General features: G+C 42.1%; 1 protein-coding gene across 1 annotated transcript; it reads left to right on the top strand.

The window, feature by feature from the left end:
- The first annotated feature begins 52,512 nt into the window (after positions 1-52,512).
- On the top strand, positions 52,513-66,417 carry CAV2 (caveolin 2). Its single transcript, XM_082256795.1, has 3 exons — positions 52,513-52,760; positions 54,933-55,120; positions 65,786-66,417. Exons 1-3 carry the CDS (start codon positions 52,614-52,616, stop codon positions 65,934-65,936), a joined length of 486 nt encoding a protein of 161 aa, XP_082112921.1. The 5' UTR covers positions 52,513-52,613; the 3' UTR covers positions 65,937-66,417.
- Positions 66,418-72,089: the final 5,672 nt, after the last annotated feature.

The raw sequence follows: 72,089 nt of genomic DNA, 5'->3' as shown, positions 1-72,089 counted from the left end.
ACTGAACCCCAGGAAAAATGCTGCCATTCGCTTCCCTTGAGCAGTATAATAATATAGAATAGAGAAGAGTCTAAAGGTGGATACACATTATAAAACTTTGTTGTTAGATTTCCTTTATATTTACCTTCATATAGTGCAAAGGCCTGCCTGATTGCATACACATTGAAAGTGTTTAGATTTGACCTCATACTACAAACCCAATTCCAAAAAAAGTTGGGACACTGTACAAATTGTGAGTAAAAAAAGTAACGGAGTAATTTACAAATCTCATAAACTTATATTTTATTCACAATATAATATAGATAATATATCAAATGTTGAAAGTGAGACATTTTGAAATGTCATGCCAAAAATTGGCTCATTTTGGATTTCATGAGAGCTACACATTCCAAAAAAGTTGGGAGAGGTAGCAATAAGAGGCTGGAAAAGTTAAATGTACATATAAGGAACAGCTGGAGGACCAATTTGCAACTTATTCGGTCAATTGGCAACATGATTGGGTATAAAAAGAGCCTCTCAAAGTGGCAGTGTCTCTCAGAAGTCAATATGGGCAGAGGATCACCAATTCCCCCAATGCAGCGGCATAAAATAGTGGAGCAATATCAGAAAGTCGTTTCTCAGAGAAAAATTGCAAAGAGTTTGAAGTTATTATCATCTACAGTGCATAATATCATACAAAGATTCAGAGAATCTGGAACAATCTCTGTGCGTAAGGGTCAAGGCCGGAAAACCATACTGGATGCCTGTGATCTTCAGGCCCTTAGAAGGCACTGCATCACATACAGGAATGCTACTATAATGGAAATCACAACATGGGCTTATTAATACTTCCAGAAAACATTGTCAGGGAAAACAATCCACCTTGCCATTCGCCGTTGCCGGCTAAAACTCTATAGGCCAAAAAAGAAGCCAAATCTAAACATGATCCAGAAGCACAGGTGTTTTCTCTGGGCCAAGGCTCATTTAAAACGGACTGTGGCAAAGTGGAAAACTGTTCTGTGGTCAGACGAATCAAAATTTGAAGTTATTTTTGGAAAACTGGGACGCCATGTCATCCGGACTAAAGAGGCGAAGGACAACCCAAGTTGTTCTCAGCGCTCAGTTCGGAAGCCTGCATCTCTGATGGTGTGGGGTTGCATGAGTACATGTGGCAAGGGCAGCTTACACATCTGGAAAGGCACCATCAATGCTGAAAGGTATATCCAAGTTCTAGAACAACATATGCTCCCATCCGGATGTTTTCTCTTGCAGGGAAGATCTTGCATTTTCCAACATGACAATGCCAGACCACATACTGCATCAATTACAACATCATGGCTGCGTAGAAGAAGGATCCAGGTACTGAAATGGCCAGCCTGCAGTCCAGATCTTTCACCCATAGAAAACATTTGGCGCATCATAAAGAGGAAGACGCAACAAAGAAGACCTAAGAGAGTTGAGCAACTAAAAAACTGTATTAGACAAGAATGGGACAACATTCCTATTCCTAAACTTGAGCACCTTGTCTCCTCAGTCCCCAGATGTTTTCAGACTTTAATAAAAAGAAGAGGGGATGCCACACAGTGGTAAACATTAGAGTTGAGCGGACACCTGGATGTCTGTGTTCGGCGGGTTCGGCCGAACTTTAAAAAAAGTGTCCCGGACTTTTGCCGAACTTTTCACGGACACCGAACCCCATTGAAGTCAATGGGGACCCGAACTTTCAGGCACTAAAATGGCTCTAAAACACCAATGGAAAGGGCTAGAGTGCTGCAAATGGCAGCAAAATGTAGTTAAGAGCATGGCAAGTGCTCTGCAAACAAATGTGGATAGGGAAATAACTTAAAACAACAAAAAAAATAAAAAAAATAAAACAATGTTCTTCATCTCTGAAGGACGAGGCCCATATGGAGTAGGAGGGAGGTTGAGGTGGTGGTGGATGTGGCGGTGTCATAGGCGTGCGCACAGGGTGTGCCGGATGTGCCTGGGCACACCCTAATCACCTAGGTCACATAGCATTATCGCTCTGTTTGCCAGTGAGGAGATGGGAAAGATCTCCCTCGGACCTGCTCTGCTCTATTTCACTTTGCCAGCAGGGAGAGTAATGTATCGGGGCCATGTACATGTAGGCAAACACATGCATGTGTATTTAAACTTTGGGGTGCACACCCTAATGCAATAGGCTGCGCACACCTATGGGTGGTGTAGGTGGAAGCAGCGGTGGAGGAGGACCAGGGCCGGATTAAGAGCATCATGGGCTTGGTGCTGAGGATTTTGAAGGGCCTTAAGGGCCTAAAATTGGAAAGGTGTATCTCACACGTACCGACACAGACTATCCCGCAATTTAATTGTTTATACCCAAAGATTTTGATTAAATAGCGGAATAGAAAATATGATCAAAAAAAGTGTATGTATCTCACACGTACAAAACCACACTAGGCCCCAATTACTATTGTTTGTACCCCTAAAAGGCTGAATGAGGAGTAGGAGAAGTATGGAACAGGCAGCACCCTCAAATCTTCAGAAGTATGAGATGAACCCCAAAAACTTGGAAAGGTGGATCTCACACGTACCAACACAAACTATCCCGCAATTTAATTGATCCCCAAAGGTTTTTATTGAATAGCGGAATAGGAAATATGATCAAAAAAAGTGTATGTATCTCACACGTACAAAACCACACTAGGCCCCAATTACTATTGTTTGTACCCCTAAAAGGCTGAATGAGGAGTAGGAGGAGTATGGAACAGGCAGCACCCTCAAATCTTCAGAAGTATGAGATGAACCCCAAAAACTTGGAAAGGTGGATCTCACACGTACCAACACAAACTATCCCGCAATTTAATTGATCCCCAAAGGTTTTTATTGAATAGCGGAATAGGAAATATGATCAAAAAAAGTGTATGTATCTCACACGTACAAAACCACACTAGGCCCCAATTACTATTGTTTGTACCCCTAAAAGGCTGAATGAGGAGTAGGAGGAGTATGGAACAGGCAGCACCCTCAAATCTTCAGAAGTATGAGATGAACCCCAAAAACTTGGAAAGGTGGATCTCACACGTACCAACACAGACTATCCCGCAATTTAATTGATCCCCAAAGGTTTTTATTGAATAGCGGAATAGGAAATATGATCAAAAAAAGTGTATGTATCTCACACGTACAAAACCACACTAGGCCCCAATTACTATTGTTTGTACCCCTAAAAGGCTGAATGAGGAGTAGGAGGAGTATGGAACAGGCAGCACCCTCAAATCTTCAGAAGTATGAGATGAACCCCAAAAACCCCAAATATCATTCAGCTCTGCTGCAGGCCACAATTTAATTTTTTTTAACCCAAGGCTGTATATTGAATAGTGAAATAGAAAAAAGTGTATGATTTCTGAAACCACTCAATATTAGCATATGTGAACTGAACACAGCAGTGTATGATCAGTCACTCAGCACAGCACAGCTGAAGGAAAAATGCTGCACACAGTGCCTGATAGAAAAATACTTTTCTCCCTCCTCCTCAGTTGGCAAAAAAGATTGTGTTCACTGCACCCCAAAAAGATTGTGTTCACGTCACCCCAAAAAGATTGTGTTCACTGCAGCCCACACACAGCAAAATGGATGTGGACCACTGACACCTGCCTATCTCCTATCCCACACCACACAGCAATATCGATTGTAGTTTGTAGAACACACTGTCTGACCCTAAAAATCAGCAGACTCTGTCCCTAAAAGGATTGATAAGATCGTAGATCGGGTGACTGCAAACCCCCCCCCCCCCCACACAGCAATATCGATTGTAGTTTGTAGAACGCACTGTCTGACCCTAAAAATCAGCAGACTCTGTCCCTAAAAGGATTGATAAGATCGTAGATCGGTCACTGCAAACCCCACCCCACACAGCAATATCGATTGTAGTTTGTAGAACACACTGACCCTAAAAATCAGCAGACTCTCTCCCTAAAATGCCTACAACTCGCCCTGTTAACACACTCCGACCTGTCCCTCAATTCTATCCGGACACAAATGTTTTTTTTCCTGTCTGTCCCTTATCAGCAGCCAGCACCCCAAAAAGATTGTGTTCACTGTACCCCAAAAAGATTGTGTTCACTGCACCCCAAAAAAGATTGTGTTTACTGCAGCCCAAAAAGATTGTGTTTACTGCAGCCCACACACAGCAAAATGGATGTGGACCACTGACACCTGCCTATCTCCTATCCCACCCCACACAGCAATATCGATTGTAGTTTGTAGAACACACTGACCCTAAAAATCAGCAGACTCTGTCCCTAAAAGGATTGCTAAGATCGTAGATCGGTCACTGCAAACCCCACCCCACACAGCAATATCGATTGTAGTTTGTAGAACACACTGTCTGACCCTAAAAATCAGCAGACTCTGTCCCTAAAAGGATTGCTAAGATCGTAGATCGGTCACTGCAAACCCCACCCCACACAGCAATATCGATTGTAGTTTGTAGAACACACTGTCTGACCCTAAAAATCAGCAGACTCTGTCCCTAAAAGGATTGCTAAGATCGTAGATCGGTCACTGCAAACCCCACCCCACACAGCAATATCGATTGTAGTTTGTAGAACGCACTGTCTGACCCAAAAAATCAGCAGACTCTGTCCCTAAAAGGATTGATAAGATCGTAGATCGGTCACTGCAAACCCCACCCCACACAGCAATATCGATTGTAGTTTGTAGAACACACTGACCCTAAAAATCAGCAGACTCTCTTCCTAAAATGCCTACAACTCGCCCTGCCTAACACACTCCGACCTGTCCCTCAAATCTATCCGGACACAAATGTTTTTTTTTTCCTGTCTGTCCCTAATCAGCAGCCAGCACGTTGATGTGTGCTCTCTCCCTGAACTAAACAGCAGAATGACGCCGCAGCGGCGCTGCCTCGAACTTATAAAGACTTGGTCACATGCTTCAGACGGCCAATCACAGCTACTGATACATTTGTAGGCATGGCTGGGATGGCTTAGGCACATCAGTTAAACGCTTGTTGATTGGCTGTTGAAAGCCCGCCATGAAAAGCGCGCCAAAGCATGCAAAACCCGGAAATAAAACGACCGAACACGGATTTTTACCCGAATATACAGTAAAGTTTTCGGGTCCATGTTCGGGTAACAAAAATCCAATTATTCGTTACGAACACGAATAATACAGTCCGTGTTCGCTCAACCCTAGTAAACATGGCCTTGTCCCAACTTTTTTTGAGACGTGTTGATGCCATAAAATTTAAAATCATTTTATTTTTCCTTTAAAATTATACATTTTCTCAGTTTAAACATTTGATATGTCATCTATGTTGTATTCTGAATAAAATATTGAAATGTGAAACTTCCACATCATTGCATTCTGTTTTTAGTCACAATTTGTACAGTGTCCTAACTTTTTTGGAATCGGGTTTGTATATGGTTTTGGTAAATCTAAAGGATAAAATCTAAAGACAATTGTATAGTGTGTATGGCCCATTACCATTCATTCAGCTATAGTAAAAAGTCTGTCCAACATTGTCAGGCAGCACATCTGAACTGCTGCATTCTCTGTGTAAGCAATGACCCCCCATGCAGCAGTCTGATATGCCCCCTGTGAGTCAAAGCTTGTGCCCTCCAGTCTGCAGGAAGCATTATGGGTCACAGCAGAGAGGGCTTCTACTTACAATCAAATAAAAATTTTGCAACATTCCCATTCGAGAGAGGCTGAGCATTAGATTAACTTCTCTTGAGCGGGAATGGCCACATTTGGATTGAAATTAAGCCAAACCTTGCTCATTTACAGTTCAAGCACACAAGGAAGCTATTGATAGAGAATCTAGCAGATTATAGTTGGTTCTTATGATACATCTGTGCCTGATTAAAGAACCCAAAAGACTGAAACAAAAGGTAACTCCTGAACTAACTTAGAATGTTTGAGACCAAAAATCAATTGGAATAAAATGTTGTTTGAAAATGACTTGTCCAGACCAATGCCTAGTTGAATAAGGAATGCCGTACTGACTCCAAGGACACAGTCCTAGATACTGAGTCACAAAACATATTTTAGACTGAAAAGGCATATTTTCTGCTGCTCTACAAATAGGGAATAGCACAACGGGCAACGCTCGCTGGAGGTTCAATGAACCCAAGAAAAAATCCACTTAACCAAAACGCTATGCTAAACCCCACTAAAATCTAAACAGGGACCACTTATCTGTCATATAGCAGCAGTAGCAGTACTGCAGCTAAATGCCAGATAACATTGTGATGATAAAAGGTCTGAATACCCCAAAACTGTGTGGACAAACAAAGGACAGCCTTGTTTAAAATTTGTAAGCATATAGTGACGGTTTTAGAAGTAAAAAACACAGCAGGCTTACATCATAGCCAGCCACTTGACATTGAAATCTGTCAATTAGCTATGGAAGCACGACTGCAGCCAAATGACAGTTCCCTGCTGGCTTCTGTTACTAAACAAAGAGGCCGGGGATCCTGGCTGATGTCGCTGACCAAATGTGGTCATGAACATATTTGGTCAATGATGTCACCAAGCATCGCCTGGCCCCTTTGTTTACATACAGAAGCTAGCGGGTAACTGTCACTTATCTTGTTTAGTCATGGCCAAAACAAGAAAATCAGTGATGTGGGTAGCAGAAACTTTTTTTTCCCCAAGGGATTTCTATGTTTACCTTTATGATAAAGCAAGGTGCGGGAAAATACAGGAGCCTCTGCTCTGGTGAATCCGGAGATGTCAATTATAGCTGATACACGCAACCAGAGCCCTGTCTTCCATACTTAATGTGTAGCAAGGTTCCAAAACCGGGGGTTGCAGCATGCATGAAGTTTTTTTTCCTGTCCACTAGACAAAAATTGTAAACCTTTTTGTCACATGGATATTTATATACTGGGAAAATATATACAGTATATACACAGTATATATAAAGAGAGAGAGAGAGAATGAATGCTTTGTGAGGTGCCGGAGAACTTGGATGAGTCAGGCCCAATAAGGTTACAAATGTAAATTTTCCATAGAGAGGAGCAAAGTTGTCTGACTAGGGGTCCTGTCTTGGGGGGTGCCACTGAAACAAAGGGAAAGAGACACGCTGAGGTTGGTTTATTAAAGGAGTAGAGCATGCCTACTTTTAAAGTGAATTTTCATTTTGCAATGTTAATTTTTACATGTAGCAAAGCCGGGACTACTATATATGCATATATGTCATGAATATCTATATTTAAGTTATCGTTACAATGTGATCAGAGTGCTCCTTTAAGGTTCTTTACAAGAAGGATCAGCTTTCCCCGGAAATAAACTAATTTGATTGTGGGGGATATAGTTTGGAACTGAAGGCAGACTGTTGCGTGGATGGCAGGAGGGACTATACTCCCAGGGAGCATCGGGAGAGTGAAGGATCATGGGGGAGCCGATATACCTTTCTGAGGGCCGAGCGCGCACTCTCTTGCTTCTGGGACTCAGCAAGGAGAGGTCAGCCTGAGAGGTGTTGGGACACTGTTGGTGACGGAGGCTGAAGGCATGCGGCCTAGAGAGAGAGAGCGGAGCCCATCCTCAGCGGCGTAGATGCTGGTGATCACACAGCAGTGAAAGATCCAGCAGCCCTCTAGGGGGTCGTGCTACATACATATCCTAATGAATGAAATGAAAAGTAAATTCCCTTTGCAAAGAATACCCAAATAAATAAGGAAAACTTACAAAAACCGGATTTGTGCTTGCAAATGATTGGATGACACTAGCACTGAGAGAAAGTGCAGAGATTGCCAGGAGGCTTTATGTTGGTTATTTAATGTACATGTAGCCAGGGCTTTTTTTCTCAGAAACAACACCATCCCTTGTTTCCTTTCCCTACCCACCTCCCAATACCACCTCTTTTAGAGAAAACAGACCAAGTTTTATTTTGTGGTGCTAAGTAATCTCTTTGAAATTTGGTATTTATAGTATAATAAGAAAAGCAGTAAAATGGATCCTATACAGTCAGCAAAAAAAACCTAAAGCAAAAATAGATCCCTCCACAATATAGTGTGTATCCCCATCACTTAGTACCTAAGTGATGGGGAAAAAAATTATTCCTACACATATCCACAACTTATAGTATTAATTATTTGTTCATATAGGTGATACAACATGGTTTGAATCTTGTTTGACCCCTGAAGAAGGGTTTTTACCCAAAACGCGTAGGGTCTCTTGTTTCTTCACCATATACACCCCAAAATCTTCTATACCTTGTATGAGCTGTACTTGCATGCAATTTTTTAGAATACATTGTGTTTGTTATTATTATTTTTTCTTGTTATTCTTAATGTACAAGCAATAAAGTGTTTGATGTTTTTTATATACGTTATTACCTTCTTTTTGGAGTGTTCAGTCGCATACACAGTCCCACCAATTTGGGGGTTTCCCTTTTCCTCCACAATAATAGTCACGCCCAGCAACAATATATTTCCCCAGCAACAATTGACTGCTCGCAACAAAATATCGCCTTGTAACAACAGATCCACACCAGGAACAATAGACCCCTCCCACCGCAATAGATCCCCCGCTAGCCAGCATTAATAGATCCTCCAGCAGCCAGCATCAATAAACCCCTCCCTTTACAGTAGATCCCTCCCAGCAACAATTTACCCACTAGCAACATAATACCCCCCCTCCAAAGCACCAAAAGATTCCCCAGCAGCTGGCATCATTGGACCCTTCAGCACACCCCACTACTCTGCTGCGTTCCCCCATGTTCCCATTGAAAAAAGCCCTCTATTAACTAAATAGCCACATATTTAGGCTGAACTCCAGGCAAACAGACAAATAAAAAAAACACATTTATATCAGGTAGCTGTTTTACCTGACAAACTATTTGTGTTTCTGTCCATTATCATCCAGTCCTGAGATTGATACAGACTTGCCAGACAACACAGCCCTGTCATAGTTCTAGATTTAAAGTGGAATTAAAGCTTAACTTCATCCATTTTTAAAAATGTTCCCTTCCCCTCTTCCTACCTAACCTGTATAAAAAAAAGATCTGCATACTTACTTATTTTGTATCCACTTTAGTTCGGGCGCATGATCCCGCAGCTAAGGCTCCCCTATGATAGTGAGTGGCAGATGCAGGGGAGAGAAGGGAGTGTCCACAACAGCTTTGATAGCCCATGGGTGATGTTATGGCTCCCGGAATTCAGAGCCTTCATAAAGTGCTTCCTTAAACAGAGCTGCAGGATTGTATGACCGCACTGGAGTTGAATAAAAATAGGTAGGTAGACAGATTTTTTTTTTTTTATCCCCTTCATTGTAAGAAAATATGCGGCTCCACTGGACTGGGCTTTTTTCCATGGTTCCGCATATTTGCGTATCTCCCTTTGTGCTGGGAGCGCTGTGGCGCACTTCCAGCACAGAGACGGGGTGCCAGCGAGAGCCTGGCCCCCGTTCTAATGATCTAAGGATCCTATTTCGGGTTACCTGATCGCTGTAATAGCCTCTAATTGGCTATCACAGTAATCAGTCACTGTTAAGCCCACCCACGTGTTTTCTGTCTCTGTGAATGGATGAGACAGATACATTGTATCTTTCTCTGTCCTTGAAGAGATAGAAAAAAAAAGTGTGTGTAGAAAAAAAAATAATAATAATAATCATAATTAAAAAAAATAAAATGTAAAAAAAAATGTAAACAATACCTAGATCAAGGTTTCAACTAGGTCAGTCCCAGGGTTAGTGTTTGGATCAGGGTCAAAGGTCAGGGTCAAGGGTCAGTATTTTTTGGACAGGATTTTTTTTTTTTTTTTATTAGTATCTCTGTCAGTGTATTTTAGGTACTGTAAAAAAAAAGAAAAATGCAAAATGCGCACTACTTACTACAGATAAAACAACAACCAACATACACATGTGTGATATTAATGCGATCGTCAAGAACAAGAAAATTTACTTTGGGTTGTTCTTTGGTGGTAGGTTATGGTAGTAGGAAGAAATATACAACTAAATTTAACAAAATCTTTACTATTTTGTCCAGTTTTCTTTAGATATTAACCACTTGCCGACCGCCGCACGACTATCTACGTCGGCGGTCAGCCCCTCACAGGCAAACTAACGTAGGTCTACGTTGCTTGCTTGTGAGGGTCTAGGGAGCGAGCGCGCACCGCCGGAGCCGCGCTCCCACTCCCGCGTGGTCACGGACCCCCCCGCGCGTGTGACCAGCGGACCCGATGTCCGCCGGTCGCTCGGCGATCGGCGGGGGAGAGGGAGAATGTCAGGCAGCTTGTGTAAACAAGCGACCTGTCATTCTCCTCGCTGTAAAGACACTGATCACACGGATCTAGTATGTAGATCCGTTGATCAGTGTCCTTACAGCTGAAGCCACAGCCAATCACAGTAGAAACCACGCCCCTAGGGACACACACAGCCCCTCCCTCCCAAATAAAGTTAACCCCTTCACTACCAGTGTATTTTTACAGTAACAGTGCATATGTATAGCACTGATTACTGTAGAAATGTCACTGGGACCCCCAAAAGTGTCACAAATGTCAGTCAAGGGTCCGATCTGTCCACCCCAATGTCGCAGTACCGCAAAAAAAAACGCAGATCGCCGCCATTACGCGTTAAAAAAAAAACAACAAAAATGACAAAAATCTTTCCTTTTGTTAGTAAACGCGATAACTTTTGCGCAAACCAATCAAAATACGCTTTTTGCGATTTTTTTTTACCAAACATAGGTAGCATAAAACAAATTGGCCGAAAATGTAAAAAAATTTTGATTTTTACATTTTTTTTGGGGGGAATTTCATATAAAAAAATGTGAAAAATATTGCTATTTTTGCAAAATTGACGCTCTTTTTTTGTTTATAGCGCGTGATCAAAAAATCGCACAGGTGATCAAATACCACCAAAAGAAAGCTCTGTTTGTGGAAAAAAAAGTACGCCAAATTCGTTTAGGTGCAGCGTCGCACGACCGCGCAATTGTCCGTTAAAGTCACGCAGTGCCGAATCGCAAAATACCCCCTGGTCAGGAAGGGGGTAAAATCTTCCGGGGCTTAAGTGGTTAAATAAAATAAGGCGGTATCCGTTACCATTTACTACCTGATAAAAGCCTGATTTGTCTTGAAAAAAACAAGACATAGTCCACCTGGATGCACAAAGTAGTTGTGATGATATGTATGATTTTACTAACACGTCAAAGTTGCAAAATTGGGCTTAGGCATTAAGATTTGTTTTACCCCTAGGTGCAAATGGGTTATATGGGTTAGGCTGGATAGGTAGGAGAAGGGGAAGTGAGTGAACATTTTTAAGAACACTTATAGCTAGGCTTTTCTTCCACTTCCAGAAGGTGTTCTCTCTCTCCATCCACTGCCTGCTAAGTGGACAGTAATGTAGCAGAAGCAGATTAGGTTATCTCTCTGCTCACTATACTCTCTCCTCCTATCAAAATGTTCCTTTTTTAGCATACTGTATTTGCATAAGCACACTTGATTGGCTTCCAGTCCTTCCTTTCCCCACCCAGTCTGAGTGTTGATGTACGGGAGATTGCAAGTGGCTGACATAAAGAAAAATGTAAGTACTTACAGCGTTTTCTTAAATAGATGATTATTAAGGAATTCAGAGAGGCTTACATTTGTGTATTTTGTATCTGCCTGTAGTTTAGTTTTAATGCCTAATTTTTACCACAGTATTGTTCCATTTATTGCTTTACAATTCTATTAAGAATATGCATTTAGAAAATCCTGCTCACCCAATGGGTACTATCTGACATAAAGGAAATTTACAGTAGACCTCCATTCAGTCATATTGTTAGGCGTCTCATTTATCTGACCTGTCACTCATGTTTATAAGGAAAAGGAAGGGCAGTACCATTGCCATTCCATTGAGCACAAGTCACAGTAACAAAATCATTTAACCAACCTATCAGCATACAAATGACCTGATTAAACAAAGGAAATCTGATATCTTTATTATGTTCCAGTTCTTGCATTTTAACTCTGGGGCTCGCTAATATTCAGTTTTTGCTAATTTTGTAGTCTTTAGGTTTTACATTTGGATATTTAAAACCTAAATAGCTTTTTGATTAGATACGTATTACTTTGATAATACTCTCTCTTTTTCTCTATTATTAAAGTTTTGGCTTTAGGCTGCAACGTGTCTGGAGAAGTGATAGGGGTATGGTTTTACTTCTGTGTATGTATCTTTTTTTATGTGTTTTTCTTCTCAGCCTGTTGGTCCACTACAATACGTTAGTACTGTCTATGCAGTTCGGCATAATCTAAGAGAATTCAAACCCAAACCCCTTCTCGCCTAAGGGTAAAACATATCTTAATACCTAAGCCCATCTTTGCAACTTTGGCATATGTTAGTAAACCTGTACATATCATTACAACTACTGTGTGCATCCAGGTGCAATAAAAGTTGGTTTTTCCAGGGCAAATTGGTTTAATTGGTATTGAATATCTAATTATCTTACCATCTAAAGGAAAACTGGCCCAAAATAAAAAAAAGAATGTTTCTTTTAATTTAACTGTATATTTCTTGCTACTACCATAATCTACCACCAAGGAACAACAAAAATACAACAACAAAATAAATTCTCCTTGTTTGTACCCATAGTACAGCCCAGAAAAATAGTGCGCATTTTGCTTTTTTTTTTTTAACCTGCCTAAAACACACTGACAGTGACATTAACTGACACTAACTGACACTGAACCTAATTTAGAAAATCCTGTCCAAAAAATGCTGACCCTGACCTTGACCCAAACACCAACCCTGGGGCTGATCTCGATCAAACCTTGTTCTCTGTATTTTTTTTTTTATATTTTATATTTTTAAATTATTATTATTTTTTTAACTATGCACACTTTTTTTTCTATATCTGCAAGGACAGAGAAAGATACAATGTATTTGTCTCATCCATTTACAGAGATAGAAACCACGTGGGTAGGTTTCACAGTGACTGATAGCCCGTGATAGCCACTGAACGGGACCCTCTGTGAGACCCCCTGGACTCTGTGCATGAAGAGTGTCATGTGGCGCACTCTCAGCACAAAGGGAGATACGTAAATATGTGACCCTGCGGGAAAAAAAGCCCAGTCCAGTCCACATATTTGCAAACAGTCGGCGTGAAGGGGTTAAGCTGGACATAGGTTTTGATATACCTATTTTTTTTTTTTTTTTCATTCAGCCAGTGGGTTAAATAAAAAAATAAAAAAAACTAACAGATTCCTCTATGCACACAAATGAGCTGAAATGAAGAATCCCTACAGCCAAGACAGTATTCTGACAGCGAATCCCGGTGCAGTACGTGTTCTGTTAAATAGGGATGTCCATGCACAGATCAAAATTCGGCCAGTCCTTGCTGAACCGGATGAATTTCAATAAGTGTATGGCCGGCTTCAGAGCTGAAGCTTTAACTGCTTATATTTGGCCTTCCCTGGTTCTGTTTTCCTTCATCGACATATTAATTACATTTTTTTTTAAAAATACATTTTTATTACATATTTTATTTTATATCCACTGATCTCCCATTGATCTTAGAACTCCTCTATAAAATGCAGGCAGCTCATGGCAAGTTGTGGTATTGTATACACTGTTTATTGCCTGTATTTTGCATCTGTTTACTGGACACCAGATAATAAGGGGAATTCTAAAAAGCTGCTGCGCCTCTTTTCTGGTTTCAATTGCTCTTGTTAATGTCTGGCGTCTGATTCAAAAAACAGCTGTGACAGTTTTGATTCTGATAGCAGACTTATATGACAAATTCAGGCAGTTCTAATTTTCTCCACTTCTACACTGTGGCACAACACCTGCTCCAAATTCTAAATAAAATACAGACAATTTGTAACTTACGAAAGTGGATCTAATTAAGATCAACTTTCTTTTAGGGTAATGAGACTGATTGATTTTGAGCAAATGTCTCACATGCATTCTAAAGGTGGTACAGCATACACCAAATGTAATGTAGTACTTTAGGCAAAACTATTATTGTTTTTTTTTTTCATTTTGGAAGGAGCAAGGCAGGGTTATAACCCCTGTCAGATTTTTTTTCGCCATCTGTGTCCCATTGTGGGGATTTTCCTTCACTTCCTGTCCCATAGTCAAACAGAAAGTGAAGAAATCCCTGCAAATTTACTTCCTAGCCAGCCAATTCTGGCATTCCGCTCCTACATGTAAAAATTATCTTTTTTTTTCCACTAGAAAATTACTGAGAACCCCCAAACATTTTATATATATATATATATATATATATATATATATATATTAGCAGGGACCCTAGAGAATGAAATGGAGGTCATGGTATTTGCACAGCAATTTTTATAATGCATTTTTTTGGGAACAGATGCAAAAATTATCATTTTTTCGCAAAAAAATTATTGAGAACCCCCAAACATTTTAGAGTATGTATAGCAGGGACCCTAGAGAAAAAAATGGAGGTCATTGCAATTTGTCACACGGTATTTTTGCAGCAATTTAAAGCATTTTTTGGGAACAGATACACTTTAATTAATTTTAATGCAAAAAAGCACAACATATAACCCAACTTTTTGGGGTAAAATATTAACATTTTAAAAATTATTACAGGTTACCAGTTTTTAGTTACAGAGGAGGTCTAGTGCTAGAATTATTACTCTCATTATAACGATCACATCGATACCACACACGCGTGGTTTGAACGCCGTTCATACATGTAGGCGTGACCTGCATATGCATTTGGTTCTGCGTGCGAGCACAAAGGGATGAGGGCACTTTAAAAAAATTTTTATTTTTTTTAGTATTCATTTTATTTTTTTATTTTTACACTTTCCCTTTAATTTTTTATTTTTTGATCACTTTTATTCCTATTAGAAAGAATGCAAACATCCATTATAATAGGAAAAATGCATGAAAGGTCCTCTTTATGGAGAGATCGGGGGTCTATAAGACCTCACATCTCTCCTCTATGCTGGAAAGCATGATATAAAAAAAAAATCATCTCAGGCTTTCCAGAAAAAAAATGGTAGTGTTTACCATATGGTCCCCGGCTAGCTCTATGGTAAACTGGCGCCTACGCCAGATCAGATCTCTGGTTTTCCGATCGCACATGAGAGCCCAGGGAGGCACCTGAGAGGCAAAGGAGAGGCACAGGAGAGGCACTGAATGGCGGTGGACTTCCCCTCACGGTGTCCGTAAAAGAAATACAGCAGCTAAACGGATGCTAGAATGGTTTTTACTATAGAGGGAATCGCCAGATGAAAAAAAAAAAGATATCTGGATGATGCCTGTAGCTGCAGGCATCATCCAGATATCTTCACTCATAATCAAGGACGTCATATGATGTCCACCTAGGGGGAAGTGGTTAAGGGAATTCTTTGGGGACCTCCAGGACACCAGAAATAGTGTCCTTATTGAAAGATTTCCCATTTATTAATTTTCTGGGGACAACCCAATATTTGGGATTTTCTTTTGTTTTCACTTTTAAAGATAATAGTAAACAGGACAAATAGGGAGGGTGAATCTCCCTAACAATGGCAAAGATAGCAATAAAAACTGACAGAGGTTCTAATCCCTATCCACTCTATCCAAAACGAAAAAAAAAGTTTTGACTTTAATCATACTTTAGGCACAAGTTCTAGACAGGTCCGTGAATTTTGCACATGCTGTACCACTTATAGAACGAACCTGAGACACAGGGGCGTAACTACATGGGTTGCAGGGGTTGCAATTGCAACCGGCCCCATGCTCCAGGGGGCCTGTGCGGCTCCCCTGTACACCTGGATAGGAGGGGCGGCGGGGGTAGCATGTTGAGAAATCACTGTCCTCCTTTTTCCTCCTGTAGCTGCAGGAGGAAAATGGAGGAGATTGGTTCCTCTGTTTGCTGCCCCTGCCACTCCTCCTATCCAGTTCACTTGTGCTCTGCTGTCTCTGGGCCCCTGTGTGCTCCCTTGCCCCCCCCCCCTACAGTGTTGCCCCCCCCCCCCCAAGCAGAACTTGTGAAAGGGTCCAGCTGCGGGACCGTAATAAAGGGTTGGCAACGAGAGTAAAGGGCCCGAGGATCTGTGGGAAGAGCCCCAGGCTTATAAGGAAGGGCCCCGGCCAAAGCCCGGGGGGGGGGGGCCTTCATGGTTTCTTGCACCGGGGCCCTGAAGGTTCTAGTTATGCCTCTGCTGAGACATTTTCACAAAATCTGTCTACGCCAGTCTTTATTAATTCTAGAGAATGTGCCCATAAATAGAAAAAATCTATATAACCTTAACTGGCATGTTTGTTAAAAAATTCATAGTCCGATAACTGATTTTGACTCAGGCCTTGTAAAGACTTACTCCTCCTTTAGATGCCCTTATATCTATGTTTCCACTGTATGTTTCTTCCACGTGTTTTTTTCTCTGCTTCTGTTTTTACAGTTAGTGTTAAATTTCCTTTGACTTTTCACTACTAATATTTCCAATGTCTGACATATTACGTGTTTTCCTGAGTTTCTATCCTTTTATTGTTATTCCAATATAGATGTCTATATATGCACTTGCCTGCCAAATTCTAGATTTTAAATTCTGCATTCTATATTCCTAGCCAATAAATGTGAGGACACGTGTGCTTGCTGACATTTATTACAACATTCTTAGCATGCTAGAGATTTCCAACTAATGTTTTTACATTTATTGGGAACTATTAAATCCATGCAAGTGAATATTATCCTAGAGATCTAAACTGTGGGGCTGTAATTATTAAAAGTAGGATGGCCCATTACTTAGGCTATCACGGACCATTTTACAGAGAAGATTACTTACTGACTACAAGCTGAATTACAGGGGTCCATAGCCTGTCCATGCCAGGAAAGTGTGCATCCTGAGGAGCTGTGAGCTACTTCAGCAGCATAGGTTTTAGGGCTGCCCTTTTTTGCATCCTCCTCTGCCTACTTCTTCCTCTTTTGCCTACTCCTCAGGTCAGCCCAGCTATTTGCCCAGTGACCCGGTTGTGGTATTGGTGATGGGAGACATGTGTTAACCTCCAAACAAACAAGGTTAATATGGGGTTTCAGATTTCCTATATTGGAAAGTAAAACTTACTTGGTTGTACTGTCAACATTTTATCTAACGTTACATTTCTTTAGAGAGTAGCCTTTTGTAAGAATAATTTTTTTCAGTTGCAGTGATCTCTATTATTTTTAATGCTACTTTCCATTAAATTAGACAAATAAATTGTATCAGATAAATCTGGGCTGCCCAATAAATGGTGCCACATCCTTAAACAGAATAAGAGGAACGGTACTATGGAGAGGATTTTGAAGGCACCATAAAGCCAAAAATATATTAAAATGCAACAAGTTTATTCTACAATTATTTAAAAAATCGAGTCAATTTGTTAAAATGAATACAAATACATGTTCATATACATAATGACCATGAACAAGGAGTACGTTGCGGATGCACTTGTCTGGGGTACATTCGCAAGTCCACTTCTTCAGTGGGTGCCGGTTTTTCTTTGTAAAGAAAAAGGGGGGTGAGTTGAGACCTTGCATTGATTATAGGGGCCTCAATCACATCACGGTCAAGAATTGATTCCGTTGAATTGTTCGACCGCCTTAAGGGAGCAACGGTCTTTACCAAGCTTGACCTAAGGGCCACGTATAACTTCGTAAGGATCAAGGAGGGCGACGAGTGGAAGACCGTGTTTAATACCTGAACTGATCATTACAAATCTCTGATGCCCTTTGTCTTGTGCAATGCGCCCGCTGTCTTCCAGGAGTTCATCAATGATGTCTTTCAAGACATGTTGCCACAATGCGTGGTAGTCTATTTGGACAAAATCTTGATTTACTCTGTCTCCACTGAATCACACCACCTGGATGTCAGACAGTAATGCAACAGTTATGGGAGAATCTGCTTTTCTGTAAGCTTGAGAAATGTGAATTCCACCTGTCTCAGGTTGCCTTCTTGGGCTACATCATTTTTTGCTGAAGGGTTCTCCATGGACCCTCAGAAGGTTTCAGCTGTTCTACAATGGCCTTCCCCCAGTGGTCTCCATTCCATTCAGCGTTTTCTTGGGTTTGCCAACTACTATCGTAAATTTATCAGGAACTTTTCCTCTTTGGCCAAACCTCAGATCTGACTTAGAAGGACAGCGATTGCCACAATTGCTGCCATCCAAGCTTTCGAGGCTCTCAAGTCTGCTTTCGCTTCGGCTCCCATTCTGTCTCTTCCCAATCCTGGTTTGCCCTTTGTCCTAGAGGTGGATGCATTTGAGATGGGAGTAGGTGCCCTCCTGTCTCAGCATCGGACACCTGATGGGCCCTTACTTCATTGTGAGTTCTACTCCAAGAAGCTGTCTCCAGCTGAATGCAATCACGAGATTGGAGAAAGAGAGCTACCTGCTTCTGGACTTGACTCCAGCTCGTTCCTGCTCCCACTTCCCCACTCTTGCTGAGCGTTTATTGTTGTTTGCTCCAATAAACTGCTTTATTTTGCCTGCATCCCCGTGTGATCTGGTTTCCAGGCGCCCTGACAAGTTGGCCCTAGATGGTTATAGATTCACTATTGAAATAATGGAATAATAACAACTTCTTCATAGCACATATTAGGATGTGTTTTGTGTATATTTTTTTTCTATTAGGCTGTAGTCCCTTGAATCCCCTCTTTGCTGGGCCATAAGGGGAAGTGTTTTGGTGTCTGAGCATGTTTGATCTCTATAAACTACCTTAGGGCTCTCTCACACGGTCCGCCTCCGTAGGCGGATCCGTGCTGCTCAGCGGGGATCGAACCGCGATCCCCACTGGGCCGGCGGATGACAGCTCTGTCTCCGCTTGCAGTGCGGAAAGGGAGGTGTCACAGCCCCCGCTGCTCTCTATGGGGTCTGCTCTCATCCGATCCCATCCGATCCCCAGGACGAATGGAAAAGAGGGTTTCCATCCGTCCGGATTTCACAGACAGGATCGGATGCGGATGGCAGCGGGTGTCATCGGACATGTCACCGCTGACATCCGCTGCTCCATAAGGCTGAATGGGGCATCCGATCAGATCCGCCTAAAAAACTGACAAGCGGATCTGATCGGACCGCCCGTGTGAAAGAGCCCTAAAACTACCTTGTGAGTTACCTATGTAATTGAAAAATGCTAAATTTGTCAAGATTGTTATGTGTTTATTTTGTTTTATCTGTTGGCTGTTATTGCTTTTCAGAACCTATTGACCTCAATCTCAAGAAAAAACCCTGAAGAAGACTTTGAAAGTTGAAATACGTTGGATTTCATGGTCACATCAATGAGTTCTTGATTAATGGCGATCTCCTTTTCTTGTTCATGCTCATTATGTATATGAACATGTATTTTGTATGAATTTTAAAAATTTGACTGGGTTTTTTAAATAATTGTGCAATTTTTACATTTTATTTTATATTTTTGTCTTTATGGTGCCTTCAAAATCCTGTTCATAGTACTGTTCCCGTCATTCCATTAAATTAGAATACGCGCACCCTACAAAATATTTTCCTACGGACCACATGCTCATGTGTATCCTGAAAATAACAGTTGTTAATTATTTTATATTACTTTAGCTACTTTGCAAAACTTTCAGATTTTATTAGATCATGAATGCTTAACTGAAAACAAACACTCCCTCTTAGCTCTGTATGTAATTCAAATATTTGTCTTCCCCTCCTTCTCCTTTGTGGGCTTGAATGGAGAAAATACTAGTATGTAGTATAAAACAAGTACATAAATTCATTTATGTGACTGTTGTATGTATTTAAAGCAGAGTTCCACCCTAGAAATTTTTTGTAGATAAAAATACCCAGTCAGGGCTAGTGCATTTAAGGAACGATAGCCTCTGAACTGTCCCCTGTTTCACTTACCTTTTAGAAGAAATACTTACTTACCTTGAAAATGTCTTGTCCAGCGCTGCCATCTCAGGTGTGGGCAGCTGAAGCCGGAGCGTCCTCTTTGGTGTCCTCTTCGGTGACGTTGAAGTCCCAGAATGCCCTGCTCGGGGCAGGCGCGTCAGCCCTGCTGTCAGGGACTCCCTACTCTGCGCAGGCGCACTGGCATCGCTAACCGGTGGAAGCATATGCGCATGCGCGTGCACTGAGGCTACCTTGGTAGAGTTCGAGGCTACCTTGGTAGAGTTCGAGGCTACCTTGGTGGTGTCCGAGGCTACCTTGGTGGAAGTTCAAGTCTACCTTGGTGGAAGTTCAAGGCTACCTCAGTGTAGTTTGAGGCTACCAAACTGGCGCCAAAACGGCCTATTTATACACAGCTGTCACTCCAGGTGATTGCTGTGTTGTCTTCAGCTCTCCTGTACTCTGTGACCTGTTTGTTATCTCCTGTTCCTGTTTACCTGACCCGGCTTGTCCTTGGATTCTGACTACCTGCTGCCCGCCCTGACCCCGGCTTGTCCTGACGATTCTCCTGCCTCTTCCTTATCTGTTTACCTGCTACTGGCTATCGGTCCTGGACCTGCTTCTGGCACAACCAGGGAATCCGGGGGACCGCGACCTGGTATTAGCAAGCAGCCAAGTCCATCCCCACCATCTGGGGCCCTGGTGAACACCGGCTAATACTTAGACTCCGCGCCTCTGGTGAACCTGTGTCACGCCAGATACCCGGTAGACACTTCTCTACGTCAGGCTCTGCCACGTACCCCCTGACACCTGCACAGCTTTTTGGCATGCCCAGGAGCTGTTCAGCAGGGAATGACGCGCCTGCACCGGAAGTGATGAGCAGGGGGCGGTGCAGGCGCATTGACTACTGGAATAGATGACGCTCATCTCCCAGGATTCAATGCTAGGAGGAAGTGACGGCGCGGGCTGTGGCCGCAGAAGGGGGGATGAGGAAGGAAGGTAAGTATATTTTCATTAAAAAGAAGGTAAGTGAAACAAAAAAAAATGTAAATTATCCAATTCTTTTTCAGGTAAATTAAAACAAGTGGACGGTGAAAAAAAAAATTGTTCAGGGTGGAACTTTGCTTTAAGCAACAAATAACATGAAAACTTAGTATTCTTGATAAAAGTAATGAGCCATCAACTCTATTGTTCTTATTACTTGATAAAAATAAAACTGCTGTTGTCTGTGAAAAAGTGATGCTGAGTCAATTCTGTAAAAGACAACCAAAGTGCTGCTAGGTAAATATGCTTAAAAAACTTCCCCCATTGCTGTGTGGCATTTCTTTGTTTATAAACAAAGTCACGTTACCCCGTCACTGTGTGGCATGGCTTTACTTAAAATAAAAAGCGATGGCACACAAAGCCACCTGATCACCATATTAACGTTGACATGCTGACAATATGGCTTTGATGATCAACAAAGCAATGCGGTCACAGATTTGACAGTTGCCAGTAAATTCCCTTCATATACATGTATAGTAAATCCTGTATAATAAGAAGAAGAAAAAGAAGAAGAAGAATTCAGTGTACATTTATTAATGAAGACAGGCTTATAATATATATATATTTTTTTCTCTTCTCGCTATTTTGTCTTTTTTACTTTATTAATCTTAAGATCACATAGATTTAATAGGGTTTAAATTTAGTTGTTACGAGAGGTGGGAATTCCCGTGGGCGCCCTAAATGACAATTTGATATGTATATATGGTTGCAGCACGAGTGTTCCAAAAGAAGTATTGGAGGGGTGGGTTTCTCTGGCCATGTAGAGAGATCAGGGAGCTACACTCTACCATTATTAGTTATTCGAGACCTGAGACTAAAGGCCCGTACACACGTACCGATCGTCGGCATACAAACGTCGGTGGACGAAGGATCTGCCGATTGTACGCGTGTTAGTATGGTGCCTCCGACAGATGTCTGCGCACAATCCGCGGACAAAAGTCTTTCGTGCAAACATGAAAATATTTGTATGCCGACACCAGAACGGACGATTGTTCGCCTGTCAGTACACAATTCGGCCGACAGACCGCAGATTTGCAAGACTGGGCATGCTCAGAAAATAGAAAACACAGGGAAAGTTAACCATTACATGACATCACTTCTGCAGTCGGCGGACAAAATTCTTGTGCTGTCCTTGTGCTGTCTTTGCACTTTTCAGCAGACACCGACATCCCGGGGAGAAAAGAGGAACATTTGTAAGCCGACCATCGGTACGTGTGTACGGGGCTTTAGTTATACATGCTTTCTGTGACAAATTTTCTCCTTTCCTATCGATATGTGATATGGATGTTGTATACCCTAAATAACGTATACTATGATGCTATGTATTGTGATAAAATTTGTCTTAAAACTAATAAAAACTTTTCAAATATAATAGTTTAAAGGAACTTCATTGACCATAAGAAGCCATTGCCCCCTTAAAAACCTCCAAAAGCCTCCTTATTTTTAATGTCCCTATTGGCAGGAAACTCTGTTTAATGTGCATATACATCTGTGCATTCTCATGTACCAGAATTGGCCTTGTGTAACTTTTTTTTTTTTTAAATGTCGTTTTGACTGGTACTTGGGCCATTCTCTATTTTTGTATGCTTGTATTATGCTTATAATTGTAACTTTCTTTCATGTTTCAGTAAACAAATATTAAACAAAAAAAATTTTCCCATTGGCACAAGTTCAATTTGCTAATTAAGAAAATTCCAGTTTTACTCAAATTTTCAGCAAAGCAAAAACCGCCAATTTTCATTGTACCCAATGGGCATTTTCGTTATTCATGCAATGGGAATTTTACTTTAATCAAAAGCTTTTAAGAAATGTTATATAACGAATAGTACCGAACACCAGGTGTGTTCCTCCTTTTTTCTTGAACCAACTACAAAGTGACAAAATGCAGCAATATAGATTCTGCTGTATGAAAAATGTTCTATAGGAAGTTTCTTGTTGCTCACAGAAACCAAACAGCATCGGCCAATTTGTGAAAAATAACACAAGGGCTGTAATTGGTCGCAAAAAAACTTTTCTTACGCTTCTCGATCATACGCCCTAGGAAAGTTTCACGCTATGGTTTCACACTTGTTCCTTTACACAGTGAGACTCCGCCCAAGCGTAGAAATGCAGTTTGTGGATAATATCAGAGTGTAGCAGATATGGCAGCCTGGACCCCATCCAGCTTCAAATACATTGAAGTGTCTACACCATCTGTCCTGCTAAAGTTCCCTGCTCTTCTCACTAATAATACTACTGCTAGCATTTCATTTTAATGTATATTAGTTGGGTATCTGCATTGCATTAAGTTCTACTGAGGAATGTTCCACTCTGCATTGTATCATGTTGCATCACTGCTACCAAATGATAAACTGCACAGTGTTTGCTCATGCACGTAAGTTTACATAAGCATTTGGAGTGAATCGCTGGAAACATTTTACTGAACATAACCTTAGAGCCTCATACACTTAAGTTACTTATAATAGTTTAGTATTACCTGCATTAATTACCAGGTGCATTCCGTAATATTTCCAGCCACTATAACCACAAGCCAAAACAGAAGACACGTAGAGCTACTTAGATATTTGAAAATGGAGGCCAAAATGAATGTATAATGGAGTACAATGTACTGTGACAAAATTAGATTTCAAAAATCTTAGGGCAGTTCGTTAAATGAGCAAATATATCTGGTTATTGCTATTGACTGCTATAACTCACAGACTGATATTTACAAAATCAAAAAATAGCCTGTGTGCGTTAATTACAGATAAAAGTAACACAGACATGTCCTAAGGCTTTTTAAATCAAAGAAAAGATTGTTGAAGCTTTCAGAAATATAGATGTATTGGTGCATCTTTTACAGCAAATATCAGAGTTCAACATCCTGTTGGATGAATCAGAACCTCAATTCAAGTCACTTTCATGGCGATATTACAAATGAAAGTTCCATTAACCAAATTGTTGGAGATAAACTAAAGCTGGCCATAAGCTGTCTGCTTTTTTCATTTTTTTATTTTTTTGTCTAATTAGCTAAGGCCATTTATCAATAAAAATGTTCCCTTTCGACATAAGTCAATCAAACTGCTGTTAAGTAGGGATGACCAGACATCTGGAAATTCAGCTAGTTCCTGCTGAACCAGCCAAATTTCTACCAGTGTATGGTTAGCTTACCACATACCTTCCAACTTTCTGAGATGGAAATGAGGGACACCTATTAGGAAAAGAATGCAGGCATAGGACACGCCCTCTTGTCACACCCCCTTAAAGGAGAATTATATAAAAAATATTGATTAGTTAAACCCACAAGACTTTTTTTTACCTCTACTATTTCTTTATACTGGCTTTTGGAATTCACAAATTAAATAAAAATGTATTAAACATAAAAAGAAATTAACAAATGCAGCAATTTAGAAATTCGATGAAAGGTTTGGCACTAGGAAACACTTTTTAAATGATATATAGTAAATTTTATATACATCTATATATATCAGACCAAAATGAAGAGGAAAGAGGGACAGAGGTACTTTGTTCCAAATGAGGGACAGTTGGGAGCTATGGCTTAACACTTTAAAATCCTGACCGACTTTTCTCCATCTTGCAAATCTGGTAATTCAAATTAAACTGAACAGATCCTGTTGGTTTATCTGATTTTACTACATATAGCATTTCAGTCTTTGGAGGAACTGCAAGAAACACTTTTGTAGCTTTCCTTGCAGAAGAGTGAAAAGCCAGCAGTGTATAATTCTGAATTTACAAGTATCTAAATGACCTAAACCCTACCTTTGATATAGCAGCTGCCTCACAGCCATGATAAATTATGGCTAAATAGGAGAACAATTACAGTTCACACTGCTGTAGCCTAAGGGCACGTAGCTGTGTCTACATGAATGCTGTTAAAGTGATTGTAAATGCATATATTTTTTTAAAAAATTAACAAACGTGTCATACTTACCTGCTCTATGCAATGGTTTTGCACATAGAAGCCCTGATCCTCTTCTGGAGACCCCACCAGCACCTCTGGTTCCCCCACTCCCGCTAAGTGCCCACCATAGCAATCCACTCCATAGACACACAGAGTGTGGCTCAGCACCCTACCGCCCCCCTCCCCCCCATTCCCCACCCCACTCCCATCCACTAGCTGTGATAAATAGGAGTAGGTGCCAATGACTCCCACTTCTGGGTCTGAGCCAATGAGGAGGGAGAGAGCCTACTCCCATTCACATTTTCTGGCTCAAGATCAGGCTCAGGTAAGTATTTGGGGGGGCTGACAATACAAGGTTTTTTTTCCTTAATGCAAAGAATGCATTAAGTTAAAAAAAAAAAAAAACCTTCAGCCTTTACTACAACTGTACAATGTGCAGTGTGTACCTTATAATGTAACTTTGAGGTTGACATGGCAAAAAAAATAGTCTTTAAATTACATTCTGTATGCGGTATTCCAAGACAGAACAGTTTTCAGTGACACCATTTTTGGCATCACTTTCTTTGAATGTTTAATTGATTTTTGCTATCTTTTTTATATTGGCCCCAAATACGGCAGCAGCACACCAATCAGAATGATTACAACAATAAAAGTGTAGTTTTAGATGCAACGTAAACTTTTTTTTTTTTGCGGTAAAAAATTTCATTGTCTCAAAAGTAAAAAAAAAAAAAATGTAAAATAAAATAAAAAATAAAAAAAACACAAAAAGAAGGAAAAGTCCCCAATGTACATGCACATAGGAACATAAGCACATGAAGCACATGCTCCTATGTGCGAATACAATGATTGCACTACACATGGTATTTTTACTGTGGCTGATATGCTGCAGGCAGCATCTGCAGACCACAACAGTGTTGTCAGCATTAAATGGGTAACAAAGGCCCATAGTAAAGGGCTTTGTGGACAAGGCCTGAGCATTGCAGTGGCTTGTACCTGTGGGGTTTTAGAACAGCTACTCTCTCCAGTCTTCTGTAAGCTGCCTCTCCCCCTGGACAAAGACCTCACTGCTTTTGGTAATGGTAAAATACAAATGAATAACATAAAATCTCAAATACAAATTTTATTAAACAATATTATGGCTGGTGTAATATTTTGCAAACCACAGAAAATGCGTGAATAATGTTCTTCAGTTTTTGTTGACATCGTGATGGTCCAACATTGACCAGTCAAGCAAAATCACCCTGAAGGATAAAAATATACAAGAGTATATTTCCCGCGCCAAGTGGAGAACCTGAGACTTATAAATAATTAATCAAATAAATAAATGTGAGTTTACAGCTGCTATAGTAAAGTGCGAGTGATTGGATGTGAAGTAATTTGTGTATATAAGATTACCTATAGCGCTTGCTAAAAATTTAAAATATATATTGCATATAAACCCCGTGTTGTGATGCAATTAATTATAACATTTTATATGTACTGGGAAAATAAATATTACAATTATTAATAAATATGAATATAAAAAAACAAGTTCATATATATAAAGTGCAAATTTTAGTGTTCTCATGAGATTTCCTTAGAGTTCATGTGCCAAATAAACTTATGTGCAAAAAAGTTTATAATAGTGTAACTTCATAAAAAAAAAGTTCAAAATAAGGTGCACAGTAAATAGTGCTTAGTGCTTCGTAGTAGATGATTCCTCTCTCTCCCTGGTGTCCTTCAATGTATTCCACCGTGACAAGATAAATGAATTTTGCACTCACCAGATATCGTGGGTCCTATGTGCCTTATGACACTAAGACCATACAAGCTTTAGTGACCCACCAGGGTCGGGATACGTTCCCTTCAAGCAGGTGCCTTTTCCTGTAGCAACGCTCCTCCTGTTGTTCAACTCCAGTAGGGGTATATAAAAGGAAAAAAATCCGGATAGTGCAGTATCGTTTAAAACCAATGTTTTATTGCACACAATCCAAAAAATCCATACCAAGTCCCAATAAGAGTATAACAGGTAAAAAAACAGGATAAAAATCAATAAACGTCTGAAGACGTCTAGCCAATGACGATACGCGTTAGGTGGAACGCACGTCGTTACGTCACATGAGCTTTGGTGGAACGCAAGCCGGAAGTACCTCTCTCCACCTCGTAGCTCATACGTGTGACGGTGTTTATTGATTTTTATCCTGTTTTTGTTGGACCATCAGAAACTGTAGAACATTGTTCACACATAGATCTCTTTTGTGTTTGCCAAAATACTACACCAGCCACAATTTGTTTTTAAATTATATTTTTTAATAAAATTTGTATTTGAGATTTTATATTATTCAATTGTCATTTACCATTACCACCTGTGTATTTGCGTCTTTAAAGATTTCAATTTCATTATATAATTTGGGATGATGGCCTAACCTTTCCCGACCATACCTTCATTCTCAGTAAAACCCTCACTGCTATTCTGTCTCTTTTTCAGAACTTTAATCGTCTCCTGTCATTGGCACAATCACACTCTCTGCCACCTCATTGATGCAGCCCACTTGGCAGCAAGCTCCAGCTTCTGGAACATCACTGCTTTTTGCTGCTCAAAGACCTCTTTCCCTGCTGTTCTGCATCTTTTTCAGAACTTTCCTCTTCTCCAATCGAAGACACAACCACGCGTTCTGCCACCTCATTGATGGCAGCAAGTTCCAGTTTCTGGAAAGCGACTGCTTCTTGCTTCCTTCCTGATGTCTCTTCCCTCTATCGTCCTCATCCTAAATATCTGAAAGTAGAAACATTTGTGCATGACCAAGATCATCCTCTTGAATCAAACCAGTGAACACGTGATGAAATAATTTAGCCAACTCCTCATTACCATTTTGGAGGACTTTAAAGGGATTAGCAGAGGAGGGGGAGGAGGAAGAAGTAGGCACATTAGTAACAGCTGCAGACAATGCTTTGCTTTGCACCTGGGTGGAGGAAGAAAAAGAAGGATTTATCAACCATTCAACTACCTTCTTTGCATGCTGTGGCTGCCTAGTGGCTACTCTGAGTTACAAAAGACAAACCTGCCCTGCCTCTATGTGGTGTGGCCCAACCACCACTTGGACCTGAAGAACCTTCTGACCTTCTACTACCTCTGTGTGCAGACCTTCTGCCTCTCCTTTCAGGCTTGCCTGACACTTTTATAAAGGGGTTGCATAAATTTAGTGGCAGCTATGGCAAAAGGGGGGAATAAATATCATGCGGTGCTATAAAGTAGAGTGCACTAATGCACCACTGCATGCTATCAACAAAAATCTATAGCAAAAGAGGAAAATAAAAAGTATATCCATTCCCCCAAAAAGCTAACCCTGAAGCACCAAACTCAAATCTATTTCTTTTTTACCTAGTAACAATATCTAAAACAGCAAGAGCAAAAAGACTGCAAGAGGAGCCCAGCAACTACAGTTGTTATTGACACACACAAAAGGGTAGTCTTAAAAAGACTGTTGGGTCTTAGTACTTTAAACCTACATATAAAACTTGAATTAGAATTATTGCCAACACTAAACAATCAGAACCTGTTATTTTACAAATGAAGCGTAAATGGCAAAAAGTAAAAACAAATGGCTGTTTCCTATGACAACATTATTCTTTAAAACCGGCTTCATTAACAAGATCCTTAAGTTTGCATGTGCTAAACACGTTCATGCGCAAAACAAGGAGGCAAGAGGCTTTATGAAGTCGGGATCTCTTTAGAGTCTGGACGTCAGCCAACAGAGGTGCAGAACTAAGTGCGCTCCTGTGACCCTTTGGCACTAAAACATAACATGGTCAATCAACAATTTTGTCCACCTTCTTTTCAATAAAGAAGCAGCTAACATACAGTCTGGGACAGTGGCTAACAAAGTCACTAAATGGGCCTTTCTGTAAAAACAATTCTTGGGCCCCAATTGAACTTGAAAAGGTTCAGCAGGGACTGGCTGAATTTAGATCCATGTATGGGGACAGTGGTTGTAGAGAAGTTGATTTGTCAATTAACTTCTCTACAACCAACCTGTTGGAAAAATGCCACTCGAACATTACTGCCGGCTATAGACAGCAGCACTGATCAGTGTATTCTGATGACGGGAAGGTCTCCCTGCTGTCAGAATACAATAGCTCAATCAGAAGGATTCCACGATCCACCCCCAATGTGTGGATAGGGGCATGTGGTCAGTTTTTTTGTTCAAGCCACTGATTAAATGAGAAAAAACTAAATCATCTATGGGCCACATTAGAAGTGTTTAGGCAGGGATTATATAAGTGCTCCCTGCCCACGCCCGGACTGGGACAAAAAATAGCCCTGGGCATTTTAGACTGAGCAGCCCATTACATCTTAACTGGCCCTTCCCCACTCTCCATCCAGGAGAGGGGAGGGGGAACGTAGCAGAGCTGCAGGTGTCAAGGTGGGCCGGGAAAGAGCATGGGGGGCCAGAGAGCACAGGGAGCAAGTCGGAGAACACAGGGTGGGGCTGAGAGCACAGGGGGGCATGGAGAGCTGGGGGGAAGGCGGAGAGCACAGGGGGATAGAGCACAGGAGGGGAGGCAAAGAGCACAGGGGGGGAGGTGGAGAACCCATGGTGGGAAGAAGAGCACAGGGGAGTCAGAGAACATGGGGGAAGCGAAGAGCATGGGGGGAAAGCAGAGAACACAGGGGGGGGCAAAGAGCACTGGGGAGGGGGGAGGGCGAGGCAGAGGAAGCACAGGAAGAGGTGGAGAGCACTGGGGGCAGGAAAGCACGGGGGGCGGTCAGAGAGCACTGGGGGATATTGGAGACCACAGGGAGAGCTGGAGATCATGGGGGCAGAGAGCACTAGGGGATATCGGAGAGCATAAGGGGGGCTGGAGAGCATGGGGGGAAGTGAGCACTAGGGGGGGCAGAGAGCACTGGGGGGGTGGAGAGTACGGGGGTGGAGAGCACTGGGGAGAACAAAGAGCACTGGGGGATATCAGAGAGCATGGGGGGGCTGGAAAGCACTGGGGAGGAGTCAGAGAGAACTGGGGTCAGCAGAAAGACACTGAATAGGAGGAGCGGTGGGGGTGGCTGCATTTAGAAGAATCAAGCTCTTCATTTCCTTCTGCAGCCTCTGAATGCCTGCTTCTCCTTCTCTCCCACCTGCAGGCTTTCAGAGGCTGCAGAAGGAAATGGAGAGCTTGCTTCTTCTAAATGCAGCCATCCCCACCGCTCCTCCTATCCAGGCTCACAGGGGGGGCGCACTCACATTCTCTCTGACCCAGCTCTGTGGTGTCTGCCGCAGCTGTCTCCTCTAGCCTCTTCCTCCTTCATGGTCACTCCCCCTGGCACTGACAGCTGAACTGAGCTGGCACCGCGTGGCCGTAGAGAGGCCACAGGTGTCTCCTCTAGCTTCTCCCCCTTCATGTTTCCGCCCCCCTGTGCTGACAGTTGGAATGGACTGGTGGCCAGGTGGCCACAGAGAGGCTGGGTGAGAGGCGTGGGATCAAGGAGTAGCCTAACTTCCTTGGGCCCTACAAGGACATTTGGCCCCAGCCCACTGGGCAAGTGCCCGGTCTGCCCTATGGCCAGTCCGGGCCTGTCCCTGCCTGATATCTGGGTATTACAAACTAGGAACATGGTTACAATATTATGAAGAATGCCTCTCTTCTTATTTTCTGACTGGACCAAAGTGGATTAAAGTACATGCATCTTGTTTTTATACAGGCTAGGCAGGATAGGTAAAGAGGGAACATTTTTAGGAATAGTTAGACTTCCACTGTAAGCCTAATCCCCATTCTCGCTATTTGTCCATATACTGTGTATATGATTGACATCTCACTGACCAGTAGTGTAGCAAAGGAAACAGGAGGAGGGTATCTCTGAGCACCTGATCACAGAAGCTGGCAGTCGAAATATAGCCTGACTTGGAGTTTGAGGACCAAGGTATGAGATAGGTTATGCAAGCCCCCCTAGCTGCAGTGTTTACCAAACACAACCCTTGTATGTAAAAAAGAAATACACACTTTCCTCACATATTGGTGGGAATTCACTAAAGCTGCTGCGCCACTTTTCTGGCATTAGTCCCTCTTGCTAATGTATTGGGCCAAAGTCATGAAGCAATTGCGACACTTTTGATTCTGATAGTGACTCGTGCACCAAATTCAGGTAGTTTCTAAAATGCGCACCTTTTATATTGTTTCATATGGAATGTGGCAAATGTAAAAATGGATCTAATTAAGACCAACTTTCTTGGCGTAGGGAGAGAAGAACTGGCTCAAACAGATATTGCGAAAGTGTCGCTCATGCATTCTAAATGTGGTGCAGCATGAACCAAATTCAAGTACAAGTTCTAGACAGGTACATGATATGGGTTCATTCTACACCACTTTTAGAATGCATTAGAGACACTGCTGCAAAATCTGCCTCCACTAAACTTCATGAATACCAGGGATTGAATACAGTTATAATTATTTATTCTGTGTTACTTTAGAAACAAAATATCTACACTGTGTCTCTGTCCTGTCATTATTAAATGTCTTTCTTTTGTAACTGTTTGATAGAGCAATTTTGCAAAAACAGAAAATAAATAGTTTTGTTCCAAATGTTCACTTTGTAACATTTGCTAAATTGTTCTGTACATCCTTCATGACAGATTATTGTTCCACACCCACAGAAGTCAGAAGTTTCCACAAGCACTTCAGAAGAGAAAATATCTTATTGTTCATGCTGGTACAAGCGAAGAAGCTCAATAATTAGGAGTATTGAATCAACAGTGTTGAGAATCTTAAAAATGTACCATGGAAAAAATTTAACAAAAAAGTACCATAAACAAATTGTGTTCTACAATAATATTACAAATACAGTTGTAGTTTCGAAAAAAGTGATCTGAATTGAAAATTATAGTAAAAAAAGCTTTTTCATTCCATCTCTTTATTCTACAAGGCCCCTGCGTTCAGAAAATATATGCTCTTCTGAGGATTTCAAGTAGTTTTACACACTGACCTGCCAGACTCTGACCTCTCCTTCAGCCCCACCACATCCTATCATTGGCTACATCTTGCTGCCTTAACCTCTGCAACATTGCCAGAATTCATCCCCTCCTAACTTACGACACTGGCCTACCTTTACAAAGGCTACCCCCCCTTAAGTCTATTATGAATGCTGCCGCCAGACTAATACACCTTACTAACCAATCCATGACTGCTGCCTCCCTCTGCCAATCTCCTCACTGGTTTCTCCTACCCCATCGTTTAAAATTCAAAGTACTAACCACAGCATACAAGGCCATCCAGAACATAGCCCTTAGCTACATCACCAACCTCATTGCCCAAATCGTCCTCTCCGCTGTTTCCAGGACCTCCTGCTCTCTAGCCCCCCGGTTACCTCCTCCCATGCTCACCTCTAGGACTTCCTCAGAGCCTCTCCCATTCTCTGGAACTCCCTGCCTCAGTATGTCCAGTTAGCTCCTACCCTGTCTGCCTTTAGGCGATCCTTGAAAACTCAATTTGCAGTAGATTCATTTTTTGTTTTGGGGTTTAATACTACTTTAAATGGTGTTGGTCATACTGTATTAATAAATTGCCAGTAAACTGCACCTAACCTTTAATGTGTGTATAGCTGTGGTAGAGGAATCTACCATCAAAGCATTCTAAGCGCAGCACTGCAAAAACCTAATTTATTTACTAATCGTCTTCAGCATTCAGGCCTCTGACTAGTCCAGCATACCCGTATGATACAAATTTCTTATAAAAGACCTTATCCATAAGTATACATGTTTAGATTTGCATAGCATGCATGGATATCACTCCCATTAGTCTATTTTTGGGGGAAAAAAGGCAGCCTTTTAATTGTACCCAACACAACAGTCTGCCAGGATATGTGTAATAGGGACCCTAAAGTGACCCTTGGAGTTACTTGTATGTAAACCATACCTGCAAAAAAAAAAAAAAGACCATACTTACCTTACCAGTGGCCTGTTTCCTAAAAAGACGCATTCACTGTTAACTATCCTCTGCAAGCATTTAGCTGTTTATATGGGTCGCATACCTACTTCCCCCCTCCGCTTGCTGTGGTTCCTTCTGCTGACTCGTACTTCCTGTATTGGTGTACAAGCCAGGGGAAGAAACCACTACAGGAGGTGGGGAAGCAGGTTATTCACCCACCCAAAAGTGTGTTAATATTTTCAGAGGATGGTGAGCAGTGAAGCAGCAGCTTTTCAAGTAACAGGCCACTGGAATAGTAAAAATATGCATTCTTCTTTTTGAAAATATGTCTTATTTTTATTTACTTTCCCCAATATCCCCAATTAGACAGTTGTTACCAGAACAGGTTTCCTCGATGGAGGACCTCCTCTTACTCCCTGTGCCTGTGACAATGCAAAGTCAAGCACTTAGTCTATAATAAATCAATTGATAAATCAAACAAAAAGTCTAATTATGATACATAGAACCAATATGGGGTATAAATATAGTATAATTATATGTGTAATAGACGTGATGAGAGGCCATGGACCTTCTGTGTGTCAGTCAATTTTCATATGTCGTACTGCTTACCAGAATAAAAGTGACCCTCAATCAATTGGGCAACACTCTTAGTTATGTCAAATGAATCCACTCAAGATATCACATCAAAAGGACTCCATGTTCTCTCAGCAATAGTACATATAGTTAATTTAATATGTAAAATAATATTATTAACCTTCCTAGCGGTATTCCCGAGTGTGGCTCCGGGTTAAATTTCAGTGCCAAAAGCCACACTCGGGGTACCGCTAGGAAGATCGCTGGATCCTGGTAGAGGGGTTACTTACTTTGTCACCAGGATCCAGCAATGTATGCGGGCGGTGTGCGGCGGCAGATCTTCCTCCCGATGCTCTGTGTGCCCCGACTTCCGTCTCCTGTGACGTGACGGTCGCAGGGGGGTGGAACCGGCGGCAAATTCAAAAGTAAAACACACCAAACACACTGATACATTGCAAAACAAATAAAATTCACATTAGTTTGCCCCCCAGTGCCCTTTCCTGCAGTTTTACTGTACTTTTATGTGTGTATATATATATATATATACGTATATATATGTATATATATATATATATATATATATATATATATATATATATATATATATAATATATGTATACGTATACCATATTTTTCGGACTATAAGGCGCACTGAAAATCCTAAAATTTGATCAAAAACCAGCAGTGCGCCTTATAATCCGGTGCGCCTTATATATGAACCTTGAGTGTTCAAGGGATCTCAAAACAATTTCTGTTTCACATTGATTGATGAACTGCGATACGGAGGATGAAGAGTTCGAAGGTTTCATGGAAGATGAATAGAGCCGACTGTAAAATAAAGCTGTTTAAAAGTTTAATAAAAGTGAGTGATTTTTCTCTGTATTTTTTATAGTGTTTCGATTCTTTTTAGGCTGAGTTTAAAGGCTACGTCGATCCATGAAAAATGTTTGCAAACTGAGCACTTGCCAGTAAACCCCGTGCGGATCAACGTTGCACAAAAAAAGTGCGCCTTATAATCCGGTGCGCCTTATATATGAAAATAGTTTGAAAATGTACTGTTAACTGATACTGCGCCTTTTAATCCAGTGCGCCTTATGGTCCGAAAAATACGGTTTATATATATATATATATACACAGTATATATATATGTATATATACATACATACTTTAACTTATTTATAGTTATTTATTATATTATAATTTATGATTTTGTGTTTCAAACTTAATCATACCCGAGATGTTATAAAGAAGAACGCACGGTAAAAAAAAAAATCATATGTAAATAGTTGGTTTGGGCTGCTCATTCTTAAGAATTACATGCAAAATAATGGTACCGCTTTCAGCACCTAAAATCCGAAAAAATCATACTGCCAGGCAGAGGTGTAACTAGAACCTTCAGGGCCCCGGTGCAAGAAACCATGAAGGGCCCCCTCGGACCCCTGGCCGGGGGCCCTTCCCTTCAAGCCTGGGGCTCTTCCCACTGATCCTGGGGTCCTTTACTCACGTTGCGGGGCCCTTTATTACAGTCCCGCAGCGGGACCCTTTCACATGTTCTGCAGTGGGCCCCCTTCCTTCCATCTTGGGACCTGCAGCTACAGGAGGAAAAAGGAGGACAGTGATTTCTCTACATGCTGCCCCTGCCGCCCCTCCTATCCAGGTGTACAGGGGAGCTGCACAGGCCCCCTGGAGCATGGGGCCCGGTTGCGATTGCAACCTCTGCAACCCCTGTAGTTACGCCCCTGCTGCCAGGGAGGTTAAGCATAGAGCAGTATGTCCAAATTAAATCAGTGAACATTTACAAAGTGCCCACTCGTATGTAAGATGAAGTACATAACACAATTAGAATGTGCCACAATTTCAAACACAACAAAAGGTGAACCTTCACTTGACACACAGAAAGTCCACTGTCTCTCATTAGGTCTATTACACATATAATCAGACTATATTTATACCCCATTTTTGTTCTATGTATTGTAATTAGACTTTTTATTTAATTTATTGATCTTTTTTATTATAGATTGAGCACTGCACTTTGGGTTTTGTAATTTTTTATATTGTATATATTTTTGACCCTGAGGAAGTCACGTGACCAGTGACGCAACATGTCAGCAGGAGCCAGTGACGTCACTTCCAGGTACCACGAAAACCAGAAGTGGGGTGAGAATCATAATTTTTTGTATTATTTGTAAATGCATATATTTAGTAATAAGCACTTTATTTAGTAATAAAGATAAATACATTAAATAGTGGCTTGCGCTATGTAATTTGTCCCCTTCTTTTGAGCTATACCAGCAGTAGAGACAGCGAGGATTGGTCTCTTTAAGAGACCCCACGAGTGAAGTAGCTATTAACAGCTGGAGGAGGAGTCGCAACAAACACTTTGCAAATTACCTAATATTTTAGATCAAACATCAGGGTGAAATGGCATTGCACACAGTGGTGGATTGACACTTTTGGGCACTCGAGTATTATATGAAAAGCACTTTGGTGAAGATGTAGTTTCTTTTGGTATGGGACACGCACATTTATTTATTTGGATACTCATCATGTGGTTTTAAAAATTTACACTAAGGTCTTTGATATATGTGCATTTTATTGTATAGTTATTAATTTGATGGCTATATCTGAGTCTTCTTGTGACATAAGATTGTTGTTGGTTATGTAATGTGTGAGATTTATGTGTTTTGAATCACTTATCCAGATTAGTTTATTTAAAGAAAGAGCGCACCATTTTTCTTGGGTTTTCACAATATTTGTGCTCCCACTTTTTCTATTGTTTTTCACCTGACTGGTGCAGAGTTATACTTTATCAATTATATAGTTCCCATTACTTCCTGTAATAGAGACAAAGGACACCAGGACGATTAGTGTAGATTAATCTCCCCAGTGTATTTACAGACAACAATAAAACCCTGACATGGCTTCTAATCTTTCCACATTCTATCTACACTTTAAGTCTATTTATAGAAAAATGATAGAGAATTCCCCATAACATGTCTGACGTCACGTGTATTTTCAGTGATTGCCAGCTCCAACTAATGGCCATAGGGCAGTATTTTTCTGAAATATCACAATCAGGAAAATGCCACATTATGTCTACTAAATGGAGATAATGATCATAGAAAATACATGTATTAGACACATGAAAGTGGTTCTAAATGTGGAAGGCTTTTTACCATAATAGATTCTATGCAATAAGGTAAAATACCTTCTGGGTGCAGCTCGCCCGCCCCCCCCCCCCCCTTATACTTATCTGAGCCCCATAGGCGTGCACACAGGGTGTGCCGGGTGTGCCTGGGCACACCCTAATCACCTAGGGCACATAGCATTATCACTCTGTTTGCCAGTGAGGAGATGGGAAAGATCTCCCTCGGACCTGCTCTGCTCTATTTCTCTTTGCCAGCAGGGAGAGTAATGTATCGGGTCCATGTACATGTAGGCAAACACATGCATGTGTATTTAAACTTTGGGGTGCACACCCTAATGCAATAGGCTGCGCACACCTATGCTGAGCCCCATCTTGATCCAGCGATGTGCATGACAGCAGTGGCTCTCCTGGGTCTCTCTATACTCAATGGCTCACACAGCAGCCATGCTGCTGCTGTCAATCACGGCCAGTAAGACGATGAGGAAAGAGCAGGTGGAGGGGCGGGGGCAAGTAACGCTCTGTGTGTGAGTGGACAATGTTCAATGCTCAGTCACAGGAGCATGTTTTGGGAGCGAGCCCATAGAAAGAGGCTTGCTATTGGGGACACTCAGCGGGGGGGGGGGGACAGGAAGAAGTGCATCAGGGCTGCTCTGTGCAAAGCCATTACAGGAACGTATAATGTTTGTTATTTAAAAAAAAGTACAACCTTTAGAATCACTTTAAGGGGTTATTTGCACCGATTTGTTTTCTTTAAATAGACTTCCTAAGACTTGAGACATAGGGTTTTAAAAGGGAGCACTTAGCAAGGGTGAACCCATCAAGTGTTCCACAAATGTTAGGCTGAAACATTGTATTGTGTTAAATGGCTCAGTAGACACAGGCATGCTCACAAATGCCCCAATTTTATGGCTTTGTGCCAAGCCAGCTGGTACATAGAATGTTGCAGGGGAACCACTGAGAAGATGCACTGAGCTCTGTTCAACACTGCCTAGAATACCATGGGTGATGAATGCTCTTGTTTATCCTTCCCCAGCATCTATTACCTGTAAGAGGGGAAGCCAAATCAGAAAAAGGGGTCTGGTTAAAGTAGTGGTGTTGCCTTACCATGCCATTTGGTTAAACTACAGTGGTGGACCTTCTAAATGTATTTAGCACTTCACTTGCTTGAGAAATCCAAAGCAAGCAAGGCACAATTTATGTTAATAATGTTTTTTTAAACAAGAAAAAAGCCATGTCAGATGTCAAAGTCATGTACTCTGAAAACAAAAAGAGATGCTGAGCACCCTGCTCCTGCGCTCAGAACTGGGTCTTCAGGCTGCCTCTAACACGGAACTCCACTTGGCATCCACTATGGCTAAGCTTTGCTGCCCTCAATGACCAGGGATGGTCAACCAAACACTGCAAATAAAGACAAAAAAGGGGGGCGCACCAGCCTAGTGCATTATCCTCGGTGGGCTTTTTAATAACATAAATTTTAAAATCAGCTACTCACAAACATGTGTGATATTCCAGCATTTCAATTCCATAGAACAGTCTCTTTACAAAAGTCCAATGTCTCGTAGAGACGGAGGGCTGACTAGTTTCGAGGCCATGCCTCTTCCTCAGAGCCTGAAGGCAATGCCTGGATCCATGGTTTAAATACAATGGACCAGGCCCCACATGACCCTCAGAATTGTGGGAGGAGACACCACCCTTACGGGCGTAGCTACACTGCTGATAAACCAAAACAAACTTCAATCGGTACATTCTATGGATCTATACACTGAGCTTGTATGATATCTATTTACACATAGCCTTCATAATGAATACTAAAGAGTACACGTAAACGTAAATGCTCATGGGCTGTTATTGCCGAGCACCATGAGCATTTACGCTCAAGCATTGTCAGATGCCTACAGTTCTGTCATCTTTTACTTGACGTAGGTTAGTGCACTTTGCATATTGTTTATTGCCTTATTTAATACATTCACATGTAAATACTTGCCCTTGGTTTGCTAGGTAATATGTAAAAAGCATGACTTATATTGTTGGCTACAGTTCATGTTTTGGATATGATGATTTAATAGCTGTAAATGTGATTATGTCTTTATATTCTGAACATGAAGGAAGGAAGACTAAACTGTGAATTAAGTGCAGGAAATAAGATGAGTCAATCAGGCTTATTGAAATGCATTTGTAATTATAGAATATAGGTAACCATAATATTCGTCAAGTATTGTTCTTGATTGTACCACTTTAAAATCACCTGTGCAGAGGTAGAAGTTGTCACCACCAGCCACTCCAGTATCTTATGGTCACATCAGATACCAGCCATTATAGAAACAGTAATTGTCTGCTGATTGCATCTGCCAGAATACATGGCCATTATGCAACTGCCAGTATTGTCACCCATATGACACATCTTGAGGACGTACTGCTTTTTCAAGTACACTTGATTGATTCTAAAATGGCTCTAAAATCTATGGTACTTTCTGGGGAATTCATAAAAGTTGCTTTGGACACCCTTTATAGTTCCATCAGGGCGCAACACAGAAAGTAATGGTGTTTGAGCCCAATGCATGTATCTGTCTGGGATAGGTACATGTATCTGTTGGTACAAGGCACCCAGGCTGGAGTGCCCATACTGACCCTCATTCCTCAAGGCACTCCCTCCCTCCCTGGCCACTGCGCCTGTCACACTTTCAGGTGCACAGCCAGGGAAATGTGCACTATGGGTGGGTAGAGCCTGATGGGGAACTGAGACCATAGTTTCCCATTAGGTCCACTTTACTAATGATTAACAGTGTACAGCAGTGAGTAGATCCATAGCAGCTTTTTGGTTTTTGAATCCACCCACTGCCTTGCACTGTCAATAAAGGTAGATGGACCTAAAGGGGAACTAGTCTCACACCCACTCAACAGGCACAGTGGCAGTGAATTTGAGACATCCAGTGGACGAAGTCTGATCATCAGGTCCGCCTTGCCTGTGATTGACAGTGAATTGCAATGGGCAGATTGGAAAGCCACTATTGGACAGAATAGCGGCTAAAGAATCCACTCACTGGCATTCGCTTTTAATCACAGGCAAGGGGGATCTGATGCAGAATTAGTTCCCCGTCAGGCTCTGTTCACAGTCAGTTCGGTGTGGCCTGTGTGGTTGGTTGCTAGGATGTGGGTGGCCCTCATCCTAGCAAGCATTTAAGTAAATGTAAAACACATTCAAACATAATAATAAAGTAATAAACACAAAACACTCCAGAAGGCCAACTTTGAGTTGGTCTCAGTTATCACCAATTTGATTATCTGTTTCTCACCCACCCCTCTTTCTCTCCCCCACCTCTCTCTCATCTCTTCTCTTTCTCACACCCCCTCTCCACCCCCTCTCTGTCCCCCTCTCTCTTACCCCACTCTCTCTCACCCCCTCTCTTTCTCACACCCCCTCTCTCTCCCACTCCTCTCTTTCTCTTTCCTTCTGTCTCTTACCCCCCTCTCTCTCTCATACCATCCCTCACTCTCTGCCCTCTCTCTCTCTTTCTCGCCCCCTCTCTTTCTCTGTGTCACCCCCCTCTCTCTCTCACACACTCCCCTCTCTCTCTCTCTCACATCTCCCCTTCTTTCTCTCACCCCTCTCTTTCTCCTAATCTCACTCCCCTTCTCTCTCTCTCACCCCCTTCTCACTTTTACATCTCCCTTTTTCTCTCTCAAGATTCCTGCCTTTACACGCACATAAACTTTAACCCCCTTCTTAGTCAATATTGAGTTGGCCCACTCTATGCAGCTATAACAGTTTCAACTCTTCAAGTGAAGGGAACTCTTAAGGCATCAACATACCCAGACATTTTGGACAATTTCATGCTCCCAACTTTGTGGGAACAGTTTGGGGATGGCCCCTTCCTGTTCCAACATGACTGCGCACCAGTGAACACACAAGGTCCATATAAACATGGATGAGCTGGGGTGGAGGAACTTGACTGGCCTGCAAAGGGTGGGCCAACTCCATATTGAACCCTACGGACTAGGGATGCCATTACAATTCATGTGTGTGCAAAGGCAGACATCCCAATACTTTGAAAATCTAGTGTATATACACTCACAGGCCACTTTATTAGGTACACCGGTTTAATTGCTTGGTAACACAAATTGCCAATTAACCAATCACATGGCAGCAACTCAATGCATTTAGGCATCTATACATGGTGAAGACGATTTGCTGAAGTTCAAATAGAGCATCAAAAAGAGGAAGAAAGGGCATTTAAGTGGCTTTGAACATTGCATGATTGTTGGTGCCACACGGGCTGGTCTGAGTATTTCAAAAACATCTGATCTACTTGGATTTTCACGCACAATCATCTCTAAGGTTTACAGAGAATGGTCTGAAAAAAAGAAAATCTCCAGTGAGCAGCAGTTGTGTGAAGGAAAATGCCTTGTTTATGTCATAGGTCAGAGGAGAATGGGCAGATTGGTTTGAGATAATAGAAAGGCAAAAGTACCTCAAATAACCACTCATTACAATCAAGGTATGCAAAATACCAAAAAAAGGGGGGTTCCAGACCTACCAAGAAAGGCAGGGCTGGAAAAAGGGGGGATTTAAATGTGCCTCTAGAACAAATATATGGAAATACAAGGAAGTAAAAAATAGTAACAACATTTTATTAAATATATGTCAATAAAAATCATACATCACATCAGTGGATATATTATAGTAACACTACTAAACATGTCATGAACAAGATCAGAGGATGATCATTTTAATTAGCCCAAAAGGGCATTATGTAGATTTCTCCATTGCTGGAACTACGCGTTTTGCTACAGATGCTTCATCGGGGTCCAGCAATTCATTTGAACAAATTCATAATGAGTATATACAGACAATCTAGAGGTAGATAATACAGTAATTAGAAGAATAAAGAACAAATATATTAGAACAGTAAGACAATTTGTGCAATACAGGAGTATAACAAATTTATGCTTAACATGGTAATTCATTTCACATATGCTCATTTTACGCAAAGGTTTATCTTCCATCAACAGTATATAAACATTTCAAATTTTATTGAATCAGACAAAAAGGTATCAATCTGCTGTCTATGGAAGGTAATGACATACAAGTAAATATTCAGAAGAGTGATACGTCATATACAGTATGTACACAGAATGGGCCGGAAGAGAAGTGTAAGATTCTGGTACCTTCGGTACCCTTCCAGCCCAATTCTTCCGCATATAGCTACCTGTCCCTTTAAATCTCATGACGTCATCACTAGGCGCCGCTCTGAGCGGCTATTTCAATCGCCGGTTTTCACTCACAAGGTGTTCGTACAAACCGCTTGTTACACAGCCTTGTCTGACGCTGCCGAAGCCTCCAGCTATTTCCTGTATCTCGCTACGGATCCTGTATCTCGCTACCGATCCTTCTTCTCATTACTGGACCCCTCATCTCTCTAAAACCAACTAGTGATAAGTACCCCGCAGGGGATTCCTTCCTATCAACTTGCACTATCTACTCTTGTATACTAAAGACTGTTGCTATCTATGCATTACTATTTCTATCATCTGCACTGTTACATAGATTGCTAGCTCTTGAGTCTACTACCATCTATATCCTTGCACTGAGTTAGCAATTCCTGTACACTTCATCTGCTGTCGTCCCCTACCACCTGTTAATTGTACATGATTGCTAACCTATCTGCATACTATCTATCACCATCTGCTAACACTCCTGAACATTACTATTGAGTGCCTATCATTGCTATCACTACTCACGCCTGTCCTTTCAGCACATCACCTCTATACTATCGTATACAACCTATCACTCCAGGAACATCTTAACTGAGTGCCTGTATATTTGCATGCTGAGGCAGGCTGGGCCACAATGATGAGTCTGGAGAGTTGGATATGGTGATTCAACACATCTCTGCACGACTACTGAGTGGAAATTCTGCAGCTGCATATCCATTTCACTAAACAAACGCCGGAGCGTTACAAGAAGGCAAAGAAAAAAAGAGGGAAGGAGGAGAGGGGGAAAGAAAAGAAAAAAAATGGGGGAAGAGGGGGGAAAGAGGGGGGGGAGGGAAAGGGATAGATTTTCTATCCCTTTCCCTCTTCCCCTCCCCCTCTTTCCCCCTTTTTTTTTACTTTTCTTTCCCCCAATATGGACCAAAATCTCAGAGGAACGTTTCCAACACCTTGTTGAATCTCTTTCACCAAGAATTAAAGGATATGTTCACCCTAACACTAAAATCCCTGCATCTATGGATCTATATATATATATATATATATATATATACAGTATCTCACAAATGTGAGTACACCCCTCACATTTTTGTAAATATTTTATTAAATCTTTTCACGTGACAACACTGAAGAAATGACACTTTGCTACAATGTAAAGTATGGAGTGTACAGCTTGTATAACAGTGTAAATTTGCTGTCCCCTCAAAATAACGCAAAACACAGCCATTAATGTCTAAACCGCTGGCAACAAAAGTGAGTAGACCCCTAACTGAAAATATCCAAATTGTGCCCAAAGTGTCAATATTTTGTGTGGCCAGCATTATTTTCCAGCACTGCCTTAACCCTCTTGGGCATGGAGTTCACCAGAGCTTTACAGGCTACCACTAGAGTACTCTTCCACTCCTCCATGATGGCATCACAGAGCTGGTTGATGTTAGAGACCTTGCACTCCTAACCCATCCGTTTGAGGATGCCCCACAGATGCTCAATAGGGTTTAGGTCTGGAGACATGCTTGGCCAGTCCATCACCTTTACCCTCAGCTTCTTTAGCAAGGCAGTGGTCCTCTTGGAGGTGTGTTTGGGGTCGTTATCATGTTGGAATACTGTCCTGCGGCCCTGCGGTCTAGAAGAAGCTTCCTTCTGGGACGGCAGTCATGCAGACCAATTTGATGCAGTGTGCGGCGTATGGTCTGAGCACTGACAGGCTGACCCCCCACCTCTTCAACCTCTGCAGCAATACTGGCAGCACTTATATGTCTGTTTCCCAAAGACCACCTCTGGATATGATGCTGAGCACATGCACTTACCTTCTGTGGTCGACCATGGCAAGGCCTGTTCTGGGTGGAACCTGTCCTGTAAACCGCTGTATGGTCTTGGCAACCGTGCTGCAGCTCAATTGCAGGGTCTTGGCAATCTTCTTATAGCCTAGGCCATCTTTATGTAGAGCAAAATTTATTTTTTTCAGATCCTCAGAGAGATCTTTGTCATGAGGTGTCATGTTGAACTTCCAGTGACCAGTATGAGAGAGTGAGAGCGATAACACACCAAATTTAACACACCTGCTCCCCATTCACACCTGAGACCTTGTAACACTAACAAGTCACATGACACTGGGAAGGGAGAATGGCTAACTGGGCCCAATTTGGACGTTTTCACTTATGGGGTGTACTCACTTTTGTTACCAGCGGTTTAGACATTAATGGCTGTGTGTTAGATTATTCTGAGGGGACAGCAAATTTACACTGTTATACAGGCTGTACACTCACTACTTTACATTGTAGCAAAGTGTCATTTCTTCAGTGTTGTCACATAAAATATTTACAAAAATTTGGGGGGGGTACTCACTTTTGTGAGATACTGTATATATCAGATCTCGAAAGGGAAAAATCAATATCTATACTGTTATAGACTGGGTAATGTGTTACAAACGAAAGGATGCCACACCGTTTGATGGAAATGAAAATGATCAACCTACAGAGGGCTGAATTCAAAGATAACCTGGAAATCAAAAGTGAAAAAATAATGCAGCAGCCTAATCCATTTTGCTAAAATTTTATTGTAGCAACTCAAAATGGTACTTTTTATGGCCCGCCGATGCTTGTATGCATGCCTGACCATGTCGGGGCATGCTCCTAATGAGATGAGGGATGGAGTCCTGGGGTATTTCCTCCCAGATCTGGACCAGGGCATCACTGAGCTCCTGAACCGACTGAGGTGCAACCTGGTGGCATTGGATGGACCGCAACATAAAGTCTGAGAGGTTGGATTTAGGTCAGGCGAGCGTGGTGGGGACGATTCAATGGTATCAATTCCTTCATCATCTGACAACGGTCCAAGGATTTCATCCTAATGGCATTTAGGGTGCCATTGTCTAGCCTGTAGAGGTCTGTGCATTCCTCCATAGATTTGCCTCCCCAGACCATCACTGACCGACCACCAAACCGGTCATGCTGAAAGATATTACAGGCAGCATAACGTTCTCCACGGCTTCCCCAGAACCTTTCATATCTGTCACATGTGCTCAGGGTAAACCTGCTCTAATCTGTGAAAAGTACAGGGCACCAGTGGTGGACCTACCAATTCTGGTGTGCAATAGGGATGATCGAACTTTTGAAAAGTTCGGTTCGGCCAGAACATCCGAACTTCCCGAAAGTTCGGCCCGGATTTCAGAACCCCATTGAAATCAATGGACCCGAACTTCGGTAATCAAAAAACACAATTTTAAAGCCCTAAAACCCAATAAATGCCCCTAAAAAGTGCCTAGGGTTCTGGGTCATGCCCCAGGGACGATTAATCACACAAAAAAAAGTTCTTAAAAATTGTCATTTTTGATAAAAAAAGCCAATTATTGAAAAAATTAAAAAAAAAAAAAAAAAAAAAAAAAGATATTTTTTGATTTTGACTTTGGATTTAGTATCTGGGGAGGTCTAAAAAGTGTACCTGTAAAGTTTCAGCTCTGTAGCATGTCCAGAACCAGAAAAACAGATAATTTTTCATTAGAGCAAGGAACTTGGGACCCCACTTTTACACCTATATGATCTTTTTTTGGGGGTTCTGGACATGCTACAGAGCTAAAACTTCACAGGTACACCTTTGAGACCCCCCAGACACAAAATCACACAAAAAAAGTTCTTAAAAATTGTCATTTTTGATTGAGAGACAATTATTTAAAAAATTAAAAAAAAAAATCTTTGGATTTAATATTTGGGGGGTCTAAAAAGTGTACCTGTGAAGTTTCAGCTCTGTAGCATGTCCAGAACCATAAAAAAGATAATTGTCAGTAGAGCGGGGATGGTGGGACACCACTTTTACACTTATATGATTTTTTTGGGGGGTTCTGGACATGCTACAGAGCTGAAACTTCACAGGTACACCTTTTAGACCCCCCAGACACAAAATCACACAAAAAAAAGTTCTTAAAAATTGTCATTTTTGATAGATTTTTGATAGAGAGCCAATTATTGAAAAAATAAAAAAAAATAAAAAAATTAAAAAACAAAAAAAAAAGATTCTTTGGATTTAGTATCTGGGGGTCTAAAAAGTGTACCTGTGAAGTTTCAGCTCTGTGGCATGTCCAGAACCATTAAAAAAAAGATTGTTTGTATTAGTGCAATTATAGATCTGGAATATGGCTTCTATTGCCGGTTTAATAGCAGGCGTTTTTTTTTGGGCATTTTTTTGTGGGTTCTTTGGAGTCAGGAAAAACATCTGAACTTGTGTATAGTGGTACTGTATACACAAGTTCAGATGTTTTGCCTGCCTCCAAAAACCCCCAAAAAATGCCTGCAACAACACACCTGGGCGTTTTTTTTTTTGGCGCTAGCGTTGTTTTGGGCAGTTTTTTTGGGTTCTTTGGAGGCAGGCAAAACATCTGAACTTGTGTATAGTGGTATATATACCACTATACACAAGTTCAGATGTTTTTCCTGCCTCAAAAGAACCCAAAAAAATGCCCCAAAAAAACGCCTGCTATTAAACCGGCAAGGTGTGAAAAGCGAGAAGCCATATTCTAGATCTATAATTGCACTAATACAAACAATCTTTTTTTTTTTTTTTATGGTTCTGGACAAGCTACAGAGCTGAAACTTCACAGGTACACTTTTAGACCCCCCAGATACTAAATCCAAAGAATTTTTTTTTTTTTTTTTCAATAATTGGCTCTCTATCAAAAATCTATCAAAAATGACAATTTTTAAGAACTTTTTTTGTGTGATTTTGTGTCTGGGGGGTCTAAAAGGTGTACCTGTGAAGTTTCAGCTCTGTAGCATGTCCAGAACCCCCCAAAAAAATAATATAAGTGTAAAAGTGGGGTCCCACCATCCCCGCTCTACTGAAAATGATCTTTTTTATGGTTCTGGACATGCTACAGAGCTGAAACTTCCCAGGTATACTATACACAAGTTCAGATGTTTTGCCTGCCTCCAAAAACCCCCCAAAAAAAGCCTGCAACAACACACCTGGGCGTTTTTTTTTTTTTACGCTAGCATTTTTTGGGCATTTTTTTGGGTTCTTTGGAGGCAGGCAAAACATCTGAACTTGTGTATAGTGGTGTATATACACACATACTTATATGTATATACACGTATACATGCCTAGACATATATAGGTGTGATAGGAGCAGAAATATATTGGTGTTAATTATTTCATTAGCGCAAGTAGTTTTTTCTGCTCCTTTCACACCTATATATCTGCAGGTGTATATATACAGACATGGGTGTGTATATATACCCCCTATACAAATGTTCAGATGTCATGTCTGACTCCAAACATGTGCTCAAAAAAGCACTAGCAATGCCTACAGCCAAAAATGCTGGCGGCGGCGAAGCCATATTACGGAAACGAAAGTGACTTCAGAGAAACTAGCTTTTCTCTATTGCGGTCACCCTGCTATGGAAGGGTTCGGTCACCCTGCCATAGCAGTCACTGTCAGTTCACCCTACACTACATTACAGTCACCCTGGTATGGAAGGGTTTGGTCAGTCGCTCACCCTGCCATAGCAGTCAGTTAACCCTACACTACACTACGGTCACCCTGACACTTCATACTTTCCCTACAGAAACTGAATTTTTGAAGCCAACTAAAGTGTAAAGGAGCACTCTAAATACTAGATATCCCTTTCCTCACACTAATAAATGCTAAATGACACTTTTGTAACAGAAGTAACAGAACAGCATTCCACTCTCTTCCATGTCCCGTATAAGAATGCTAGGAATTTGGCGGGGGCTATCTTATATACTGGGGGGCGTATTCACTAATGATTGGACTATGGACCCCCTAGTCACTCCAATCACATTCCTAGCATTCTTCTGCCCCCTCAATTGGCTTTTGCTAATGGTTCTGGTCCAATCACAGGCTTTTAACCACTTAAGCCCCGGAAGATTTTACCCCCTTCCTGACCAGGGGGTATTTTGCGATTCGGCACTGCGTGACTTTAACGGACAATTGCGCGGTCGTGCGACGCTGTACCTAAACGAATTTGGCGTCCTTTTTTTCCCACAAACAGAGCTTTCTTTTGGCGGTATTTGATCACCTGTGCGATTTTTTGATCACGCGCTATAAACAAAAAAAGAGCGTAAATTTTGCAAAAATAGCAATATTTTTCCCTTTTTTTTATATGAAATTCCCCCAAAAATAAATGTAAAAATCAAAATTTTTTAATATTTTCGGCCAATTTGTTTTATGCTACCTATGTTTGGTAAAAAAAATCGCAAAAAGCGTATTTTGATTGGTTTGCGCAAAAGTTATTGCGTTTACTAACAAAGGGAAAGATTTTTGTCATTTTTGTTGTTTTTTTTTTTAACGCGTAATGGCGGCGATCTGCGATTTTTTTTGCGGTACTGCGACAATGCGGCGGACAGATCGGACCCTTGACTGACATTTTTGACACTTTTGGGGTTACCAGTGACATTTCTACAGTAATCAGTGCTATATATATGCACTGTTACTGTAAAAATACACTGGTAGTGAAGGGGTTAACTTTATTTGAGAGGGAGGGGCTGTGTGTGTCCCTAGGGGCGTGCTTCTAACTGTGATTGGCTGGGGCTTCAACTGTATGCAGAGTGATCAATGGATCTACATAGTAGATCCATGTGATCATCTCTCATACAGAGAGGAGAATGACAGGCAGCTTGTTTACACAAGCTGCCTGACTTTCTCCCTCTCCCCCGCCGATCGCAGAGTGGCCGGCGGCGATCGGGTCCGCCGGTCACACGCACGGGGGGGTCCGTGACCACGCGGGAGCGGGAGCGCGCCTCCGGCGGCGCGCGCTCGCTCCCTAAACCCTCACAGGCGAGCGACGTAGACCTACGTCACTTTGCCTGTGAGGGGCTGACCGCCCACGTAGATAGTCGTGCGGCGGTCGGCAAGTGGTTAAAGCCCATTTCCTGAACCATTGCATTTTGGTCGGTTCTGGTTGCCGAATTCCGAACTTTTTGGGCAAAAAGTTCTAAATTCGGCCGAACCTCGAACACCCAATGTTCGGGCCGAACCGATGGTGGACCCGAACCGTTCGATCATCCCTAGTGTGCAATGGCTAGTGCACCTGTTGTTTATTTCATTAACACCAAAGTAGCCAAAACTGATTAGCAACCCCCTCTGCTATTTAACTGACCAGGTCAATATTCCAGGATTTTAATTGACATGATGCTATACTCGGAATATAAAGTGTTCATTAATTTCTTGGAGCAGTGTATACAGTATCTCACAAAAGGGAATACACCTCTCACATTTCTGTAAATATTTTATTATACCTTTTCATGTGACAACACTGAAGAAATGACACTTTGGGGGAGATTTACTATGACTAGATACTAAAGCCTTGTACACACGTACCGATTGTCGGCTGTAAATATTCGGCCGACGACCGATCGGCCGATTGTAGGCTTGTTAGTATGATGCTTCCGACAGCCGACAGCGCATTTTCGGCCGAACAGAATCTGTCGTGCAGGCATTAAAATTTTTGTTGGCCAACACCAGAATGGTTCGCCAGTCAGTACAGAATTCGGCCGACAGACAGCAGATTAGCAAGACTGGGCATGCTCAGAAAAGAAAAAAGACAAGGAAAGTTAACCATCACATGACATCACTTCTGCAGTTGGCTGTTGTTGGCCGACAAAATTCGTGTGCAGTCTTTTGCAGTTTTCAACAGACACGACAGCCCTGGACAAAAGACGGCCGATTGTTCGGCCGACGATCGGTACGTGTGTACGGGGCTTAAGGATCTGGGGCAGCTGTGCATGGTAGCCAATCAGCTTCTAACTTCAGCTTGTTCAATTAAGCATTGACAATAAAACCTGGAAGCTGATTGGTTTCTTTGCAGAGCTGCACCAGATTTTGTGCTCTCCAGTTTTAGTAAATCTCCCCCTTTGCAACAATGTAAAGTAGTGAGTGTACAACTTGTATAACAGTGTAAATTTGCTGTCCCCTCAAAATAACTCAACACACAGTCTTTAATGTCTAAACTGCTGGCAACAAAAGTGAGTACACCCCTAAGTTAAAATGCAAAATTGGGCCCAAAGTGTCAATATCTTGTGTGACCACCATTTTTTTCCAACACTGCCCTCTTGGACATTGAGTTCACCAGAGCTTCACAATGGTTGCCACTGGAGTCCTCTTCCACTCCTCTTTGACGATATCATAGAGCTGGTGGATGTTAGAGACCTTGTGCTCCTCCACCTTCTGTTTGAGGATGCCCCACAGATGCTCAATAGGGTTTAGGTCTGGAGAAATTCTTGGCCAGTCCATCGCCTTTACCCTCAGCTTCTTTAGCAAGGCAGTGGTCATCTTGGAGGTGTGTTTGGGGTCGTTATCATGTTTGAATACGGCCCTGCGGCCCAGTCTCCGAAGCGAGGGGATCATGCTCTGCTTCAGTATGTCACAATACATGTTGGCATTCATGGTTCCCTCAATGAACTGCAACTCCCCAATGCCAGCAGCACTCATTCAGCCCCGAACCATGACACTCCCACCACCACGCTTGACTGTAGGCAAGACACACTTGTCTTAGTACTCCTCACCTGGTTGCTGCCACACATGCTTGACACCATCTGAACCAAATAATTTTATCTTGGTCTCATCAGACCACAGGACAATGGTTCCAGTAATCCATGTCCCTAGTCTGCTTGTCTTCAGCAAACTGTTTGCGGGCTTTCTTGTGCATCATCTTTAGAAGAGGCTTCCTTCTGGGACGACAGTCATGCAGACCAATTTGATGCAGTGTGCGGCGTATGGTCTGGGCACTGACAGGCTGACCCCCCACCCCTTCAACCTCTGCAGCAATGCTGGCAGCACTCATTCGTCTACTTCTCAAAGACAACCTCTGGATATGACGCTGAGCACCTGCACTCAACTACTTTGGTCGACCATGGTGAGGCCTGTTCTGAGTGTAACCTGTTCTGTTAAACCGCTGCATGGTCTTGGTTGCCAGTTGTTTAAAAAATAATGGCTGTGTGTTGAGGTGTTTTAGGAGACAGCAAACTTACACTGTTATACAAGCTGTACACTCTCTACTTTATATTGTAGCAAAGTGTCATTTCTGCAGCGTTGTCATATGAAATGAAATAATAAAATATTTACAAAAATGTGAGGGGTGTATTTACTTTTATGAGATACTGTATATATATATATATATATATATATATATATATATATACATATACACACACACATACACACTTATAAATAAATGAAAACATTTTTTTTATTAAAGCATGGACAGTGTTATTTTTTACAAAAGTATTTTTAATAACTTTTACAATATATAACCCCTTCGATGCAGAGATCATCGTGCCCCCTTCAATGCAGAGACCAGCGTGCTCCCTTCAAAGCAGAGATCATCATGCCCCCTTCAATGCAGAGACCAGTGTGCCCCCTTCAATGCAGAGATCATTTTGCTCCCTTCAATGCAGAGACCAGCGTGCCCCCTTTCAATGCAGAGACCAGCATGCCCCCTTTCAATGCAGAGGACAGTGTGCCCCCTTCAATGCAGAGATCATTGTGCCCCCTTCAATGCAGAGACCAGCGTGCCCCCTTTCAATTCAGATACCAGCATGCCCTCTTTCAATGCAGAGACCAGTGTGCCCCCTTCAATGCAGAGATCATCGTGCCCCCTTCAATGCAGAGACCAGTGTGCCCCCTTTCAATGCAGAGACCAGCGTGCCCCCTTTCAATGCAGAGATCATCGTGCCCCCTTCAATGCAGAGACCAGCGTGCCCCCTTTCAATGCAGAGACCAGCATGCCCCCTTTTATATGCAGAGATCATCGTACCCCCTTTCAATGCAGAGACCAGCATGCCCCCTTTTAAATGCAGAGATCATCGTGCCCCCTTTCAATGCAGAGACCAGCGTGCCCCCTTTCAATTCAGAGATCATCATGCCCCCTTCAATGCAGAGACCAGGGTGCCCCTTTCAATGCAGAGACCAGCGTGCCCCCTTTCAATGCAGAGACCAGCGTGCCCCCTTTCAATGCAGTGACCAGCGTGCCCCCTTTCAATGCAGAGACCAGCGTGCCCCCTTTCAATGCAGTGACCAGCGTGCCCTCTTTCAATGCAGTGACCAGCGTGCCCCCTTTCAATGCAGTGAACAGTGTGCCCCCTTTCAATGCAGAGATCAGCGTGCCCCCTTTCAATGCAGAGTGAACAGCATGCCAAGCCCCCAGCACCCGAGACCAGTGCACTTACCTGTAGCGGCGGCTTCTCTTCAGTCCCCCGGTGTCTCCTCGAGTCCTCAGTCCTCCCGCCTCCTCCTCGGCCAATGGGATGGAGTTTGCCCTTCAGCCAATCTCGGACCCGCTTCCTGAGTGGCCAGGAGGAGGATCCGTGTGACAATAGCGAATTTTCATTCGCTATTGTCACACAATGGGTGGGCTCGGGGCGCACTGCTCTGCGCCCTGGGTCCACCCTTTGCTGAAGCCTATTAGAGCCTCTGGCTCCAATCAGGTGATTAAAAAAAAAAAAAAAAAGCCCCATTGAACGCCATGGGTCCGGCGCCCCGCATGTAGATTAGGGGGCCGGATGCATGGATGGGGGGGGCGGCGCCCCTGCGCCCCCAACGCACAAGCTGCCACTGGATACTGTATATATAAACAGTCATATATCCACACACACATTTTTGAGTTTTGGGGTGCAAACCCTAATGCAATAGGCTGCGCACACCTATGGGGAGCGGGTACCTGTCAAAACCAAGAACCGCCCCAAAAAAAAAAATTGAAGGGGGGTGGGGGGGGGCAGAAAAGCAGAACTTCTCTTTTTGGAAAGTTTATTAAATATCCCATATGTATATCAGTCCATAAAAAAAGGACAAGTGAGGAGGGAAGAGGGGTGAAAGTTGGGAGCTGTGTGTGGTTTTAGTGGGACTATTCACATAGGATAAGTTGAGGGAATGTGTAGTATATTGATGGTGTGATTCCCCCGGCAGGTGTATGGTCGCCTCCTCCATGAAGCAGAGGAAGCAATGTTGGTGACTCCAGTGAGTAGAGCCCCCCTCCTCCCTCCATTCCTTCTCTCCTCTCCGGCTGGGCGTGTCCCCCGTACTCTGCGCTCCGCACCGCTCCGCTCTCCCCACTCTCCCCATCTCCCTGTCACTCCGCTCCGTACACCATGGGCTTGGAGAAGGAGAAAGCCGATGCTCGGATCTTCATGGACGACGATGACTTCAACCGATCAGACATGCCGATGCTGACCGAGAAGACCTATGAGACCAACCAGCACGATCGGGATCCCAACAACCTCAACAGCCACCTAAAGGTAATGGGAGAGCACAGCCTGGGACTGAGCACACTGCTAGCACTTCATCACCAAACATTGCTGCTACATTTACTTTACTACTATAGCTGGGTCTCAGGTCTGCTGATACTTGTAGTTCTCTTCCCAAAACTGCAATGCTTGTTTAATGATGAGTTTTAGTTTACTAAGTCTGCTGATACTTGTAGTTCTTGTTTGAGTGACCTACAGTATGATATGGGTTGGTGCTCAGTTCTGCTGAGCCTTTTAGTTCTTGTATGAGTGACCTACAGTATGATATGGGTTGGTGCTCAGTTCTGCTGAGCCTTTTAGTTCTTGTATGAGTGACCTACAGTATGATATGGGTTGGTGCTCAGTTCTGCTGAGCCTTTTAGTTCTTGTATGAGTGACCTACAGTATGATATGGGTTGGTGCCCAGTTCTGCTGATACTTGTAGTACTTGTATGATGAGTGACCTACAGTATGATATGGGTTGGTGCTCAGTTCTGCTGATACTTGTAGTTCTTGTATGAGTGACCTACAGTATGGTATGGGTTGGTGCCCAGTTCTGCTGATACTTGTAGTACTTGTATGATGAGTGACCTACAGTATGATATGGGTTGGTGCTCAGTTCTGCTGATACTTGTAGTTCTCTTCCCAAAACTGCAATGCTTGCGTAATGATGAGTTTTAGTTTACTAAGTCTGCTGCTACTTGTAGTTCTTGTTTGAGTGACCTACAGTATGATATGGGTTGGTGCCCAGTTCTGCTGATACTTGTAGTACTTGTATGATGAGTGACCTACAGTATGGTATGGGTTGGTGCCCAGTTCTGCTGATACTTGTAGTACTTGTATGATGAGTGACCTACAGTATGGTATGGCTTGGTGCTCAGTTCTGCTGATACTTGTAGTACTTGTATGAGTGACCTACAGTATTGTATGGGTTGGTGCTCAGTTCTGCTGCTTCTTGTAGTTCTCTTCCCAAAACTGCAATGCTTGTGTATTGGGTCTCAGTTCTGCTATTTGAAGTTCAGGTATTCAAGACTGAAACATTTGTGTAATAGTTGGGTCTCAGTTCTGCTGCTACTTGTAGTTCTCCCCCCCCCCCCCCCAAACTGCAAATGTATTTCTTGGGTCTCAGTTCTCCTGGTGCTTGTAGTTCAGTTGCCCACAACTAAGATTCTTCTGCAATAGCTGAGTCTCAGTTCAGCTATTTGTAGTTCAGGTATCTAAGGCTCAAATACTTGTGTAATAGTTGAGTCTCCGTTCTGCTGCTACTTGTAGTCCTCTTGGCCAAACCTGCAATGCTTGTGTATTAGTTGGGTCTCAGTTCTGTTATACCTGTAGCTCGATTAATCAAAGTTCTAATGGTTTTACAATAGTTGAGTCTCCATTCTGCTGCTCTTAATAGATCAGTGTCCCAAGACTTCAAAACTTTAGTCTGCTACTACTTGTAGTTCAGTTCCCCAGGGCTGTTTTCGCTTCGTAATAGTGAGTCCCAGTTCTGCTGCTACTTGTAGTTTAGCTGCCCAGGGATGCAAGGCTTGTGTATTAGTTGGGTCTTCATTCTGCTGCTACTTGTAGTTCAGTTGCACAAGTCTATAAAATGTGTGTATTATTCTGGGTCTCGGTTCTGCTGCTACTTGTAGTTCAGTTGCCCAAGACTACAAAACGTGTGTGTTATTTAGGTCTCAGTCCTGCTGCTACTTGTAGTTCAGTTACCCAGGACCCCAATGCTTGTGCAATAGGTAAAGAAGAGCTCCTGGGAAAGATTTGTATTTACTCATGCAGTAGAGCTGTGCCCGCACTACATGGGTAAGTGCCCCTTTTTGTATAGGGGATTGCAGAGCAGAGATATACTTACCTAATCCTCCCTGCGCAAGACCGGTCCCCACTGCTCCTACCCCACATACTAGCAGTCTTGCGAATAGGCTGTTCCTGATGTCATCACGCCCATAGACTGGCTCTGGACGTGAGGATGGCAGAAACAGTCCACAGCTGGGCATGGGGGAGTGTGGTTTTCCAGAGGATTGAAGGACCAGATAAGTATAGCCTTTCCTTGTGCCCCTGGAGCAGTTAAGCCATGTAGCGCTGGCACAATCCCACTGCTTTGGAAAATACAAATGTTGCCCGGAGTTCTTCTTTAAGTCTCAGTTCTGCTAATAATGATTGCTGTCTGTTTTTGTGTTTTTCCAGCTCGGCTTTGAGGATTTGATCGCAGAGCCGGACACCACTCACAGCTTTGATAAGGTGTGGATCTGCAGCACTGCACTCTATGAAATTAGTAAATACCTCATCTACAAGGTGCTCACCGTGCTCCTGGCCATCCCACTGGCCTTTGTCATAGGACTGGTCTTCGCCATCCTCAGCTGCCTGCATATCTGGTAATTCACCTATTTTCCTTTCTTTATATAATTGTTTTTTAAAATGTAGCATTGCTCTGCTTGATAATATCACTCTCATCCCAAATGTACGTATTTATTATAGAAAGTGTGGCTTACAATTTATTAGCAGTGCCCTGGTGTGCCCGCACCCCTTCAGGCCTATTGGAGTCATGTAGTAGTGCAGACCTGTATGATCTAATCCCATTGAAGGTACAGAAATACACTGTGAGAAATGGTGCCCCATTGTTGGTGGCAATGGAAGGAGTAGTGCCCCATCATTGATGTCAGTGGGAGAAATGGACCCCATTGTTGGTGTCAGTGGAAAGAGTGTTGCCACAATGTTAGTGTCAGTGAAAAGAGTAGTAACCTATTGTTGGTGTCAGTGAAAAGAGTAGTGACCCATTGTTTTCAGTGGAAAGAGTAGTGACCCATTGTTGGTGTCAGTGGAAGGAGTAGTGACCCATTGTTGGTGTCAGTGGAATGAGTAGTGACCCATTGTTTGCGTCAGTGGAAGGAGTAGTGACCCTTTGTCAGCGTCAGTGGAAGGAGCAGTGACCCATTGTCCGTGTCAGTGGAAGGAGTAGTGACCCATTGTTGGCATCAGTGGAAGTAGTAGTGACCCGTTGTTGGCGTCAGTGGAAGGAGTAGTGACCCATTGTTGGCGTCAGTGGAAGGAGTAGTGACCCCTTGTTGGCATCAGTGGAAGGAGTAGTGACCCATTGTTGGCGTCAGTGGAAGGCGTCGTGACCCATTGTTGGCGTCAGTGGAAAGAGTAGTGACCCATTGTTGGCATCAGTGGAAGGAGTAGTGACCCCCTTGTCGGCATCAGTGGAAGGAGTAGTGACCCCCCTTGTCAGCGTCAGTGGAAGGAGTAGTGACCCCTTGTCAGCGTCAGTGGAAGGAGTAGTGACCCCCTTGTTGGCGTCAGTGGAAGGAGTAGTGACCCCCTTGTTGGCCTCAGTGGAAGGAGTAGTGACCCTCTTGTTGGCGTCAGTGGAAGGAGTAGTGACCCATTGTTGGCGTCAGTGGAAGGAGTAGTGACCCGTTGTCGGTGTCAGTGGAAGGAGTAGTGACCCATTGTTGGCGTCAGTGGAAGGAGTAGTGACCCATTGTTGGCGTCAGTGGAAGGAGTAGTGACCCATTATTGGCGTCAGTGGAAGGAGTAGTGACCCATTGTTGGCGTCAGTGGAAGGAGTAGTGACCCATTATTGGCATCAGTGGAAGGAGTAGTGACCCATTGTTGGCATCAGTGGAAGGAGTAGTGACCCATTGTTGGCGTCAGTGGAAGGAGTAGTGACCCATTATTGGCGTCTGTGGAAGGAGTAGTGACCCATTGTTGGCGTCAGTGGAAGGAGTAGTGACCCATTGTTGGCGTCAGTGGAAGGAGTAGTGACCCATTATTGGCGTCAGTGGAAGGAGTAGTGACCCATTGTTGGCGTCAGTGGAAGGAGTAGTGACCCATTATTGGCGTCTGTGGAAGGAGTAGTGACCCATTGTTGGCGTCAGTGGAAGGAGTAGTGACCCATTGTTGGCGTCAGTGGAAGGAGTAGTGTCCCATTATTGGCGTCTGTGGAAGGAGTAGTGACCCATTGTTGGCGTCAGTGGAAGGAGTAGTGACCCATTGTTGGCGTCAGTGGAAGGAGTAGTGACCCATTATTGGCGTCAGTGGAAGGAGTAGTGACCCATTGTTGGCGTTAGTGGAAGGAGTAGTGACCCATTATTGGCGTCTGTGGAAGGAGTAGTGACCCATTGTTGGCGTCAGTGGAAGGAGTAATGACCCATTGTTGGCGTCAGTACTTACAAAACTACCTACTTACCAAAATGCCTCCAGCGGAAAGGTACAATGAGAGTGGGCTTGTAGCAGCAAAAAAAAAACAAAACAGAATAAAACGTTCTCAATCAAAACGGAAACTAAATTATTAGCTTTCCTGCTGCCCATACAATGGAGAAAACCATTCCAATGAAGGGAAATGCAGGAACTGAAACTGGGAGTGCCAATCTCCTGTGTCCCCAGCTATGCTAGGTGCTTCCTCCCACCGACCTCATGTCATTCCTGTGTTCATCAGAGACTTTGGGGGGGGGGGGGGGGGGGTATTCTTAAATGGAGCTGTGTTTTATGGTACAGGAAAGGGAAAGTGAAAGCCTTTATTCTGGCATTTACAGTATTTTTGGGACTTTTAAGTCAGCCTTTGCTATGACATTTGCTAATTAAAGCTACTATGGCCAGTGAGTGGCCTGTGTCTTTGAGTGCATGGACCCTGAGAGTAGACGTAGTCATGGGACAGAATCTTAAGGGTCTCATCTGAGCTCTGCAGTTTTATATGGTAATGCCATAAGGAGAGTGATGGAAGGTGCATAGGGGGGCTCATCTTCACTGCCATTGTGCAAGGGTTTTGCTACAATGTACAAACATGCAGAGCACATTTGAACATCATAGCAGACTTACCTGCCAAAGCATCTCGCTTTAGTGGTGTGATGGCCACAATCTCCCTCATCATTCCATGGCTGCTGACATCTTTATCTGTCCATCTTGATTGGTTTGACCAGGATGATATAACTCCTATGCACATGCGTGCAAAAAATAATTGATTTCAGTACCAAGTCATGTTGAGAATGTGCAAGCACAGCTCAGTGTACATTTATTAGAAACATTACTGGCAGGCAGGAGAACAACTTTTATTGCAGAAGATACATACAGTACATGGTCCCATCTGCAAAGTTTAGGTTTGAAGAATTAACTTCTACATTAAGTTAAAGCAGAGTTCCGCCCAAGAGTGGAACTTCTACTGATCTGCTTCCTCCCCCTTTCAGGTGACACATTTAGCACCTTTCAGGGGGGAGGGGGAAACAGGTACTTGTTTTTGACAGGTACCCTTCACCATTTCTGGGGAATAGCGCCGCGGCGATGTCCCCCGGAAGTTCGCCCTCCCCTCCTCCTTCCCCCCGCCTCTGGGCCAATTGGAAAGCACAACGCGTTTCGTGCATGCGCAGTAGGGAACCAGCTGTGAAGCTGAAAGGCTTTACTGCTGGTTTCCCTTATGATAAATGGCGGCAGCAGCACCTGACAGCCAATCCAAAAATCGGCTGGGGTGCCGACATCATGGGCTACCTGGATAAGTAAGTGTCCATATTTTAAAAGTCTGCAGCTACAGTATTTTTAGCTGCTGATTTTTAATTTTTTTTTCCCCAAACGGAACTCCTCCTGTAAGCTTTCAATACAGTTTTAAAGGTACACCACTGGTCAAAAAACATTGACGTTTTACTCCAGCTAAATTGAAAAGTAAGGTGTATCTAATCCAGTTTTGTAATTCTCTGTCACCTTTAGGGGGATTCACCCTCTCTTTTTGACCTAGGGGCCATTGTCACCAAGACTGAAAGTGAGGGAAAATCCAGAATTATAGGTTATCACCAAAACAGGAATGTCTGTCTAAGAGGGGGTTTCCCTCAATTTGGAAATTTTTCCTTATCTCCTCTTGGGTCTATGGTACAAGAAGTGCATCAAGTCTCTCAAATGGGACACATCACAAAACAAAAAGTTTAGAGATACTTTAAGCCTTAAAATGTACACACAGGGTGCAGGCTTCAGCTTTTTATTCATCTATTGATGTAGTGCACTAGTTAACATTAGTATAATGTACATCTAGTATAAATGGGCTTCTAAGTAGCAAAGGCCCTTGGCAAACTCTAAAGGCCATTGGTGCACTGGCAAATGGTATTCACCTCAGTGGTGACCTCTCTGAGAAAGCATGCTGACTCTGGATAAAGCCTGAGACTCCATTAACAGTTGAGCGTTTTTGAGCTCAAAGCTCGACACTCAGAAACGCTTAACAAGCAAAATCCCACTTATTGTAATGGCCCCTGTTAACATTTGAGCATTTTGTCGTCGGTAGTAAAATGCCTGTCGCTCAAAAAAGTACATGAGGTATTTTCCCCTTAACATCTTTCAGGACAGCATCTGAGAGATGCTTCTGATTACTCCATTCTGGCCAAAGAGAGCCTGGCTCTCCACCATTCTACAAATGGCAGTCAAACCATTCTGGCAGCTTCCTCTCAAACAGGATTTACTACTTCAAGGCCCAGTATGTCATATGACGCCGTCCCAGAATGAGAGCCGCAGCACTCCGCTCTGCTGTCCTTTGACCGCGGGTGGGCGGCAAGTGGTTAAGGTAAAATACGTTTTCAGTTTCCCTGTGACCCCCCTTCCCGTGTGAAGAGTAAGAGAGGGGAGAATAGATCAGCGCTGTGCATGGCTACATCTATTCTCCCCTCTCTTCCTCTTCACACAGCATTCGAGCAGCAGCAGAAGTTATTGGCTCTTGCTGCTGTCAATCAGGTGCAGTGAGGAGGAAGTGGGCCTAAGTCCCGCTGTGTAAGTCTATGGAGCGCGACTCCATAGACGCACGCATCGTTTGTCCCCATAGCAAACTGCTTGCTATGGGGACAAAAGAAGAAGAGGAGCCAAGATCGCCGCTGGGGGCCCAAGAGAAGGAGGATCGGGGCCGCTCTGAGCAATACCACTGAGCAGGTAAATATAACATGTTTGTTCTTTTAATAGAAAAAAATTAGACTTTAGTAACACTTTAAGCACTAGGCGCATCAAGTGCTAGAGCGTTCATTCATTTCAAAGGCTTTTAGGCACATTTTCTGACACCGCCTGGCGTTACCTGGCACTTAGAAGAGCTGCCCAATGTGCAATGGGCCTAAATCTTATGCTTATTATTACCTGGCATGCATGTATTTGAAATGAATAAGAAAAAAAATTTGATTTGCTGTTAGGTCCACTTTAATATGGTCTTTTCTGAATCTATTTAGATTTTGCAGTTGGCCATAGCATACATTAAAGATAAAATATGATTATGTTTTTTTTTTTTAACTAACTTGATTAGCTGCTACCATTGATTAATCCTCTCCCCCCGCTGCTTACAATGACGGAGCTTGGTGCTTGGTCCAACGTCACTTTAGCTTTCTATCTTTGTTCCAGCAGAAGGCCTCATATAGCACATAATTAGTGGTTAGTGGTTTCAGACCCAAAGTAACTGTAGATCTGTGTGGGATACTGCTGACTCCTGTGTATGTATTCCCCTATGAACCCATACAGTACAGATGAGCTTTGCACTGACAGGCTCTCCTCCTCCTGTTGTGTTAAATGATGATTGCTGTCACTGCCCCTCTCCTCCTTGTGTGCCGTCACCGTCACCTGAGACCACAGTAAAAAATATGTTTCCTTGTGTGCTGTGTGGTCGGACAGCAGTGTGGGGGGCGGGGGATGGGGTGTCCAACCACACCTTTCGGCAACCGCACCATGCATTCAAATGGTACCCTGTGGGATTATAAAGGATGTTTTAAATAAAGTGATAATTCTTCTTTAATATATGAAAAGAACCTACAAAAACGGAATGACGGGCACACATTTTCAGGATCACAGGACATGTGAATTGTGATATAGAACATACAGTATATTCAACAATATGATGTAAATTGGCACTTTTTTTTGCGCCTGACAGGCATAAATAAATGAAAAAATTAGTATGAGCCCAAACAGAAGATTAGTGAGTATGGCTTGCGTTATTTCTAATCGCTGACCTACGTTTGAACCTGCGTAAGTCTGGTTATAAAACAACCAATTTATAATTTATGCCCTTGGTTTAGGGGAGGCATTTGTGTCATTGTATGAGCCTGCTACAGGCTGTTTAATGTAGGAAGGTGAATAGACCATCTGTGGGTTTTGTCAGGTTTTATTTAAAGTGGTTGGAAATTCAGATGTTTTTTTTATCTTATTGCATTCTATGCATTAAGATAAAAAGCCTTATGTGTGAAGAAGCCCCCCTAATACTTACCTAAGCCCCATCTCTATCCAGCGATGTCCACAATTGCCTCCAGCTGTCTGGGACTCTCTCTCCTGATTGGCTGAGACACAGCAGCGGGAGCCAATGGCAATCAAACTTAGCCAATCAGGAGCGAGAGGGGGCGGACCGAACAGCAGCTTTGAGTCTGAATGGATAACAGGGATCTGCAGCTCGGCTTGGGTGCCCCATAGTAAGCTACTTGCTGTGGGGGCATTCGACAGGAGGGAGGGGCCAGGGGCCTAAGAAGAGGAGGATCGGGGCTGCCCTGTACAAGACTACTGCACAGAGGAGGTAAGTATGATATGTTTATTATTTTAATAGGAAAAAAAAGGAGACTTTACAATCACTTTATTGAGCACCAAAAGTCAAATGATCGAATTCAAGAATTACTACCATATTTGGGAGTTTTGTTTTTTGGCATAGTCATGTTGCAGTAATCTTAAGTTACTGTGAACATTTTAAGACTCTAAAAGGAGGATACACAAAATGTATCTGTTTTAAGGGTGTTGAAAAGCAATCCAAATTCAGATTGTTTTTTTAACCCTGTAAATGCTGTAGTAAGCCCCATTGACTTGCATTGTTAAGGTTTGGCAAAGCTAAGGCCTGTTGAATGTTCCATGCTGTTTAGTTTTTGCTGAGGCAGGTGTACAGTGATAAGTTGTTGGACGCCAGTGTTCAGGCAAGCCGTCCGGGGGGGGGGGGGGGCCTAGCCGCCAAGTTATACCGCCTCCTAAGGCTTGTGTGAACGAGGCCTCAAAGTAATTTTAGTGGGTGAACTTAGTAATTCTTACTGTGAATACCATGGATAATAATTGTTTTCTAAGTTTGAGGATATTTTGAACTAGTGAATTAAACAGATGGACTTTTGGGTCCAGAAAAATATTTCTGCTTGTGAGGTTTAATTGCTTCCTAGCAGCGTGTGGGTCAGGGTGGGGGGTTCTATGGGTTTGTTTCTTAGGTGTTTGTTTTTTTCTTTTTTTTTGAGGGGGGTTGAGGGTGGGGTTTAAATGGTAAAAAGAAAAGCTCTACGGAGAGAAATATGTGGACCATTTCTGGCCTTTGTCTGCAAAATCCTTGTTGCTGGCTGGTATTAATCTAATAAATGTAAGGTCTACGGAGAGAAATATGTGGACCATTTCTGGCCTTTGTCTGCAACATCCTTGTTTCTGGCTGGTATTAATCTAATAAATGTAATCCCTATGTGCCACTGACAAGGAACAGATATACAGAAATGTAAGTTACAGGGCCACTGAATCAGTATGATAACCAGGCAATGATCAGTTTCAATCAAAAAACAAACAAAAGGGCGCACCGGCCTAGTGCATTATTCTCCATGAAAGGCTTTATTGAATGAAGAAATAAAAATACTCACATGCCAAGAACTCGTTTGTGAGTACTTTTATTTCTTCATTCAATAAAGCCTTTCATGGAGGATAATGCGATAGGCCGGTGCGCCCTTGTGTTTGTTTTTTGATTGCAGTGATCCCAGGCTACCCTGGTCTTGAAGGGGCAGCAAGTCTGAAGCATCCAGGAGAAGCCAAGTGTAAGATCTTTGTTAGCCACATGTGTGTGTGGCTCACGCTGATCAGAAGGTCACTTCTCCGAGCGCGGGAGACAGGCGCGTTGCACTATTTTCAATGATCAGTTTCAGGAAGAGGTTAGTAATGGCAGACAATATAGTTCTCTCTTTACAGGTTTTATAATCTATATGTAGACTGAAGAATCTGTTCAGTAGGGTTTAGATATCAAAGCATCAGGAATTGGAAAGTTTAGAAGACTATTATTGCTAAAGTGGTTCTAAGGGCTGAATTATATTTTTTTACCTCTTTAATTAAAGAGGAAGTAAACCCTCCTCTGCAACTTGTACATATAGGTAAGCCTATGATAAGGCTTACCTATAGGTACTGTAAATATCTCCTAAACATGTACCTTTTATGAGATATTTAGCTTGCATGCAGCCAGTGACATCACTGGTGCATGCGCTCTCAAGGAACGGCTGCCCTTGCCGTTCCTTCAGAGCCCAGTGCCGCGAAAGTTGGCTCCCGTGCACATGTGCGGGAGTGACATCACCGCGGCTCCAGCCAATCAGATGGCCGGATGCCGCAAACCCGGAAGAAGAGCGACCGAACATGTCGCCCGTGAGGGAGGTTAGCGAGCGGCACTGCGGAGCTTCGTTCTAAGGTAAGTATTTCATAATGAGCTAGTATGCGATGAGCATACTAGCTCATTATGTGTTTGTGTTTCAGGTGTTTGTTTTTTATTTTTTTGTAAATTCTGAGGTTTACAACCTCTTTAAGGTAAAAAAAAAAAAAAACCTTTGGAGTGCAGCTCTTCCTACTGCCCCAGCCCCCCCATGTACTCACCTGAGGCCGATTTCAATCCAGAGATGTGCACGAAAGCAAGCAGGCTCTTTCTCTGCTCATTGGCCAATCACAGCCAGTAAGGAGGGAGTGGGAGGCTTTGGACACACTGAGCCAGCCAGGAATGAGCCTGCACAAGTGCCCCATATAGCAAGCGACTTGCTTCAACCCAATGAAGAGACTTTAACTTCCTGGGTCTGACAAATAAGAGAGGACATTCTCCAATTTAAGGAAAACCCTCCCTTTGTTAGTTCATATCTATTCTATACAAGTGTCCCCATTGAAAATGACCCCTCTATTCCTGTTCTGATGACAAACATATTTTTTATTTTCCCCTCACAATAACCACCAAGACAAACAGCGAGGGTGGGTATCCTCCGCAGAATACAGACAGCAATAAAAAAAACCTTGGTCTCTGATAGAACTTTGGTAAAATGATTACAATGTATCTGTTGTGCTGGTTCTCTTGCACTGGATTTTGATGTTGCAGCTATTAGCTGAGGACCCAAAACATGCACAGTCTGCTTTATTTGAACAATAAAATCCAGAAAGGGTTTAAGATACTGTTATGTGTGACCTCACCATGGGTATCATTTTGCCAACTGCCAAAATGGCTTCATCCAACATCCAATCACATTTGGAAAACTAAAGCTATCCATACACCAATTGAAAATTCCTTCAAACGCGTTTTCGCAAAATGAACACCCAGTCCTGAGAGCAAACAATATTGCCATCATGTAATGATCAAATTGCAAATGATACATTGTTCAATAGAGCTAAATGAATCAGTTATTCATGTGTTTTTTGCGTCTGGGTCACTTATGTACCAACAGTTAAATTTTTAATGGGCGCGAAACACATTAACCTTTTAATTTATTTCTTATTCAGCAAACTTTTCCATCAATTTTATTTTTTGGTTGAAAAGTCACAACCAATTTTGGATTTGTGCTCATTTAACCACTTTCAGACCGGAGGATTTGGCTGCTCAAAGACCAGACCCCTTTTTTCAACTTGGCACTGCGTGACTTTAACTAACAATTGCGCGGTCATGCAATGCTGTACCCAAACGAAATTTACGTCCTTTTTTTCCCACAAATAGAACTTTCTTTTGGTGGTATTTGATCACCTCTGTGCTTTTTATTTTTTGCGATATCAATAAAAAAATAGCGAACATTTTGAGAAAAAATAAAATTTTCAACTTTGTCTTTTAAAAAATATCCAATATACTCAATTTATGTCATAAATTTTGGCCAAAATGTATTTAGCCACATGTCTTTGACAAAAAAAATCTCAATGAGCGTATTTTTATTGGTTTACGCAAAAGTTATAGCATCTACAAACTATGGTGCAGCTTTTACTTTCTGACTGCCTATCTCATTTCATGAAGTGCTAAAATGGCAGGGCAGTACAAACCCCCCCCCCCCCAAATTACTAGTTTTTGGAAAGTAGACATCCTAAGAAATGTCCTGAGAGGCATGTTGAGCTCAATGAATATTTAATTTTTTGTCTCAGGTGTTTAAAAAATGACTAAAAAAAAAAAAATTTTTTTTTTTACACAAAGTTGTCATTGAACCGATATATTGCTCATGCATGCCATGGGTATATGTGTAATTACACCCCAAAATATATTCTGCTGCTTCTCCTGAGTACAGGGTTACCATATGTGTGAGACTTTTTGGAAGCCTAGCTGTGTACGGGATCCCGAAAACCAATCACCACCTTCAGAATTTCAAAGAGAGTACATTTTTCATTGCATTTTCTCACTACCTATCATGGTTTAGGAGGCCCTGAAATGTCACGATACCACAAAACCCCCCAAATGACCCCATTTTGGAAAGTAGACACCCCAAGCTGTTTGCTGAGAGGCATGGTGAGTCCATGGAATATTCTATATTTTGCCACAAGTTTTGGGAAATTAATTCTTTTTTTTTTTCAACACAAAGTTGTCACTAAAAGATAAATTTCTCACACATGACATGGGTATATGTGGAATGACACCCCAAACTACATTCTGCTGCTTCTCCTGAGTACAGGGATACCACATGTGTGAGACTTTTTGGGAGCCTAGCTGTGTACGGGACCCCGAAAACCAATCACCACCTTCAGGTTTTCTAATGGCGTAGATTTTTGATTTCACTCCTCACTACCTATCACAGTTTCGGAGGCCCTACAAATTTCAAGATAGCACAAAACCCCCCCAAATGACCCCATTTTGGAAAGTAGACACCCCAAGCTATTTGCTGAGAGGCATGTGGAGTCCATGGAATATTTATTATTTTGCCACAAGTTTTAGGAAAATTACATTTTTTTTTTTTAACACAAAGTTGTCACTAAAAGATAAATTGCTCACACATGCCATGGGTATATGTGTATATGTGGAATGAAACCCCAAAATATGATCTTTGGTTGTATTTTTACAGACGTGGAAAAGGTATAATTTGTTTTGTTTTTATTTTCAGGATCGTTATGCCATTTGTGAAGACCTGTCTAATGGTGTTACCATCTGTGCAAGCAATATGGAGAGGTGTTACAGACAGCTTCATAGCCCCTTTTTATGCAAGTATGGGGCGGTGTTTTTCATCGGTTAGCGTGCGAGTAGACAACAGTTAGGCTTTTCTGTACAGTTCAGATGTCATGAATATGCCAAATGTCAATTAAAATACTGCTTAGTACTTCACTAGCCTGTTGAATATGTACTGTTCATGAAATATGGCCCTAACACTCCTATGTGTACATTCCAGTTCTACTTCAGATCCCACTAGAAATATAGGTGCAGGTCTGTCTCACTACCTCCTGATGTTGGGAACATTTACTGCCTGTGAGGTGGTATGCAAGGTCTTTATAAAAAGCAGAAAACCAGGCCTCCGCACTGCTAGGCTTCCGACATTTCCTAATTGCTTGCTAAATGATATTTGATTGTAGATAGAGCAGAACTGTGCCCAAATGGTTTTCTACCACAGAATTTTAGGTGATTGATTTGGTGACCATAAGTCTGGAATTTTACTATCACAATCTAGAATGAGTCCTTAAGGATCTGTGGGCCATCAGTACACCTAATGGCTGGAGAAGAGTATTACTAGTCCTTTTTAAATATTTTATTTTCAAGAAATTGCAGTTTTAGTATATAAAATGCAAAAAATACATATTATGATTATTTCAGGCTTTTGAACCGGAGCCCCCTAACTTTATTTGATTGTGCACCACTATCAGATGTAGCAATTTGCAGTTTATCACATTGAGTTGATAAAAACATTGTTTAAACAATGTTAATAGGCCTAAAAATAAAAAGTATATACATAAAGCAAACCGGTTTGGCCTTAGGCTTTTGTAAGGTTTGTAATACAATGGGTGTTCATACAGGTACTGAGCCTATGCTGAGAGGCTGCCTTGAGTTATGTTACAAACACTTGAAACCCACATATGACTCGATGGTAAAGAGCCATTACCAAAGCCAAAATTATACCAAGGTAGACCGGCCAGGGACAACATCTTCTATTATTTATTTTATCAATATATCGTAATATTCCTGAAGCCTCTAGATAAGAAGATTGACCCCCCAAAAATTACATTTTTAAGGCTCCATCAAGGCTACACTAATTGTTCTGTGTATAGGCCAATGGTATTACTTATCCAGAATATAATTGACTGGTTAGAGATAAATATTGGGATGTCTGTCTCCCAGATCAGTCCCATATTCTGCCAGTAATGAATGGAACAGATTGCATTCTGGAGCACTGACCCAGATAAGTATGCAGACTACATGTTCTGACATAACATGCTTCGTGCTTGCTTTGGGTCAGTGACTCCAAAGCATTGAAGCCACACTACAGTTTTAGAAGAAGGCCAGCAATATGGCCTGCAGATTTCCTTCAACAAAATTTGACAATGTGAAGTTTTGGGATAATGATACATTACATTTTATTTAGCTGTCACTGGATGTGCATTATATATAAAGCTATTTACAGATCTAATAAAGTTTGCATTCCTGTATACAATTATTGTAGGGACACAAAGGAAGCAGAAGTTCCAAATGTATGAGACAATAGTTCTTCCGCTTTTTACAACTTTACATTAGCAAGATGAAATCGTTTACTTGTTATGTATACTTTGATTGGTCGAGCAAGAACACTATTTCTTCAGACATTAATAAAAACATATTTTCTTGTATATTAACTGAATGCACTGAATGCTTGTACATTTTAAATAAATTTATTGAAGTATTTTGTTTATATCATTTGAGTATTTTAATTACAGTTTTTTTTACTGCCCGTATTTTTGATTTGTCTGTTATGTTTTAAGCTGGCCACAATCCAATTGTAAAATTGTTCTTTTTGGCTGCATGTTTGATAAACCGGTTAACAAGAGATTTAAAGATGTGTGGTCAGGTTTATAACCTACTTAAAGCGGAGTTCCACCCAAATATGGAAGCTCAGCGGGGTGAGCGGGCATTGACCTGTCATCCCCCCGCTCTGCTCTGATCAGCAGGGGATCAGCGGATAAGGATATTCATCCATGCACACTGCATGATTGCAAGTCCATCTATCTGTACATAATGTCTTTAAAGATGCTCATACATTGCCATTCATTCCTACAGATTAGAAAATTGTAGGTATAATATGTCACGAGTCTAACTAAACCAGTACCTAAATGACAGCAATCAACACAACTGAGATGGTGGCTTCAACCTGTCCAGTTTTTTCTGTGTGATCAACGCAATAGCCGCCGGGAGTGATCATTGTAGTCTGACAGCGGGGAAACCTCGGCTTTCAGAATACGATAGCGCAGCAGAAGGGAGTTGAGCAATTATTTTCTTGGGTTGAAGGAAAAAAAATTGCATAATCTATGGCCAGCTTTAGACTAGCAGATTTAAATGGATTGGACTAACAAATTACAAGGCTGAACTCCCACTTTATTACAGCAAACAGTTTTTCTCCTTTTGAGATAAAGGTTTTAAAGAAATAAAAGCTGAGCATTGCAATAAACCCCATTAGTGTTAAATGGTTTGTCTCAACCTCTAACTGACACTTTTGCTGGACAGCTTGTGCTGTTAAAGGAAATTTACAAATCACAGACTAAAGCCCCGTACACTCGATCAGATTATCGAACAATCTGTCCTCCATTTTTGGGCCATGCTAGTCTGATGTGTAAAGTGAAGAGGTTATTTTCATTTGAATTTTCCTGTACGACAGAATTCTACTTCAGAAGTGATGTCATCTGTTGGATTGCTTTGTATATGTTCTTTCGTCTCTGAGCATGCCTAGTCTTGCTCTTAAGATTTTTTTCCGTTGAAATCTGTACTAATGAGATGAAAATCAGAGGTTGTTTTGACAGACGACAAAAATTATATAGCCTGCACATCTGGATTTTGTCGGCCGAAAAGTCGGAGTCAGCTGTCGAAAGCACCATACTAACAATCCGAAAACCGACAGATCGGTCGTCGGACAAAATTTCCCTTCAGATTTTCTTATCGTGTGTACGGGCCTTTAGGCCTCATGTACGCTACAGCTTCCAACCTGAAATTTCGTAAAAGTTGGGCATTTTTTTTTTTTTTTTTTTTTTTTAGCAGCACCGGAATTCTCCTCTGTTATCTTAGGCCTCATGCACACTGCAGCTCAAAGAATGCTCCTATATGCTTTTGAGCTGAGCTGTTTGGGCTTTTACTTTTCTCTGCCTGTTAAACCCAAAATAGTTTGTTTCTTCTCTGCTTGTAAGCTCCTATGCCTGTAAACTCCTGAAAATGCCTATGAGCTGCAGTGTGCACGAAGCCTTATGGGCAGAATCGCCAGGTGAAAATAAAAACAAAAAGCCTAAAATTGGAAGACTAATGCAGCCACCACATCTAAGAATTGGTAAGCTTCAGTATAGTAAATCTTTAAGACCCATATTGCAATACTCACGTTAGGTATTCTTGTACATATTAGATGATTAAGAATCATTTTAGGGGCATCCTATCAGTATAAAAATAGTAGTAGTAAAGGTTTTTTTGTGTAAATCCCTTCTTTCCCTACATTCCTTGTTTTACATGACACAGTTTTTATTAACTTGATACAGTGGGCATTTCGGAGTGTTTGTGTGCACGAATAAGGATTTTTGAGTGTTTAATTAAAAAAAAAATATTGTTTGAAAAACATCTGCAAAATGCTTTGGGTCATACAAATAGGCCTTGCACTTTCAGAAAATATAAAAGAGAGTGATAGGTGTCCCGGGAGCTGCACATCAAGTCAAAGCCTGCTGTGTGATATGGAAGTCTAAGCCTGGACCCCTGGCAGGCCACGCCCCCAGACGTGAGTCCAGGCTGAGACTCCCATTCAATATCACACAGCAGGCTTTGACTTGCTTTGCAGCTCCCGGGACACCTATCACTTTCTACCATTGCCTGGAACATAGAGGAGCTCCCTTCCTGACCAGCACTCACAGCGGCGGGCGCAGGACTTCATTTCTATACAGCCTGAGCAGCTCCGCAAACATGCTTGTAATCCAAAGCACTCTTATATCAAAGCAAATTTCCCCATAAGAATGAAAATTCAGATGATTCGTTCCACAGCCATTTATTCATAAGTCCTTCAGTTTAGAGTCAAAGTAAAAAAAATATAGCAATGTGATTGGTTGTGTAACTGTGAAATGTCCATCCACAAATGGCAGCCCCCACAAGGGGATTAGACGCAAAATCCAGCAGGAGCAGCTACAGAGTATAAAAGAGAAGAGAGGTGCCTCTAAGTCTAGCAATATGGTTACATTTATTGAAGGTTCAACATTTAGCAACTCACATGGTAATGATTAAAAGAGGCACATCTAAGTATGCAGGCATAAAGCTGTCCACATAGACCATCCTCCTCACCGCTGGCTCTCACTGCTGTCAGTCTGCAATCGTGACCGGGAGGACTACCCTGCAGTAGAGGGATCTGAAAGCGAGACTTGAAGCACTCGGGAAACAAAGTGTGGAGGGGATGATTTCCATGGAGGTGCGGATGATGGTCTATGTGGACAACTTTACCCTGTATTCCTGCATACTTAGATGTGCCTGTATTATTCATAAACCATGTGAGTTGCTAAATGTTGACCCTTCATTAAATGTAACCATATTGCTACACTTAGAGACACAGTAAACATTATCATGCATTTTCTTTAAAAAAAAAAAAGACATTTCCCCAGTTGTGACGTGACACTACTTGTTTATCAAGACATCGCTTATTTATCAAGTCAACATTTATAAAAAGATTTTGTTCGTCTTGCAAAACGATCTCAAACCAAGTTACTCTTAATCCAAGGTTTTACTGTATATGGTTTGAGGGGGATCTTTTGCAAATGTACAAGTCTGTAATGTGTATTTGAAAAACAATTGGCCTAGCCATCTGAGTTGCAAAATTGGGGGTAAACCACAGCAGTGGAAAGGTTAATGGGCAATTACAGTCAAACAGCGTAGTACAGAGTTAAATCACATATATGGAATCTATTTTAGCTTGCAAAAGATCTGCAATGCACATGTCTTTGTGATTCTAGCCCTACCCTTGGGCTGCATAAAATAGGGAAGGTAAGCCTACAATTCTGCTGTGACTATTCTGCTCCCTTTCTGTACCTTGGTCTACTAGGAAATGTCGTCATGCTGTTGATACCTATTCTTTATTTCAGTATGCCTAGGTAAGTATCTCTGCTTCTTGCCTATCACCTAATAGAACAGGTACATTTTTTGTTACATTCCTGATCTCTGCTTTATGGTGTACCAATACTTACAATAAGGTTCAAAAACTGCCAGCAGCAAACAACTGTAGGCACCTACAGGTACTTGTACAAGCCTTTCCATGGCTGCCAGATTGCCCAAAATCCATAAAACAGATTGCTTTATATGCAAAGCAGCTTCAATTTATGATGTGAAGCTCAGGCTCTTGTATTTGCCAATAAAAGCCACCTATCTAAGTTATGGAATGGTAATGAGACACAGGACTTAGGAGGGAGCAGTCACAAGCATACGGAATTATTTGCATCATAGAGTTTCAAGGATTCCCGGGGCATTTTAAAACCCCCTAAGGCACTCTAGAACCCATTAAAAGGCATTCACAATGACTTTTAGCTACCTGTATCTATTTCCTGCTGGCAGTTTTTTTTAACCTAAATTATGCTTAAAGGTTCACATTAAATTGGCAAGTGGCAACTCATAGTGAAGGTAGATTTAAACGAATTCAATTAAAAATGGTGGAAGTTTTTCACATAGTTGCCTGGAGTTGTCTTCAACATTTGCTTGTAGTGCCATAGAAACAGATTCAAACAATTTATGTAATACATATGTGTAAATACCTGTAACAAATATGCAGGGAACAAACAGGATCACGTTGTTATAGTCTGTCAAACCTTTCATAGTTTGACGTTTGGTGTTTCATAGAAAAGAATACCTACAGCATGCACAGACTGATTCTGCCCGAGTCAGGAAAACAGATCATGCACAAAACATGTCACATCTTGGTAGCTGGTTTAAAACAATCTTAGAGAATTATTACACCAATTGTAAGACTACAACGGCAATAAAGGTCAACCACAATATGCAGATCTATACCCTCAGATACTATGTGCCAGATTATAAATTGTGAACATAGTGTCAGTTTCTGAATATGGGCTGGGTAAGGAGAAAAAAATTAGGCCAGATCAGTACCAAACAAGCAAGTGTAGCATCAAATGGTTCAGGCGAAACATAATCAGGTACAAGACAGTCGTCAACATTAGTTAAGTATGGTATAATACAAAGCAGAGCTAGAAAACAAGCCACAATAA

The sequence above is a fragment of the Pelophylax lessonae genome, assembly GCF_965119305.1.
Source record: "Pelophylax lessonae genome assembly, chromosome: 4".
Classification (NCBI taxonomy): Eukaryota; Metazoa; Chordata; class Amphibia; order Anura; family Ranidae; genus Pelophylax; species Pelophylax lessonae.
This window is presented reverse-complemented; position numbering and strand designations above follow the sequence as displayed.

What these genes read in the sequence shown, in the direction of transcription:
- CAV2 (XM_082256795.1), top strand. Translation starts at nt 52,614, where the DNA reads ATGGGCTTGGAGAAGGAGAAAGCCGATGCTCGGATCTTCATGGACGAC. An exon ending in ACCTCAACAGCCACCTAAAG is followed by an intron (nt 52,761 to 54,932) that starts GTAATGGGAGAG and finishes GTGTTTTTCCAG; the next exon opens with CTCGGCTTTGAGGATTTGAT. An exon ending in CTCAGCTGCCTGCATATCTG is followed by an intron (nt 55,121 to 65,785) that starts GTAATTCACCTA and finishes TTTTATTTTCAG; the next exon opens with GATCGTTATGCCATTTGTGA.